At 43.3% G+C, this 72089-nt stretch overlaps 1 protein-coding gene across 9 annotated transcripts; it reads right to left on the bottom strand.

Moving 5' to 3' along the window:
* Positions 1-49888: 49888 nt before the first annotated feature.
* On the bottom strand, positions 49889-68670 carry LOC138510620 (uncharacterized). 9 transcript variants are annotated; one of them, XR_011280428.1, is made up of 7 exons: positions 68563-68670; positions 66386-66467; positions 66089-66263; positions 56287-56353; positions 51124-55724; positions 50638-50704; positions 49889-50525 (listed from the first exon to the last, which is right to left on the bottom strand). XR_011280428.1 is itself a non-coding variant. In XM_069626402.1 (5 exons), the coding sequence occupies exon 5, from the start codon at positions 53444-53446 to the stop codon at positions 52217-52219; it is 1230 nt and encodes a 409-aa protein (XP_069482503.1). In that variant the 5' UTR covers positions 53447-56174; positions 56287-56353; positions 66089-66263; positions 66386-66467; positions 68563-68670; the 3' UTR covers positions 49889-52216. The 9 variants fall into 9 exon arrangements, 6 of the variants coding, with proteins under 6 accessions (XP_069482503.1, XP_069482502.1, XP_069482505.1 ...); XR_011280426.1 differs by having other exon boundaries at positions 50638-55724; XR_011280427.1 differs by having other exon boundaries at positions 49889-50704.
* Between the last annotated feature and the right edge of the window lie 3419 nt (positions 68671-72089).

Below are 72089 nucleotides of genomic sequence, written 5' to 3'. Positions count from 1 at the left end.
GTTAGCATTACGTGTTTTCTTCCCCAAACGATTACATCCATTTGACAGTTAGATTAATTAGACAGGATTACAATTGGACTGTGATAAGATTAAGGGGTTGTCATCACTCAACATTGTTGATAGAATTCAGAGTTCTGAGCAGAATGACATGATGCAATTAGTCACTACTATGTAATCAATACATGACTTACTAAATTCGTTTTTTCCAGGTAGGGTTTGCAGGAATGTCACCATTAAAATAACCATTGAGCAACACAAGACCCCACTTATCAAAAAAGGTCAACCATTCAATTCCATCTTGGTTCCCTTGTTGATTTGATTGGCTACTGCCTTCCAACTTACAACAGACTGCACTCAGATCACCACCCATTATCACATGAACCCCTCCTTGACCACAAAGGAAATCTTCCAGAATTTCGGATAGCTTATTCAGATAACATGGTAATTTGTTGCACTTTGGGTTGTTATACACATTAATCAATAACACTGAAATCCCTCACAGAATATTCTTCAATTCTACTATACTCGCCAGCATACCTTCTGTTCCATCCGAGAGCACCTCCAGGGACTTTATCAGTGTACTTTATCAGTGTACTTTATCAGTGTACTTTATCAGGGACTTTATCAGTGTAATCCTTAGTGCTGTTATCAAACCCACTGCAGGCCTTCCCATCCACTTTTTTCATAGCCAATTGTTGGATGATTGTATATCCATCCACTGACATGTCCTCACACAGTAACAGCACATCGGCCGTCAACAAAATTGCACTCTTCAACAAGCTGATGAAACCCCTAAAATTCCAGCTAGCCAATAACAGGGGCTGTCCAACTAGTTCTTGTGCTATAGTCCCATCCCTCTCTCACTCATCGGCTTCCCGCCTCCCTTAGGTAAGACGGGAGCCATGTCCATAATTCTCCTAAGGGCCTTGATTTTGTCACCCATTTTTCAGCTTGTTCAGACGTATTTAATTATCACTTTGTTGGGATGCCTTCATGCCATATGATTATTTGTGATTCTGTATGATTTTCTATTGTTTCTAGTTTTATTTTATGGTTTGATTTGCATCTTTCGTATGCATTTGATCATTATTGTGTTGGGATGCTTTCATGACATGATTTTTTATGATTTCGTATGTCTTTTTATTATCTCTAAGTTTCTTCTATGGTGCATTATGACCAATTCTGGACTAATACGTTCTGGGTATGGTTGACGACCATTATGTTAAACTGATGTATGAAACCACACGTTACAGGCTATTCCACTGGATTCACCTTTTGGTGACTATTTGTTGATCAATTTAATTTTTATATATTTGCTGTTGGCTTTGGTGGTGGACACTATGGCAATCAAAACACAGAGTTTTGCCCCGATGAGTGACCATAGAGGATCCGAAATGCATTGCCATACTAAGCATCTGCATGTAAAAGTGATAGAATGAATACAATCCCAAACAATAGTTGCATTTGAGTCCTTGATAACTATTAAAGATGAACCAATGATCTTTAAGTTTTCATAGACCACAAAGTGCTTTTTAGGGTCTGCATCCCTCATCGACGGCTATACAGCCTTGTTCATTTTTTCTTTGATAAAGAATTGTTGTCATGGCTCCCATGTGTATCCAAATCAAAATTAATATTTGAAAGGTCTGCGTAGAGTTGAGACAAAAAGCGTCAGTTTCTCACGTTCCAGAACTCGAGAGATACATTTGAAATGCTGCAAGGACAGTTCCTCGTATAAATTAGATATCGGTCAGTGTTGCATAACAGATGGCCTTCTTTTCTAGACATACTACATACATCAACCTTATTGGGACGTTATTTATTCTAATTAAATGGGGAAGACCAATTATGTCATTATTCACAGGAATTAGATCCGACTAACACTGGCCCACAATGAATATTTGGGCAAAACAGGCGGGAGAAGAGGTGGGAGACTTCCGAGAAATGATAGATGATGTGAAATGGGACACTTTGTGTGAATTGGTTAAACCAATGTCTCTTAAGAGTAGATTTATGCTAATACTCAAGGACATCATTTGTGGGTAGCCAGGGGTCGCACATGCGACCCCTGTGGGCTGCAGTTTCAACCCCTGCAGACTTCCTTGTGACCCCACCTTAAAAAAAGAAAACAAAGTGTTTGGGTCTCAGCCCAGTCTTCACCCAACAGGGTGAAGGCTGGGTCGAGGAGACACTCAGTAGAGGTTGGAGCTGATCGTGACATGTGGCACATGTAACATGCCACGTTCAGCTCCAACCTCTTCTCCCTCTGCTTCCTTGCAGCTCACATAGAGGAACCAGGAAGCTCTCACAGCTTCCTGGCTCCTGTTTGTGAGCAGCTTGGACGAGCCAAAGGTGGCCTGAAAGGACAGACCGAAGCTGCAAAACAAAAGGCAAGTAGACATTTAAAAAAATAAAATATGATGTGTAAAGTGCATGTATGTGAATGGTGGGTGAATGATGTCAATGATGTGATGTGTGTTTTTGAATGTTCTGGTGGGTGGGTGTGCGCCTGTGTAGAGAATGCAATGAGTGGATGGGTGTGTGCCTATGTAGAGAATGTAATGAGTGGATGTAAAAGAAGGTGTGAGAGACTGATGGGTGAATGAGAAGTGGTGTGATGTGTGTTTTTTGAATGTTCTGGTTGTGTGGGTGTGTGCCTGTGTAGAGAATGATATGAGTGGATGTAAAAGAAGGTGTGAGTGACTAGTTGGTGAATAAGATGTGATGCGTGTTTCTGAATGTTCTGGGTGGGTGCACTGTGTACCTGTGTAGGGAATTAATGTATTTATTTATATATGTTTATAAAGCGCATGTCACTGGCCCGGAGGCATAATAGCGCTAACAGGACATAAAACATATAATCATAACAGTTAAAAAAAACAGAGTATAAGCCCAGGAAAGGGCGAACGGCCCTCAAGCCAAACCTGGCCGGGGCGCTGTGGTTGGACTATGGTTCAACCAAACAGCCTGGTTTTCTGACCCCTCTTGAAAGTAGATAGCGATTGGCGCAACCTCAAATTCAGAGGCTGCGCATTCCAGCTCTTAGGAGCTGCATATCCAAATGATCCCTGGTTGACCCCTACCAGTTTGGTGCTGAGCAGCCCATTATTGTTCGATCTTAGTGTCCTCCTTTTTGGCAACCATGAGAGGCGATTGGAGAGATAGGCTGGACTTAGTCCATGTAGGCATTTGTGTGTAAAGGGCAGAAATTCCCTCTACTGGCTATAGGTAGCCAGTGGAGATCTCTCCTAGCTTCAGAAATATGTACGTGCTTCTTCAGGCCTTTTACTTTTCTGACAGTGTTGTTTTGGATCATCTGGAGATGCATATTTTCTCCTTTCACTATGCCCTGCAGCAAACTGGTCCTGTAGTCCAATTTGGCACCGATAATGGCCCTCGCAATTGTGGCACAGTTATCTTGTGACAGAAACAAGCAGTCTAAGGTAGTTGGAGGTGGAAGATACGAGAAAACTCTCATGGGCCTTCATGTTCAGCTCCTGATCAATCGCCATCCCTAATGCCTTTACTTTCTGAAGTGGAGATATGGTACAGCCCGCAATGGCCATCTCCTTATTGGCTGGGGATAGTTTTCGCAATCGAGAGGCTGTCCCTATCATCATTACTTTTGTCGTTTAGTGCAAGATTGTTCTCCAACATCCAGGATTGAAACAAAGAGTAAACCCTATTGAGGCACTCAGTGTCACTGCTGTAATCCCCTGATAAGGGATGAGGCACTGAGTTTCATCTGCATAGTTGGTACACAGAACCCCATTATCACCCAGAAGTTGAACCAGCGGAAGTGTGAATAGATTGAAGGGGACATGGGAGAGGCAGGAACCCTGCGGCACCCCACTGTGTACCTGAAAGTCATCTGCCCTCCCATTGGCAGAGAAGACCATTGCCGTCCGTTCAGTCAAAAATGATTCTAACCATTTGGCTGTAGTGTGCAGTGCACGCCTTGAAGTCTGCCAGTGAGTCCCCAGGTGAGAAGCAACTGTGTTTTTGTTGGCTTGTTTACTACAACAATGCTACAGATAACATGTACTTTTGCGTGCAATGATCTATAGATGTTTCATACACTAGCTGTAGCCTGTGTTAGAGATTTTCGATTAATTACCCTGCTACAAATGTATGTTTTACATTTAGACCCCCTCTTCGAATCTGGAAAATGACATTCCGCAAATGTGTAATTGTGGACAAATGATGCCTCCCTCTGTGCCTCGGTTCTTATATCTGGCTGAAATGAGAGCACCTGGAAACACGGGTGCTAGATGCATCTGAAAACTCTGTGATGTCATCAGGGGGGTCAAGGGTCATGTGAAGTCACTTCCGCTACCCCCGGCATTTTGGTAAAATGATGCCCCTGCTAATACAGCATGGTATTTTACATAGAGCATACCTCACACATTCTAGATTAAATAAGCTAGAGAAGATATGTGCCCCTGATGTGCCGAATTTCTGGAATGGTTTGGGAGTGGCCGAAAATACAGGGCACACTGCGGCAACTCGTAGACGTTGCTCACAAATTACTGGAGAAAGCATGGCTTGTACTTTCCAAATTTGCTTGCTGCCTCAGATCCTTGGAGGCCCCAAATTGAACCACTCTAAAAGAAGGCTATACATACTATTTTTGTTGGCTAGAAGGAGGATGGCCTTAGCCTGGAATGATGGGAAGGTACTCCAGGTGAAAACCTGGTTACAAGAAATTTAGAAATTATGAAATGAGCCCCTGCCGAACTGGAGGTGTTAAAAAGGCAGACCAGCAGGGAAGAATCAGGTGTGGTCATTGTAACCTGGGAGCCACAAATGGGCAACGCTGCACCCAGATCAGAAGCCCTCATGACGTGACGAACAGTGCAGTATTTTCGTTGCTTAGAGGTCAGAGTCACATTTTTCATCTGGAATTTATGCTGAGGACCCAGTTGGGTTACATTAAGAGGATTGGAACAAATTCAAATCTGTCTTGTAAGTTGAGGGAGACTGGAGTAGGAGGAAGTTCGAAAAATGGTGTTATGATTCATGTTGATTTTTCCCTAAAATTAAATAAACAAATGTACAATAACGTTTCTTAACGAGTTCCACCATAAGAAGGTGCTCAGCACAGACTAAAGAGAGGGTGCACTGAACATTTTCTCTCCACCTATCTCCCGAATAACATACAAATTGCCAATTCGTTGTGTGCACAAGGGTGGCTAAAAACCATGGGAGTAGGCAGCTCCTTTGTGGGGCTGCTGCTAAAAATTGCGGTTGTGCATCCTTCTCTTCAGAAGGAGGGTTGCTACAAATTGTGGCTGTGTGCCGCTCTGTCCTCTGGAAGTGTGACAAAAAATACATAGTTGGTGTTCACACCTTTACCCTGTGGCAGTGTGACAACAATATTGTGAATGCGCTCCTCTGCCCAGCAGTCTGGTTAAACATGTGTGGGTATTGGCGCTCTTTCCCCGTAAAAGTCTCAGTAACCATTCTGCATGTATGGCAATGCAGCTAAAGAGTGTGTAAGTGCACTCTTCATATCCCCCCTGATCATGCCTCGAATCTTTGTGTCTGTGTCCCTTTCACCTGTAGGAGTTGTGCTAACATCTGTGGATGTGTGGCGTTTTCTTTGCTAGGAGTACATCTGCAAGTGTGCAGATATAAATTGTGGTTGTGTATTCCTCTGTGCTATTGGAGTGTGGCTGAAAGGCTTGCATGTGCATGTCTCTCCCCAGGGGGAGGGCAGATAGAAATTGTGGGCATGTGCAACATAAATTGTAGGAGAGTGGCTTCAATTATGTGTATTCATTGCTTTTCCCTTTTTGAATGCAGCTAAATTCTCCCATGTAAAAATCTAAGGAAAATATTTACATGAGCACTCCTTTCCCTTCCAGCTACAATGGGTAGAGGGACCATTGATGATAGATATGGAGAAATCAGGGCTGAGCCAAACCCAAGTGAAAAGGGTCCACTGGTAAGTACCTCCCCTGTTACCTTATGTTTCTCCTCTCCTCTGCCTACCTCGTCTCCTCACCCTACCTCCTTCAGTTCTCACAGTGCCCTTTCTGCTCATCGTCCTATTTGTAGCTACCTTTGACCCAGCATCATTTGGACATTTCTGCTCACAAGCCTCCCAGGGTTTGTTTTCGTCTGACTGGCTTTTTCCCCTGATGCAGGTTGGACCTTCTAGTTCCCCCTTTTCTTGTACCTGTTCATAGTAGGAAGGCACAGTGGCAACTAGTTGGCATTGGCCCTACCTCTACTCACAGCACCTGCACTCCAGACTCAAGGAAGTGAGAACACCCAGGAAACTCCTTTCATCCGATGAAGGGCCTCGAAATGAGTCATCCTGAGCTGAAGAAAACAGTATGTAACGACATGTTAGTAAATCATAACTTAAAAGAACACATACAGGGTGTGTAATGTTGAATCAATAGTGCCAATTAAGCACTAACACGTATGCGTGAATGTCTTGCTTCATATCATGATTCCTTAGTTGATGTCTGTGTTTACATCTTGTTAGCTATTGTTAGTCCTTTTGAGTGAGGCAGACTGTGTGTTGACTAAAAATCCTTGTTGATGACCCATATACCTTGTTCTAAACTATGTGAACACAGAGTTTTCTATATACATGTTTCTTATCGACCTCCATGCAAATGATGACTCTTACGCTCCTCTTCAGGGGTATTATGTATAAAAATAATGCAACATCCATTTGTGATGATACGATTGGTTTTCTTAAATTACCCTGTTAGTCTAAAATAGAGGTACTAAATACATACGCATACCTCTTTACCTTGTCCTTGTGTTGCTACCTTGAGTTATATTATTGGACACTGTCACTGCACTGTTCGTGTTTAGTTCAGATTATGAAATGCAAATATGTCTGGTAATATGTAAATTAAAAATCAAACTTGATCATGCCTAGCATTGTTTGTCCATTTTTAATATTCTGAAATGTATATGCTAAACCCATACTGAATTTAAATAGGGATGTCAATGATACTCAAACCAGGTCGGGTAATACTGTTGAGTTATAACATAGACACTAAAGTAACACATTTTTGACACTGGTAAATTCTAATTATCCAGTCTGCCTGCTTATGAAATGGCAAATAGTAGATTTGTGTGATTACTTATGTATATCAGCTGAGCGACACCCTTTCCGGGAAGCTTAAAAATCCACCTCAACACAAGATCATTGTTGTGTAGTACCCTGTGTGTGTGGTGTGCTAATGTAAAGTGGGTAGATATGTTGTATATGGCTTGCCTGAGCAAGAAGGAATGTTGTGATGTCACGTGGAGTGTTTAGGTATGAGTGTTGGAATGCGTGAGTGAAGGTTCCACCCTGGTGAGTTGGTTAGCCCTCTGTCTGGGTGATGAGCCGCCAGTGTTTTATGTACTTTATGTAACTTAAATGTAATTTATGAAATGCTTATAAAGTTACCTATGAAGCTGGTAATAAACCTAGCAAGTCAACCTAAGAAGGCTGGGACCTGCTTCATTTCATTGGCGACGAGCTGGTCTTTTAAAGGAGAATCTACACGTGAAACAGAAGGAAAGCTGGAAAACCTGCTGTGGGGGGTGCAGGAAGGAGGAGAGGACAACACTGCCCCCAAATCAAGTGAGGCCCATCACCCATGGCAGCAAAAGGGGGTGGAAGAGTTCATAAATGGAAGGATGGGCTGTACTTATTATGGACCAAAATCTTTGCCCAGGGGCTGAGAGCGGGAGGCGTCCCATGAGCTGGAGGAGGAGAGATTATGAAAAAGGCAGGCTATCTCCAGAAATCAAGAAGGGGAAGCTGCCCTAGACACTGTAGACCAGTAGCAGTGGATTTAACATGCATTCAGTCTTGAAAATCGAGTATGGTGTGGATAAGTCAAGCGGCGAGCTTTATGCCGAAAAAGTATTAACAGACTGGTAATTTGTAAGGCGGGACGCAATGGTGAACTTGGGTACCTATAGTTGTATAGCACAGTTGTTTTGACCGTGTCTAGCACAGCTCTGTGCGGTCTGAGTGATATGTGCGTGCCAATACCGTACTTATAGCTGTTGTGAGTTGATTTGACAGCTTGAAGTACATACCGACTGTTCAAGACAGAGCTCTGCACTGTGCTACGCTCTCTGTGAAGTGCTGACGTCACGACATTAGTGCGGGGCGTTGGCGATGCAATGGAACATTCTGAGCATTTCAAAAGAAAAGAATGGTCCGCCACCGTAGCATTGTTAATACATTGCATCTTTATCAGCATCAAATTAAGGAGCGGCTGGGTTCTGAGAATAAGGGACCTTATGACGTCCCAACATTACCAGGAAGTGGAGCGTAGCCAATCCAGTGCTTTGGTGGCCCGAATGTTCCGGAACATGAAAAACCCAGCGCTGCAGGAGTTTGGATGACTTCGAACGTGTAACTAGCTGAAGTAAGGTGGAACGGGTTAACGGGAGCCGCGGAGGAAGAACTGTATATGTGATCTGAAGCTGTATGGAGTTGCGGTCCATCATTTTAGAGTGTCTGTCCGCTCTAGTTTCATCCGAAACTGGTGCCTTCTTGTGTCCGTCGTGGGACAGATCCAGTGTTTCCCAGGCTGGACATACACTATTTCTTTTGTTGGTGGGATGTCAAACATGCAATATTATATCCTTTATTTCTGGTGGGCAAGGGTATAAGTGTTTGGCATATGGTTGCAGGGATTAACGTTTTTGAGAATTTCCAGGTACAGTGGATATTAAATGTCTAGGAGGACGGGGTAATTTTGAGTAAATTGGATGTTAATACTGTGGGCAACTACATGCATGGTTTGGGTTGGATGGATGGTTAAGTGTGAAGTGGGTCATGTCTGTGTGCGTCCGCATCGCAAATCTGCCGTGCTTTGCCGTTTGAAGTAAGAGCTTCAATTATCACGTATCAGCTCCCCGCCTACTAGCCAGATTTCAGGAGATTCTTGGCTCTCTGAGACTGAGTTATAGATGAATGCCGTCGTAGGTATGTAATGTATCCTTCTGAGACTGACAATCGCACATTCAGGCGATTGTTTTTTCTTGAAACAACGAGTGATACTGACACAGCGTTTCATCTGTAGGAGTACATGCAGCACTTACACAGTGTTCTACTTGAAGGAAACCACTCATCAGCAGCCAGGCCAGCCACTTACCTGATGTGAGCGCACCCACTGTGCTACCAACATATCGGTAAGCGGGTGTGTTTTTTTGAATTGTGGCACAGGGAGGTCATTTGGCCTCAGTATTGCACTACTCAACAGTGCTTTCTCAGAACCTTGGGGGACACTAGAGACTACATAGTCCTCTTTTTTCTCCTCTGTGTTCTAATAGGTGTCCAATGCGACTGCAACCCAGGAGACACTATGGGTCCCTGTTCTTTTCCCCATTTGGGCACACATGTGGCTCCAATTAAGTCCCACAGGTAAGCAGTGTCTTTCAGTCATTTATAAGACATGAAATGATTTAGTCATACACTACAATTATATATTAGTACTCCCCTCACGTTATCTCATTCACTTTTCAGCTTTATCTGAACAATCTTGACAACCTTGTCTCCCCGTCCTGACGAAGGCCACAAGAAGGAAAAGGCCTAGATAGCCCTTATATATGGCCGAAACACCCCGGTGTAGACAAACTCTTTTTTCAACTACAGTGTCACATGTTATCTCAGTGTCTATGTACCGATATACATTCTGTATACCTGTTCTATTTGTTTATGTGTATTGACCCCTGTCGTTTTTTGATATATCGACAGTAGTAATTGCATCTTGCTTTCGATGTAATTGTATATGCGAGAACTTCCACTTGCTTTTGTGTTTTTGTGCAATGTAATGTATGATGTTTAGCTTTAAAATCATCAGCAATTGTATGCTATTAATTACAAAAAGAAGTATTTCAAAAACATCTAGGTGTGGTACTTTTTGTGCTATATGTAATTGGTGAATGAATAGTGAAGGGAGTTTCTCTTTTACCCGTTCATTTGTTTTTTGTTTACTATTGAGCCCTCCTGGGCAGAATAGGGTTTTTCCAGGCGCCCGTGTTATAATCCATTCACTCTACATACAGGCACATAATTCTAGATTGATGAATTTAGAGTAAATCATATCAAATAATATACATCAGAGAATCCGAACCCACATCAACCCTCAAATCACAAGGTGAAGCAATGCTCACAATCAATTTAAAAAAAAAAAACTATTTGCAGAAGTTATGATTCAAATATGATTCTCCAGTACTCTGGCTGAGTTAAATCTAAAATGTAGGACATTTTCTATGGCTTTCTATAGATTCCTAGCTTGATCATGGGCACTACTGAACTGTGCCTTCTATGATGTTGGATTTGTTGCAAACAATTGAAAGGCTCGGGTTTCTCAGGATTTCTGTTGCATTTGGAATGTTGGAATGGAGGGATAACTATTTTTAAGGACTTGGGTTCACCCCCTCAGCGCCCTAGATCACTGTGTTTTTTAAAGACTAGGTGATTATTGACTATGGCAAATATCAAAAATAGGGCTTTTTATTCAATATACAATCTCTAAAGATCCCAAATTGCAGGAGCTGTCCCAAAACTATGATGCTACCTAGGGTTTCACTTTTAGTTATAACTCACAAAGCACATGCACCTTGTACTATATTCCCTTTTTTGGGGACATACCATTTAACTGCTGTCTGTGATTTAATTAACACTCTGGAAAAATGTGGAAATACTCGTGGGGCTTAGGCACCCACATTGGATCTGTCTTTCAAACATCCAGGACAGGTAAGAGCACCAACTTGCCTCAGGCAGCTCCTTTATGAAAGCGCTCTCTTCAGTCTGTGGACATGCTCCAAAATACCTCTCAGGTAATCTGCTCCAGCTAAAGGCCTCTGCATTTAGTCCAGAATTTAGTCCATCAGCTACATCCAGTTGGAATCGAAATCTACTCTCACTCCTGTCAGAAAGGCTCTCTTGCTTTTCTGTTTTCCAAAAACTGCCCTTCCGTTCTATCTGTTTGAGTCTAAAACCAGCAACCTTCACCCATAAGGAGAAGGTGAGTATGACAAAATGACTTCAGCCCTGCCGGAGGACATGGATGAGTAGTGACTACCGCGCCTACTCAGCCCTTATAGGTATACAAAACAAGAGCGATCCCAAACATGAAGGTAAAACTGGCACAGTTAAGAGATTTACCTCCTTTGTCTTTTGTGGTAATGTTAGACGAGGGATGGCCATACTCTCAAGTGGGGTGTAAATGGGATCCAGTAGCAACTGTGAGGGGTCAAAAATATGAGGTGGACCACTTTCTAAATAGTTTTCAACTTTAGCTATTTTATTAAATAAACAAGTTGGACAGACACCTCACTATCCCTACCCTGATTAAGATTTCCTGCCTAAAATAAACCTAAGGAAACACTCTAACAAAGGGATATCTAACCCTCACACTTGTACAATAATTAAAGCAAAAAGGATATAAATGTCAATTCTTTTCAACAATAATGTATAACATATGACCTAATTCACAATATGATTGTCAGGGCTGGGGCAATTGGCAGTGTTTTGGGGGTTCTGGGGAGAGTTAAGGTGGCCCTAGGGTGTCAAAACAGCTTGTCCAGGCGTGTTCTCCTTCCGTTTTGCAGGAAAAAGGCCCAAGGAAGGAGAACCGCCCGGAAACTACATTGCCCAGCAGGCCGTGCGCTTCACAGGCCTGCTGGGAGGAAAAGGACCACACGCGGGCTACTGCGAATGCGCGAGCCGCGCCCAGAAAGCGCCGCTCGCAATCCTGACCACCGGCAAGAGAGGACGTGTGTATCTCGAACTCCTGCAGGCACGCCTATGCGGGGCACCGCCCGCCAACTCAACCCCTAGCCCCGCGTACACGTCTTTTTCCTAGAACAGCTGATTTATTCCGTCGGAGGGAAACGTGCTACGCGCAGTGAGATTAATGTGTAGAACAATCTCGGAAGCACGAAAAGACGAGTTAAACAATTTGCATGCAGAGCATGAATACTAACCCAGAGTTGGAGTTAGCTTGGCGGTGAAGCAACCGCACCTGTAACAATCTTTAACCCTTTAGGGAACGTTCGTTAGGAACGACATTTCGCATGCACGTGCACTGACTTTGTTTTGCTATTTTCAGCTTGTTGTTTGATCGGATTGGTGAGACGTATCACGCCCATCAACACGAAAAGGCCGAAGGACCTAGGACTCCCACAGAACCCAGAGCTAAGTGTTTTAGCACCTCATGTGCTTGTTATTGTTTGCTACTCTTGCACAGGGTGAGGTGGGGAACTTGTGATCTGCATATTGGTGGGGAGTTACCACGATATGAAGTGATGTTGGGAGGGTTAGCCTTCACGAGGAAATGAGGGTGAAGTTCATGTTTGAGAAGGCAGTTTGAAAATCAAAGCAGCACTAGAGAATATCAAACCTAAGGTGTATATTGGTTAGAGGCTCCAATACAAAGGCCTTCCATAGGAGGAATTCTGAGAGAGTGATGGTTGTATGAGAGTGTGTGAGGGCGGAGCCACTGCCAACAACCATCAGCAAGAAGGGCACTGGAGTCGAGGAGCATGTTTCCCTAAAACCCCCTTGCCCATCCATTGTGATTCCCTAAACCTCTTTCCGGTTATCCTGAACTCCCTCTACCCATCCACTCAACGAACCCTAACCCTCTTTCCCCAGAGGGTTGCGGTGGCCTGTGGTTTCCATTTCCCAGGTGCCAAGACCCAATGGGGAGGGAGGAGTTTGTGCTGCCTCTGCGCCTGTCAAGAGGAGTGAGGATCTGACAATGATCAATGCCTCTTTTCATAACCTGAGTGACTTTACCTTTGACAGATCTGAACCAGGGATTTCTTCAAAGTTCAATAGAAACAAGAAAATCCTGTTTAACACAAAGTTCCAATACAGTTATTAAGTTCTTGTACTTGAACTCACAAAGTTGTGATGCTTCAATAAATCATCTGAAGAAAGTCACAAGTTCTCACTCCACCTGGAATAAGAATGGTCTCACATTTGTCTTCTCCAAATCTCCAAATAAGCAACCACAATTGTCTTTATCAGGATAATAGTGACACCTTTTGGTTTAAAAAAAGAAATAAACTATTTCAACTCCTCCTGGAGTAAGAACATGTTTTACCTTGGTAGTGACAACAAATGTCCTTGTTAGGTTGGGTTACAGAAATTTTGGTTTAAACATTTTTTAAACTTTTCTTCAACAGGCTTTCACAATTCTTCTTCTAATGTCACAAATTAACATGAGTTGTTCTGTTAGAACCGCAGTTCAGCATTTGCATCAACAACTACCTGGTTTATTCCTTTGGCAGCTTCTTTTGGGCAATACTTTCTTGCCCTATGGGTATACTCGCCTTCCCGTCTACTTCTTCAACAACAAGAACAGAAAAGTGCTTCACTGTAAGGTTCCAACTTAGAATAACAACAACTTCATCAAAGTTCTTTAGCATCACTTTAAATAAGTTGTGGGGAAACAAGGAACCACATTAAGACTCCTTGGCAATTATGCTCCTTTCCTTCTGGATAACCTTCTCCCAAAAGTCTCGCACCATTCCCCTCTTGCCTTGAGTGCTGTTTTTTATATTGGTATTGCTCGTTGTCTATACACACTTGGTTTGGGGGGATGCTTGCATGCTTTTGGACTTTCTACAGCACCACCATGCGGTTTCTGGTCTTTCCACACTCTTATGCACTTATGTATACAGTTACTTGGTTTCAACAGCCATAGCTTTGGTTGGTTATGTGCTCTAGAACCTTGAAGCATCTCATGTGCTAGATGGAATTACCAATAATGATCTTGGACCCAAATAACCAGACAGACTCAAAGAATATGGCAAAGTACTACTTTATTATCGGCATAAAATAAAGTAGGGCAATCTGGCTAATAGCAGGTAGTAATCCACACACTCACAAACAACTGATTTTATACCTCGATGTGTGTTATTGATGATGTCATCCTACATGGCCAATTAAAACCCATTGAAGGGAGAGATTCGTTAGGGGAGCATATGTACCTGTACTATACAAAAGTGTTAATAACTTCATTCACTTCCCCTGATGGTCATGCCTCAAACTATCTTGCAATAGGTATAATACTGATTATAGCAGAAAAAATGGCATTGGGTTGGTCTGTGCAACATTGTATAACATGTTGCTACATAGACCATCTGATTGGTTGGCATGCTTTCCCAACCTTGGACTTTCGTCTTGTTAGCAACACCTAAGCAAAACCAAACTCAAGTCCTGCAAACGTCAGACTACTTCCCTCTGTCCCAATTAGTTCATCATCTATCACTGATCAGGCACCAAGCCAAGGCTTCTCCTTTGTAGTTGACCTTGAAGCCTGCTCTCTGTTCTGGGACACTCAATGCAGTGTAGGCACACTATTATATTCATTTGGGCTTAATTAGTAGCCCTTGTTTTCAACGTCTGAATCACGTGTGAGGAGACCACAAATGTGTCCATCTCAACCTCCTATTTACTGCTATTTGATTAAATTGTGCGGGGTGTTATTACACTTCTTGGCCTCTGGAGACTTGATCACTCCATCTTACATGGATTTTCTGCAACATTCATTGTCTAATACTTGGCTTTTGCAGATGTTGTCTCCTTTGCTTAATCTAAGAGAAATATGTCTTACGTACATGGCTAATTCTTTTGACTCCCATTGTGCCTTTCAATTATTCCTTGAAATAGCATCCTTGATCCCTAGCCAATAGACACCTCATTATTGTGTGGAAACACTTGTGTATAGTCACCATACAAATGTCCAATAAATAAATATTCCTCACACAAAGCTGTTTTTCCAGCGTCTCCTGACTTTGCAGCCATGGTCTGTCTCTGAGGTAGCTTGAATGGTTTTAATACGAGTCTGAAGTCCATCTTTCCATCATGGCTGCTTAAGCCATGTTATGCTTTCCTCTGTAGCAAGCTTCTATATGTCTCATATACCTTGCGTTTCTGCTTCTGTACACTTATTAATCGGAGGGTTACTTCATCTTCTTTGCATATTTGATTTCTTCATATTCGATTACATGTTTCTCTTGTTACTTCAGTTACTTACATCTGCTTCTCTCTCTCCTCCTCCTGTTTCTGTTTCAGATGCCTGCACCTGAGCAGGCTTTTTAACCCTCTCACTCCCTTTCAGGTGTAGCTCATCTAGACTAATTTGGAGATCACTTCCATAGTAGTGTTTCTATGCATCCCTCTTCCTCGTCCCAGTACTGAGGGAATTATGGGACTTGAAGTCCCTGGCAACTAAATTAGTTTTTCTATCTCTTTGTGTTTTGCTGATTTGCCTTCTATTTTCTACAACATTCTTTAAAGGAATATTATACAAATCAGTTACCAGTTTGGTTTGAAAAGAGGAACAAGGTTTTCTAGGTTTTTGATGATTATTATTTGCAGACTTCTTTCCATTTCCTACTATTGAGTTAGAGAAGTATTAAGCTCCTGGGGTTTGAGATTGGGTGTTATTCACATTTATATCATAGGATCTCTGACTGATTTTACCCACATTTAGGTGTTCAACAAGTGGGACATTTAATTATTGTGGCAACAAGCAAATAGGTATTTTGGCATTTGTAGTACCTCATCATTAGAGGAAGATGAATACCGTGTCTCAGCCCATTGATTCCTCTCACCTCCCTCAGCCTTTTCTCCTCCCAGGTGATCCTCCCGCAGAGCACCACCCCGAAGGTCAGGATCAGGAAGCGTCTGCCTTTTGCTGGCAACCTGGGAGGGAACTTTTGGCAGGGAGCTGGTGAGGAATCCATAGAATTCATCACATACCCTTCCCCTAAAGACCTGACCATCCGGTCCAGGTTCCTCTTCTTCTTCTCCATCTTTAGCCTCCCCAATATTCTCAGTGGATTCACATGCTTTTCAATCCCATACTGAGTCATCTACACACAACTCTTCTTGGATCCAAGAGTTTGGATGAGAGTTAGAGGGATAGACCTGTTTAGATGTGTGGTTAAGATTTATGAACGATTTCACTTTCATCTGGGCTACTCTAAAAATCCATACATCAAAGCATGGAACTTCACTACCTAGGATCATTGTAGTAAGTAGATCAGGTATTACTACCACTAATACTGATATACATTTCCCTAGGATGGAAATGCCAATGTTTGTTAAAGGGTGTGTTTCTGTCTGTCCATGGGCACATCCAATAGTCTTTTGTCCTATACTCTTCCAATATTTTGGAAGAAAATTAGCCTGTATTGCAGAGCCTTTACCTCCGGTATCTAGCTGAGCCCAAAAGGTTTTCCCTTGCCAGACTACAGGGATTCAAAAACTATTCTCTTCTCCAATACAATGCATTGTTTCAGGCTTGTTGTCATAGGTAATCTGGGGAGAATGTGCCGTTGTGATACTTTCACTAGAATTCTCACATTTTTCCCTCTCTCCACTCATCCTTTAGCACAGAAAAGGATTGGGAAGTGTTTCTATATACAGGGTGTTCAAAGCTCCCACACCGTAAACAATTTGAGTTATGGGGATCATGATTTTCAGTAAATCCCAAATCTGCAAATATCTTGAAAGGTTTATTTTCAAGAGTATCAGGCCGAGTTCTGTGAGATATTTTTATAGGTGAGGGTAACACACTATAATTACCAGTAGATGAAAAATGTTAAGGACTATCTAACACCATATCTCGGTTATACTCAAGTTGTGAACCACCAGACTGCAGACACTTAGGTTTGATATTAATGTCTTTATAAGATTCTGAACTCCATGAGTTACCTAATCTTCCTGTGTAAAGGGGTTCAAGAGATGTGCAAGAAACGTCTCCCTTTTCAAAGCCATATAACATATTTTCCTCTTTTTCCTCTTTAACTGATGTTTGTTTTGCTTCATTGGTTTCAGAGTCGGTACTACTTGATTTCAATCTGTAACAAGTTTTTCAGGGCCTAATCGTTTCTTGATTCCAAGATTCCCAAGCAACATCATAAATTAACCTTCCAACTTGATCTCCTCTAAGTATCTCCTGCGGGTGGGTTGAAAGATACACAACCTGATTCATGGAATTATTTGCGCTGAAAACGCAGATTTGCGCGCCTTTCTGCCCGAAAATCCCTGTTTAAAGTATGGGGATTTTCGGGCAGAAAGGCGCGCAAATCTGCGTTTTCAGCGCAAATAAATCCATGAATCAGGCAGTTAGTATCATTAACTTACATTTCTTACCATTAGAAATCAATGGCTGTATTGTGAACCTTGGTCCTTGACAGGCATAATGTAAGCAAATATATACAGGAAATTCTATCTCTAACATAAGAGATATCAGACGTTTATCCTTTCCAGGGATTATATAATTCTGGGGGAAAATAGGTGATATATATTTCCTTCTACTAACTGTCTCTTTGGGGTAATAGCTTGCCCTGAGAGTTTAACTTAATGTAGTCCCATATCCATTTTAAGGGGCCATTGATTACAGGGAATGACTCTTATTCACCCAGTTCCCTTGATGGAAAAGGAACTAGAATGTACCTCCTCCATAGTTAAGGGAGACCTTAGAACCAGGGACATTAGGGGAAGCACGTGTTTTAAGAAGGGACAGACTTTGACTATATCAATCCTCTTCTGACTCATTTTCTGTCTGATCAGAATCTGCTATATATACTTTAGATCCCCAGTTTGTATCAACTGATTCTGATCCCACTCTTACACCATATGTGAGGGGTCAGACATGTGAGGCGGAAAACTTTGTAAAGAGTTTTCAACTTGAGCCATTTTATTAAATAAACAGGATTGATAAATGCCTCACTATCCCCTGATGAGGATTTCCCTTCCTAAAATAAACTAAAGGAAACACGGTAACAAAGGGATATCTAACCCTCAGATTTATAATTTTCTCTAGAGACATCTCCATGATATACAGGTCAATATAAATTGGAGAGCCATTTGTCTAAGCAAAAACAGATACCTTGATAAATATCTCGAGCCAAGGTTCTCATGGCTTAAAAATACACCAATTGAATTCAAATACATGCACATTTCTTAGAATATGATCTATTTGCTTGAAAAATTAACTTGATAATTAACGCTTGACTATGTGTGGCTAAGCTGTCTAAACAGAATTTATTATTTTCAGTTAACGCCAGTTAAATAGCCCCCAAGTTAAAAAGAATTCCACAATGCATATAGCATATGCATATAGCTTCTCAACGCAAGCCCTCAGCTGTTTGTTCTAGTAAAAATACAAGCATATGTGTATTATTGTGACCTGATGCTGCACCTATACAGATGCAGATTGTTGGCTTTAAGTGAACATGTGCAACTATAATATTAAAATAAGACCTTTACAACTATACATTCGAGAGAGATAGGACAAATTGTTATACAATGAATGCAATGATAGACTCATGAAAATGTGATGTTATTAGTTGTGAAATTCACAAAACCTGTATTTATAAATATAGTGGAACTATTCTACCTAAAGTCTGTACTTCAATGATGCTAACTGCTAGGAGGAGGGCTTATGGAGAAATGAAACCAAAATGTAGGACATAAAGTCCTGTATCCAAACGTCTAATGTGAAAGAGCCACTAGGAAAGTGGTGGCAGTGGGATGTGTCACGGGTCTACAGGCCATTTAGATGCATGGACAAATAGGAAACACAGCAGTACTTCCTGTGCACAGTATGTAGGAGTCCTTTTTTTTTAATGTATTCATTAATAACATGATGCAGGTAATTACATCTCAGAAATGTTGATCTGCTAACCAGATCTCCCTTTTCATAAACTCCAGGCCAAAATCCGAATGTACATGAACTAAAAGGAAGGTCCTCCTTATACTGATAGGATCAGGGACAGTAAGAGAGCAATACAAAAATTAGGATCAGAACAGGGGCAAAACAAAGATCCACTTGTTATTATACTTATTAATCTGGATCTGTTTTCAGTTGCATAAGTCAACTCTTTTGTTTCACAGGAGTTATGGCTAAGGTTTATGTGACTACACCTTTTTAAAATGTATACAATTATTCTTTAAATGCATACTTATAAAAACATACAAATATAGATAAATGTATACACATCCCAGAGGAATGTGTTATCTTATTCACACTTTTAGGAGAGTATAATAGATGAAATTCAATCATATCTGTATGTTTTTATTTTTAGAAGTATGCATTCAAAGAAAAATTGAATAAACATGTTTTGATTGAATCAAAAAAGAAAACAGTGTTGTCACATAAACCTTAGCTATTACTCCTCTGAAACAAAAGAGTTCACTTATGAAACAGAAAACAGATTCAGATTAATAAGTATAATAACAAATGGATGTTTGTTTTGCTGCTGGTAGGACCCTCATTTTGGTATTGAAAATCCTACTGTACGCCTGTGCCCTGCTGGATCAGTATCCCGATCTGCAGTGCCTGCTCTCCAGTGACACAGAGCAGCCTCAGGGATCACAGGTGCCCATTTGACAGCTGCAGTGACGGCCAAGTCACTTCAGTGCAAAGGCAGCATTTAAGACATGCACCCCTGTTCCCAAGCAACATAACTATGAGAGTGACTATCCTGGTGGCAGTTGTAAACTTTAAATATAAGCTATTCCTGGGTTTATGGTATGGTGGCTAGTATCTCATATAATTATCCAAGTCACATCAAACTGATGTCATACCTGTGTCAGCACTGTGAGCCCAGGCTAGCTGGAGAAGGATTATATTTATTTGCGTCAGACAGCCTGCCCATGCCATCTTGAAGGCAGGAGACTGAATGGCTGGGCCTCTCCTTTTGTTTCTTTGTGAGGTCTAGTAACACCTCTCTCCAGTAGGATAGGCTCTCTGCAGGAGGTGTCCTGGAAAACAGGGATCAAAGTGCACACCCATCCCAAAAGGACTAGCATCACACCAGGGTGATGCATACCAAAAGGGTCCTTGATGAAATGGACAAGGAAAAGGGGGAATGGTTTGTGTAGATAGAGAGAGCTCAGCGTTTCTGGAGGAAGATTCCACCATCTTGTTTCTCTAGTATCTCTTCCTTCCTGTTCCCTCTCTTCCTTTAGAACAAAGCATTTTGGGTATGATGTCAGAAGGCAAATAACACTTTACTCAAGAAGAGGGATTGGGCCTCTTAAAGCAGGCTTGCTTTAGTCCAATCAACTGTGGACGTTTGCCTTTAACAGAAGGGGTCTCACCCTCCTTCTTGATACACTCAAACATAAAACAAGAGGAAGAATTCATCTGACATCGGTTGGGAGATGTCCTAAGCAGGAGGTGAAGATTGAGTGTCCAAGGCAGAGGCAACCTCTGCTCCATAATCACCCATAGGGCAAACTGGGGTTGACCTGCTGCTGGATCAACACCGTCTCTCTGCCAGCCACACAAGTACCCAAGACCTCACCATGGTGAAGCACCCCTTATAGGTGTGTGCCAGCATCCTGTGTGTTCGGAGCCTGAGAACAAAGACAAATCTTAATATGCTTGAGTCACTGGGTTGGGACTCACAACAACCTTAATGCCAGGACAGCCAGGAATCCTGTGTTTTTGCTGTTGAACCTCTGTGAGCCGTGATTCAAGCCGTCAACCCCATTTGAACCAAAAGGTCCATCTCGTGCTGCCTTTGGTACTCGACCGATCTTCGAGATGCTGTTCTGCGCAATCCCACCACACCAACTGAGCATGTCATTGTGCTGGTTCGAACTTATAGCTCTTCATTGCACCTGCCGCCTTTGAACCACTTTTCAGCGGCCAGCTTCTTTGTTGTTGATCTTCATCGATAGTTGACCAGACAGACCCATTGAACCATGACCTTTGAATGCTGCACTATACCACCCGCCTCGAACTGTGCACTCAGTCACCAGCATCTTCCCATCAAATCGACTGTCAAACCGACCCTGATTGTCTTCATGATCTCCACTTTGCATCTGAAACACTTGTGTACGAGCGCAATAGAAGTAAAATATCAATATCAATATCACTTCTTTGAACGGCAAAGAACTTGAGCTCGAGTCCAGCTCAACAACTGCTCCCTGTCTGGGGCAACGCAACCTCTGCATTTGAGCCTGTTTCAAATTGCTTGAACAGCACCGACGAATCTGGTTTGATGCTGTTGAACTGCCAAGAACAGCGAAAGGTATACTTGACTGATACTTGATGCCTTGGTCCATCTTTGGACCCTAGAGAATGTTTAGGTCACATTTAATACCCTTTTCACACAAGGACATTTCCTTTTAAAGAATATTGTGGCTTTTACTTGCCTTTTACCACCGATTCACTACCCAGAGTGTTGCATCCCTCTGTCTTGGCCTATGCTGTGTTCTTTCCTCAGGAGTTGATTTTGTGCAGTGTTTTTCTATTTAAGGTATTATTCCAGATGGTGTGTTTATTTACAGTATATATATTTTTATGGAACATTGATTGGGCATTCCTGACTGCCTGTTTGCTATTCATGCATGGTGCACTACTAATGATATCTGCCTTAATGCCAGTAAAACAGAGATCCTTCTCATCAGGACCCCTGCTCCCTCTTTCCCCGCCACACTCTGGCCATCCTCCATAGGCCCCTCCCCTAACCCTTTTGTGAAGCAAAACACCTTGGCATCATCTTCGACTCTTCTCTCTCCTTCTCTGCTCACATCACGACCTGACAAAGAATGCCAAGTTTAAGCTGCAGCTCCTGAGAGGCATTCTCCCCTTCCCCCAGAAACTCAATGTCTCCAGATCACTGGTTCTTTCCAGGCTGGACTACTGCAATCGCCTATTCCTCAATCTGCTGACCTCCGCCCTTCGCCCCTTTCCACTAATCCAGAATAGGACTGCAAGACTTACACTTGGCCTCAAACCCAGAGACCGCATCTCTCCAGCCCTTAAATTTCTCCACTGGCTCCTGGTTGCTGCGAGGATCAAGTTCAAGACCCTATGCATCATCCGCAAGGCTTTCTGGGGTCTGGGACCCCGCTACATTCAACTCTCTCTCCCTGAATACCTCCCTGCTAGAGGCCTTCGCTCATCTAGCTCTAACTCTCTGCAGATCAGATGTTTTTCCAAACAGAGAGTGGGGGGTAGATCCCTCTCCTCTGCAGGTGTCTCCCTCTGGAATTACCTCCCCGCCCCTCTCAGACTTGAGCTGGATCTCCTTAAGTCCCGGAAACTTCTCAAGACCTTCCTTTTCTCTTCTTCCTTCTCCCTCTGCCTCCCCCGCTAAGTTCCCATCTGCCATAGACTGGCAGCCTGGTTCCTTCAGAGTCATACAGGGCAAGAGGCCCAGTCTACCCCTGCACTTGTTCTCTCCTGACCCCCCTATCCCTCTAACCCCTCATCCTGACCCCCCGTCTGCAGTTGTCTGGCTGGCCTGCACCCTTGGAGCCATTCCAGCCCCTTACCTCGCACTTAGCTTGTTGACCTCCCTTCCCCTACACTCTCTGCTTTCCCTGGGCCTTGTCCAACTGGCATCCCCCAGCACTCTCCTTCTCATGGGCCCTTTTGCCCTGTTCCTGCACTCCCCGCCCCCTCCCCTCACCTCACCCTGTACATCTCGTTACTGCACTTGCACGATCTGAATGTCGAAGGCCTATTGGGATCGCTACTTTTCTCCTGCGTCTCCCTCTTGCCTTGTTTCGCCTCAAAACACTTGTGTATAGGTGCTTTATTAATGGTTTTTCTGCTACGAGCTGAGACTATCTCAGTGGCTTGAGGCTGTGTAGAGTTTTTAAGAAAAGCTTGGTACTGGCGGAACAAATTGATTGTAAGCTGAATGAACACAAGCATCCTTTTTTATTCTGATTTTCTAAATGCTTTTATACTGTTTTGTATGAATTTGTTTGACTCACAGGAATTGTTTTTTAAACATTTCTGAGTGTTGTAATCATTTTGTGTATTGTTTGTAATATGGTTTATGGATCTTTTTCCAAATAAACTTACTTGATGATGAATGACAGATAAATAAATAAGACATTCCCTTTATTTTGGACTGTTATATTTTGCTGCTTGGGTTGTGTGAAGAATCCTATGGTTCCCTCACCAAATGCCTGCCTAAAGTCTCCTCCCAGGCGCCCAGGGAAAGGCAGACGCTTCCTGATCATTACCATGGGGCTGGTGCTCTATGGGAGGATCACCGGGAGGAGAAAAGGCTCAGGGAGGTGAGAGGAATCAATGAGGTGAGACATGGTATTCATCTTCCTCTAAGGCAGAGGTATTACAAATACCAAAATACCTAATTGCTTGTTGCCACAGTAATCTAAATGTTCCACATATTCAACAGCTAAATGTGGATACAATCAGCTAAAGCTCCTATGGTATAAATGTGACTAAAACCCAATCTCAAACCCATAGATGTAAATAGTTCCCTAACTCAAAAGTATGAAATGGAAAGAAGTTTGTGAATAATAATCAACAAAAACCTAGAAAACCTTAATCCTCTTTTCAAACCAAACTGGTAACTGATTCTATTTTCTACAGCATTAAAGAATGCTGTAGAAAATAGAAGCCAAAACAGCAAAGCACAAAGAGTTAGAAAAACTAACTTAGTTGCCAGGTACTTCAAGTCCCGTAATTCCCTCAGTACTGGGATGAGGAAGAGGGATGCAGAGGAACACTACTATGGAAGTGATCTCCTAATTAGTGTAGATAACCTACACCTGAAAGGAACTGAGAGGCTTAAAAAGCCCCCTCTGGTGCAGTCATCCGAAACAGAAACAGGAGGAGGAGATAGAGAAGCAGAGCAATTGAGGAAGACAAGCAACTTGGGCCGTGGTTACAGAGAGGGGAGCCTGAGGTGAGAGAAGACGCCGGGACCACTGAAATGCCAGAAGTGAGGGCAGGTCCCGAGGGCATCTTTGCCTTAAACTCTCCCTGGTGCAGAGGTCGTGCAACGGGAAGCGTGAGGAAGAGAAGCTTGCCTGACACCATTTAGTTGTTCAGAGTTCACACAGCGGGAAGCAGTCGCAGCAATGGAAGTGTTCCCTATTTGGAAATTCTAGGTGGCTGTGTTGCACCTGGCCCTCTCCGGAGAAGAGTGGGCTCCATTCATCAGTGGCGTTAGGGGAGGAAGTCCAGAGGAGACTGTCCACCCGACAGCGAGGAGCCACAACACTGAAGACCTGCAACCACATCGGCTTGCAAGTGACTTCGGAGTGCTCCCATGCTCCAATGCTGTGCGCATGTAAACGGCAGGCTGCTTCATTCCTGAGTGAGTGAAAACAGCACTGCAGTGATTTTGAATTCCAAACTATACGTAATTAACCAAAGGTATGCCTGTTGAAACAAAGTAACTGTATAAATAAGCACATATGAGTGTGGAAAGCCCAGAAACCCCATGGGGAAGGTGTCCAAAAGCGTACAAGCAAAACCCAAGCCAAGAGTGTATTGACAACCAGCAATACCAATATAATAAACAGTACTCAAGATAAGAGGGGAATACTGAGCGGCTAAGTGATTGTTAGACTTACTAGTTATGTGCTATAAAACCCAGATCTTCGGGTGATAGAAACCCACATTGCCAAAGCCAAGGTAGAAGAAAAGTGAGACTATATTTTGGTCATTGTTTGGTTGTTGGTGCAGAGGGGAAAGAATGGTGGCAAACATGCTGCCCTTCTGGAGAACATTATTCAGAGGGAGAGGAGCATAACTGCCAAGGAGTCTTAAAGACCATTAATGTGGTTCCTTGTTTTCCTGCAACTTGTTTAAAGTGATGCTAAAGAAGATTAATGCAGTTGTTGTTATTCTAAGTTGGAACTGTCCATTGAAGCACATTTCTGTTCTTGTTGTTGAAGAAGTAGACAGGCAGGTGAGTGATTATTGCCTAAAATAACCTGGCAAAGCAATATGCTAGGTAATAGTTGATGCAAGTGCTGAACTGTGGTTCTAACTGAACAACTCATGTTGATTTGTTACATTTGAAGAAGAATTGTGAAAGGCGAACAGTTACCATTTTTTTTCAAACCAAAATTTCAGTAAACCATCCTGACAAGGACACTTGTTACTACCAAGGCAAAACCTGTTCGTACTCCAGGAGGAGTTGGAATAGTGTTTTTTTTAAGGTTGTGACTATTATCCTGATAAAGACACTTGCGTTTGCTTATTTGTAGAAGAAAAATGTGAGACTGTTCTTATTGCGAGAGGAGTGGGAACGTGTGACTTTCTTGAGATACTTTATTGAAGCAACTGAACTTCATGAGTTCAAGTACAAGATCTTAAGAACTGTATTGGAACTTTGTGTTAAACCAGATTTCCTAGTTTCTTTTGAGCTGTGGAGAAAACCCTGGTTCAGATCTAGGGAAGGGAAACTCACCCAGGTTACGGAAAGAGACATTGATCATATTGTGAATTAGGTCATGTATTATACATTATTGTTGAATTGAGTTTTCATATATTTCCTTTAGCTTTAATTGTTAATAGAGATGCCTCACAGCAAATTACTGTAACAGGTTTCCCCTTTTCTCACCTGTTTTCTTTGTTTTGCGGAGTCCTTTGTCTGGGTTTTCTTCCGAGCAGTTCGGGTCTTGTACAAGCCCGCTCGGCCGTCTTCGGATTCCAGGATTTGTTCAGCTTCTTCGTCTGGGATCTAGGAAACTCTAGGAAGCTTGGAATGGAGGCAGCACACGGAGGCGGTCTGCGCGGAACGCGGAAGAAACAGGATCAAGGAAGGTAGAAGGGAGGAGAAGGAGGAAGGTCCGGGAACCAGGAAGCAACACAGTTCTAGAGAACGAACTACGGAGCACGTCAGGCCACAGCTATCGGTAGCGTTGAGGCGCGCGGATCCGCAGGGGAGTGGCTAATTTATAGAACATGCTGCGTAGGACGTAAAGGTCGATAGACCGCGTTCCGTGTATACGGCCATGTTGGGTGTACTACAGCGAGTAACCCCTGATGTTCCAGGGACCAAGAAGACCAGAAAGGGCGTGATCGACGGATCATGACAATATGCCCCCTTCTAAAACCCGTTCCACCGGGTTTACCTGGATGAATTCGGTGGAACCTTCTGAGCAATCTGGGGGAGTTCAAATTTGAGACAGGTTCCCAGGTATGTTTGCTGGGTGGATAACCTTTCCATTTCACCAGGTATTGAAGTTTGCCTCGTCTATATCGGGAATCACAAATATGAGAAACTTCATATTCCAGCTGGTCATTGACAAGCACAGGACTAGGTCTAAGAGTAGTCCGGGTAGTTTGGGTGAAGGGCTTCAACAGGGATTTGTGAAAAACTGGATGTATCTTCTTCCAGGAATCCGGGAGTTGGAGTCGAAAGGCCACAGGATTGGCTAATTTATAGAACTTGCTGCATAGGACGTAAAGGTCGATAGACCGCGTTCCGTGTATACGGCCATGTTGGGTGTACTACAGCGGGTAACCCCCGATGTGCCAGGGTACAGGAAGACCAGAAAGGGCGTGATCGATGGATCATGACAATTACTTTGAACAGATCTGTGTATTTTGAACATTAACCTTTCTTCTCACAGTTTTCTGAACAAATGATCCTTTCTTTGAGAAAATGGGTAATTAACAAAACCATGCTTCTTAAATTAAATACACACTGGGTTCTTGATGTATGCATATTATAAAAACTATAGATGAGGTTCTAAAGTATATGTACGCTGACCTTTACTATCAGCAAACACACACCTCAACATATATACAGAATAAATAATAAAGACAATATCTCCTTTGCTTGCATATATAGAAGTCGAATTTTGCAATAATTATCTTGCAGAATGCTGTGCTTCTCTTCAAATGTAGTTACTTTATACAGCACTCAAGAAATGTGACTACTTAATTTCTTTCTATATGAGTCAATTGCTATTTCAATGTAAAGCATCCTTCTGACCTCATATCATTTAATAGAAAGCATTACGTATAATCAAGTGATATATTGCATCTCAATACCAGGCCTTCACAATGTAGCTGGGTGTTGTAAGGAACGCATGGTATCAAACAGTAAGGCAGACACAAGTGATCACAGTTCAAGGATGATTATTGAACTTCAATTGGGTTTGAAAAACGCCTATCTAATCTTAAATCTAAAGTTTGGAGCAAGCTACAACCATCAGATAATAATAAGACAGTCCCAGTCATGTCTTGTCAAAATAAAAGGGCCTATACTAATAAGCCCACTGCCAATCCTTACCTTTAAATACAAATAGTGTGGAAAACAATGTTATGCAAAAGAAAATTGTTCAATAAATGTTATGTCAGTATATCTGAGCTGATGGCTCTCCTTCCCCACGTTTTCAGCACTGGAAAAGGTGGCACACTTGAGCTTAGTACACTTTCTGGCTTCTCTAGCATGAGAATGCAGCTCAAAACATCAGCATCAGAGCCTTCTGTGCCCAAATCTCTTTGCCATTCAAAGTCTCTTCATTCAGAGGGCCGGGTGCGACAAACAAATAATAAAGTTGCTCTTTTATTAGTATTTCACATGTGCACAATTTCTCAGGTGATTCACTATTCACCTCGGGTCTCCCTCTGCCGGGCACAGACCCACTTTGACGCAAGGTTCTATCACAATGTTCTCAGGATTTTCACATATCTAATTTCTTGGGTGATTCACTGATCACCCAGGGTCTGCCTACGCCAGGCTCAGACCCGCTTTGACACAAAATCTTCAATTAGTCCCCCTCCGCCGGGCTCGGGCCAATTTATCTACTTAACACAAACTTTCTTTACTGTATCAACATCGAAGACTTTCAACTGTGCCCAGGATTTTGCTTGACCCATCACAGGATCACTTCGATTCACAATTCTTTATAACTCTTTCACTTTTGCCACTTCTCAGCTGGATACCTTACAGAGACCTTCGAATGAACACACACGCGGTGCCGGACAACTCTGTCAAAGGTATCGTATCTTGGTTTCAAAGTTCAATCACTCATCAGCAGTCTCCCCAACTCACCGGCTGTGTTGATTTCACTGAAGCTGCTTTGTTCTTGGATCCAAGGAAGGTGCCACAGTGGCTGTCGATTCTTCCCACCTTAATTACTGGCGTGGGAGGATACCGGATATCTCTGACACACCATGCTGGATTCTCAGCCTGGTTTCCTGGACTTACGCTTTCTACTCTCGAGGGTTCTTGAAAGCAACGGTTTCTTGTCAGAAAGGTAAAGGGAATTTCCCTCCTTGTGATCCCCTCCTGTTCTGCCGTCTTTCATCCCTCCTTGAGCTGCCGTCTCGAAACTGCTGTTTCCTTGTTTCTTTTGCCTCACTCAGAGTATGCTCTTGTGCCCCGCCTTTTATCCGTGTGGGGAAGCTCAATGGGTGTCAGTTGTGTGTAATGGTCAGTAATTGCCTGACCTCGCCTGACCATTTTATTGGGACACTGCAGGTATACTGCTCGGGTGTTAGTCTGTTTTCTCCCATAGCGGACTATCCGTGTTGAAGTGTTTGTGTTGTAAAAAGGCGAGGTAGAGTTCTTAGGTATCCTACCTGGTATGATGGGGTAAAGGTGTTACAGGAAAGGGGATACTGCGTCTCACCATCCGGTGTCCCACTCCTACTCTCCAAAGACCCCTCATGCAGGAGATACTCTTGCACTTGTACACCCCCAGGAACTGGATCCAAAAGCGATTGCCCTGTCCTGGCCACCTGGATGATAGATCTATGGGAACTAGTGCGTGAGACACCTTCTGGTTTCTCACAGTGTGAGATTCAAAACTCCTATGTTATGATCCCTCATTCGGCACAGGAGTAAATGGAGACAAAAAGAATACTAATGTGTTGTACTATTCTCAATGTTTCACATTGGTAAATGTCATGAAGATAAAATGACTGCTCAGGTAAGATGTCTTGTCACCTTTAATTATAGTTTTCTGGAGCCTTTCACTTTGTCTTGTTAAATGATAGGCTCAGCAGTCTACCTTTCCTAATATTATTTTGATCCTGACCTAGATAATATAGTGTATTTTAGCAATAACACCAGCGGTTGCAGGCTTTCTTTCTTAGCTTTTTTTGGCAATAGTACCTTCAAAGCAGAAAACATTACATACAAAGCAGTATTAACATTTAAAAGCAAAAATATAAAATAGTATTACATATATCATTATAAAACACTTTAAAAAGATTTAATCAAGCTCAACCTCAATAACAAAGCCCTTTGCAAATATTTAGCCACAAATAACATCAGAGTGAGAGCATTGCTTTTCCTGCATGAATCCATGGCTTCCACTTAGCCTTGGATGACCTTTGTCTTAAAAATTGGCTTTAAGTATTTAACTCTAAGGGCTTTGTATTTGGGGCAGACTAGCAGGAAGTGGAGTGCAGACTCATACAGTCCCCCACACGACAGGCATTCAGTGCTGCTTTGTCCTTTCCATTTTCAGGTAAAAGACGCCAGGCGCAGCGTCCCTGCTCTGAGATCATTAAAAAGTGAACAAGCAAAGGCTGGCTGGATAACATCCAGGTATTGCTCATACCCAAGGTCAACTTGACATGAATATATTGTTGTCCGCAAAAGAGCCTAGTGCAGGCCACCTCCATTGTTCGCCTGCAGTCCTGTCTCCATGCCAATTTTGCTGCTGTCTCAGAGTTGGCTTGCATCCAGTTCGGGCTGACCCAGAGCAATCCAACACCCAATCTCATGCACCAGAATTTAATGTGCTTTAACCACAGTGTTGAACGTCTGCCATCCAACGCCAAATAATTGGTCAGCAACTCTCTAAACATCCGGAATCCCAGTGCTGTCCATATCCGGACCCAGAAAAACAATGGTTTAGTGGATATAAGATGTTCAGTCGGTCTTAGGTCACACTCCATATGCTCCTAGGTTGCGACAGAACAGATTTTAGGAAGGCATTTTCAGACACACAAATGGCCAAATTCAGTGTGGCCCCAGATTTCCATGCCATATACTGAGGCTGGTGTAGCTTGTATTTTATACAACTCTAAGGCTGGAGTCAAGGCACCCCTCCCATGTAAGTTGAAGAATGTCCTCAAGCCCCCACTGTACTTCCTCAAGGCCAGCCCAGCGTTTGTAGCCTGCTTGCCCCAGTTATAGTGCACAGGCCTTAACATCATGCCCCAGTGCTGCTAATGGATGATCAAGCCCGCCAATATTGGTGTTATTGTTATTAGCACCCGGGGTCTGTGGTTCGAGATGCTAATAGTGTGTTTTTGTTTTTTTGAAAAACAGACATATGGTGTGCATGTGGTTCATCGAGAGCATTGCATAGAAGTATAAGACTGGCTGCAGATGTAGGCGTCTTCCATTTCTATGATGCAGGAGGTGGAGCCCAGCTCAGAATTGGAAGCGGCGACAGATGAGTGAGTGGTAAGTGTTGGAGAGTGGACGGGTTACTGGGCAGGCCAGAGGGGCATTATGGAAGTAAACCATGGTACAGGGGAAAGGCTGTGAGATTCAGCCCATGTCCCGGCCATTCTGATTGGCATGCTTCTTCTTCTAGCGTGATTTTGTATGGTAAAAAACTTGAAAGGATGGTAATAATACCCCAATGAGTCAGATACGCATGATACTTGTATTTATTCTATTGTTCCATTGTTCATTTTATCTTGGATTGCAATATTGTACGTGAAAGAGATGGACTATCTATAGCATAGGTTCATCATCCTTAGTGATTGATCCAATGGGGTATCTCTTGTAATTTCTTTGGTTCGTGTTGTTATAGGTGAAGAGCTCTGTCGTAAAACAAAACAAGACTGATATGAAATCTCACTCTGGCCAATGTTATGCTTCAGCCGCTGTGCATATTAATTACTTATAATGAACATTCTTTTAGTTACTAAACTCCCAGAAACAAGCTGGATTTACAGAAAAATACATAAGTCGTTATCACAAGAGAGTTCATCAGTGGTGGCTTCTACAGGAGGAATATTTTTTGCTTTGTCTTGTCACATAGTTCATTCTCTATCTACTCCTCTTTCAACCACCTTGATCTTCCTTAAGACTTGTCAGTTTGGTGTATTGGTTACCAATGGTTTCCAAGAGGTTATTTAATGTATTGTGTTTTCATCATTCCTATGTGTTAGTATATTTTGGTTTTCTGGTGCCAGATTGTACTGACCACATACACTTTCTACATTTGCATATTATCAGGTAAATGACAAAAGTACTCTTACAGTTGATACATTAATTGATTGTGTCTCTATTCCCTGTGTTGTGATTGAATGTCTTGTTTAACTCAAATATATGCATATTAAAATGTGCACACTTATAAAAATCTGTTTTTTACAGTTCTACCATGGGAACTAGTCTGTTTATCGTCTTTAAGATGACTAGCTGAAAGAATATCCCTTTGCGTGTTGCTCTTCAGTCTATAATTGTTGGTTTTGCGTTTCCAGATCTCTGTCATATTTTAAACCATCACAAAGTTTCTTAAGCATGTTACAAATTATATTAATTTAGCATAATGACTGAAAACAAAACAGTTTTGTCCTCTTTCTGTTTGCCATTGTTTTCATAGGTCTGATGTAGTCAGTTGCTCAGCCCTTAATTTAGCCTTGTTGACTACATCCATTCTGTACCCCATTTTTCTTTAATATGTTGAGCTTCAATTCTAACCTCTTGTGATTGACTGCAATTTCTGCTTGTTTTGTCAAATTCACCATAAGCAATATGTTCTATTATGTGTGCTCTATGACAACTAGTTGCTTCCAATATTGTATTGCTGGATATAGGTTTGTGGAATGTTTTGGTCGCTATTCTTTAGTTATATATATAGATGACCAGATCGAGGAATCTGATTTGAATGTGACTGTAGATTATTGTGCAGTAGATGTTAAAATGATTACTGTTGAGATAGCTCACATTTTCGTTAATACTTTCCTCTGTGATTTTCCAAATTAATAATATATCATCGATGTGCCTGGACCATTTTATCATCTTATCCGTATGCTGTACAATCTGGCACTTCATTCGGGATGATTCACTAACATATTTCTGGTGTAGTTTTCACATTAGTATACAGAAATACGAACTCGATAGATGCAATAATAATATACATTTTCAGTTTTTGGTCATAGATGAGATGATACCCATCTGCAGGAGAGCAACATATTGGAACAGGAAGTGTGTGTGGGTTTGTCATTTTTTCTGGAATTTGTGAAGGGAAACCTTTATGCTTGTACTATGATCAGAAGTGTATTCTCTGTGTTACATGCATTGTTGTTACATATATGTGATTTACCGCATGTATCTATCTGCCTGCAAAATAAATGGTCTGAAATATAATGGGATAATTTAGGCTATTCAGTGTATTCTCATCTAGATTGTTGTTATGTTTAGAAAATGTAAAACCGCAATTTCCTCCTGCAAAATTATCTATCTCAAAGGTAATGGATTGATTGCAGAAGTCAATAACCATCTACTGTAATACAACTTCCTAGCAGGGTTTCTTCTGCCACTTAATTTATCAGCATTTCAGCAAAACACTGAATTAACATATTTACCTTATATATAATATCTTTTTTCTAAAATGGTGGTACAAGAGGCATATAATAGGGTGTTGAGAACAAGAACTGAGACCTTTTTATGGCTCTTCCAACCAATCAAGGGTTTGCCAGGATAGTAAGCAAGAGCTGGGCTACCAATAGCTACCTTGATTTAATTGTCCCACCTTATGCACGTTCCCTATATATGAGACTCAGGCTATGCCTTTTACCCACAGTTGAACTCCAGCAGCCACTGTATATGTCCACTCCAGAAATGTAAAGGAAGGTGGTTCGCTCTAGATTTCTGAGAAAACAGATGAATCGAGAGAATATAATATACAGCAAAAGAGCTCCATCATTTCAAGATGGCACATGTATAGTCCATCATGTATAGATCAAGCATAATCATGAAACACATTTTTAAGTAAATAATGATTGCAAGGTGAAGCAATGCATAGAATCTTAGAACTTTGTACTAAACATCATGGTTGCGACCTTGGTAGATGTGTGAAGCATATTTCTAAAAGAAAGTTAGTGTGTTGAACATATAGACATACAATGAATGGTAGTTTCAACAATGTTAACTAAACAGAACATCTTATCTGAAAAATATACAATAGAACATGAATCCTATTTCACCCAAAGATTAGTGTGAATCAATAATAAAGAAAAGTACTGAAGTTACAAGGAAGTGCAGTGAGGAGAAACATTCCTTAAGAGGCTCTAATGTCTGTGTGGTGAAAGAAGATGATAGGCATGATATGTATAGTAAAGTCAAGTACAAAGGGGTCACCTAACCAATGTAAATCGTAGTGTTTGGTGTGAGTGATAGGTTATTGTAAAATGAGCTTACCACAGGATGTAGGATGCAAGCACTTCTCCCCTTACCCCCAAACCCCAAGCATCAATTACATGCAGCACACTTCTATTCAAAGGCCAGTTCTAGGGAGTGTGACAGTTTCTGAAGTTTGTTTTCTGACCGCCCTCACTTAAAGGTATGTGTTGGCAAAGTCAGACAGAAAAATTGGAATGATTTAGGCCCTTTGGATTTCCAGACCCCCTCCATTTAAAGGCATGCATTAGGGGAAGTTGGTCAGTGACATCATGATTTAAGAATGTTGGATTTCAGACGCCTCTCCACTTAAAGGTCTATGTTGGTGATAGTCTATATGTTTCATCGCACACTGCAAATGGGGTTGGTTAATTTTGAATTTTAATTAAAATCACCCTTTGGTGTTCTGCCAAGGGGAATTAATTAAGTTAATATGTTTAGTGAAATAGGTTAAGGATCTACACAGTTTTGACCGCCTAACCCGCCCACTAATAAGGGAAAGGGTTGAAGGCAGTTTCCCCCCTTTTGTTTCAATTGGTTCATTTCTACTTACATGGAAAGCCTCTTTTTAAAGTTCAGGGAAGCCAGCTGCATTTGAGGACCCTTTAAGAGACAGGATAGGGGTCTGGTCACTCCACTTTCAAGGATGGCCCCCGGCTCTTCACCATAGGGCCCAATCAGCTTTTAGGCCTCCCCAGCAATAGACGGCTCCACCCAGATACAATCTCTACTGGTGTTTCCTTGTGGTTGTCAGATGCTAGTTTTCATCAGCTCTCTCCCTTTCCTCATAGTGCATCCACTTTATATACCAGTGATGACACCATCAAGATTTCAATAGTGGGTGATGCCGTACAAGGATTCTCACAACCAGGATTGAACAGTTACCTTTCTCTCTACCCCCAAGTCCAGCCTCTCATATTGACATATGGCAATTCCCATTTACAATCCCCTTTTGTTTTCATGTCACCTTTTGGCAACAATCTAGTTATGTGGCAAAACCTTTGTGATTTACTAGTAACTGCCATAATATATACATATATTCCAAAGAAGTCTGGGCACTAGATCATGGTCTCCGCTTGCGATTCACGATTCACTCTATTCGTTTTAACTCTTGTATATAAGTTTTTGTTATTCCTTTCTGCTGGTGACTAGATGTATTAGCTGCATGGTCACAGGTTAGTAGAGGTGCTGCCCCAACATCTCCTTGGGATTGAAGCTTCTTTGTACCCGGATACCTTGAGCTGGTTTTAGATATATTGCATATCTACACAGTTTGTTTTAGTTCAGTGAGATTTATTTAGTATTAAAAGTGGTAAACCGACACGTGTTTCAACCCTTCTGAGTCCTTCTCAAAGCTAGGGTTTGATTGTTTAGGCACCACATCTTTAGAGCGTGGTGTTTAAGTATTTTACAATGTCCTGGTTGGTCCGATATGATTTACATCATGTTGAATGGCTGTTTGGCAATTTTCTGCTGTTTTTACAAAAAGCATAATATTTAGGAACATGTAATTTACGCCCCACATTCCTAATTTTACCCTCCACCTGCAGGCCAATTCTCAAATTCGGAACATATTCAGTGCACTCAGGAACACTTTCTAACTGGTCATAACAATTCACTAAGTCGTAGGTGGATGGATCTTATTTCAACATCATAGCCTGGAAATGAACAAACACCTGACATGAAAATGAAGGCAATACTACTTATGGTTGCTGAGAAAAATGCCTAAATGATAATAATCCATTAAAATTAATAGCAAATCTTCATGTTATGCAAATTGTAGTTCTCTGATCTCCAGACCATTTACCACTCTGGAACAGCCTGTGACCAGAGTGTTTTTTTATTAGTCTCTTTGTTGTTTGAAGTGTAGGCTGCAGATTGTAAATACCTGGGATGCACTGGCCAAGACAAAGATCCTCCTTCCCACATTCCAATTATGCACTGGCTAAAACATTTGGCTTGCACAGAACTGCCCTCAGAGACAGCAGGTCTAGGGGAACTTGGTTTTTGACACCCTTTGGGCAGGCCACATTTTATTGCAGTTGTAAATAGTGGGGATATGAGCCATGCTTTCAGTGGGGCAGTCATTTGTGAATTTTGCCCAGAAACTCACCATTTGTCCTTGGCTAAAAGGAACTCATATATTACATTTTATAACATCAGCCTTGATTCTTTGACATGCAGTGTGTTTTACTGATCATGGTTCACTATGCTTTTGTGCTGAAAGTACAGGTCTGTTTCTTTCAGTCATTAATAAAATGCACGTTTAATTATCTACTGTTCATTTTTCTGCTGAAAAGTGGGTCTTAATTGTTACCAACTTTTGATGGGTGGCAGTTTCAGTGAAAATGCTGCATTTATTTCTCAGTCATTAATGTGATGTGCTTTTCCAATCTGCACTTGGATTACATTTTTGTTTTAGCTTTCTCTGGATTTCAACTGCAGAAAGACACCTGCATAGTCTGGCTAAATAGGCCCCTTTTCAGCGTGCAGGTTTCTGAATGTTGGCAGGTCATTTCCCCAGTGGGCCCTTCAGTTCTGTTTGTTTGTGGCCTTTAAATACACCCCACAAAGAACAGGTTTAAAGGATTTGATTGTACCCTATTTGCCTCCCCCCCCTATTAAGGGCTATTAACGGAAGAATGAGGGTAGGGCAATGCGTCGGGTAGGCTTGGGGGTGACACCCATCTTCAATAAGGGCCTTTGTTGTTTAATTTGTTTGGGAGTCCCAGGTTTAGGGTTAGGAAGAGGGTGGAAGGGTCTCTGGATGTGCCAGGCCCAGCTCTTCTAGACATCAGAGGTTGCCTTCCTGCTAACAACCCCCAAGAACAGATTTACAACAGGAGCTTATGATGAGTTCACATGAGTCCCTCTAACACAGGGAAATGCCTCAACAGGGCTTTTTCGTTCTTTGAAATAAAGCATTGGGCATTCCATTTTAAAGAAAGACCTACTAAGGTGTACATGCAAGTTTAAGTTTAAACATCAGCAAAACGGCTATTACCACTTTGAAAGGGCTCTTGTATGCGTCTTTCCTTTTTGGATAAGAGCTGCACACTTTCTGTAATTATAAAAGTCTGAAAATAGTTTAAAATATAAACTTTACACACATTTCAAATTACATACAATATATCAATCCATACATATACCCTTAAAGTCAGCACTTAAATACATGACATTATTAATCTATACAACTTCACCCTATTAAAATCAGTTACATTATTAGACCCTCGTCCTGCTCATCTCTCAAAAGTTGGTAAACGCTGTAATACCGCTTCAGACATTTAAAAATGTGTAAGTTACCCGGAAACATCTGCGGGCAGACATTTCACAGAAAATCTTTAGCACTCCCAGTTTTGTTTTCAAAGTGTCAATATTTAAATGCATGAAACATTCTTCTGCTCAAAAGTGCAGCGATACAGTATGATGAACTAAGTCTCCGTTTACAAATAGTACGTAAATAATGCAATTTTGTAGATATTCAAGCCTTCTGATCTCTACTTCATTATTTCTTTCTTTTCTACATTTCTTTCATTTCATTTTCTTGTGCCTCATCCAATCATCCTTTTCTTCCTTCCTTCACAATTAATTTCCTTCTTTTTCATCTCCATTTCCCTTCTTTCATCCCATTTCCCTTTTAGTTCCTTCTCTCTTTCTGTCCCACAGCTCGCCCTTTTCGTTTAGACCTGCCTTTTTCTTTCTCGTTTTCCTTTCCTTTCTATCTCCCACTCTCTCTCTCTTCCTCCTCTCTCCCACTTACAATCGGCCTACCTCCTCCCATCGCCCTGGTTGTTGCAGATCAGTAATTGCAAAGCTGCGAAATGGCCCCACCCCATGTCATGCGGGACACATTGAGCCAGACCCTGTGTTTGCCATTTCAGGCTGGGACTTGTAAGGCCATACTTACAATGTGGGAAACAAAACTACTGGCTCAAGGAGTCACACATTATTACATTATGCAATTTAGCAGCTATGTTATTTATGGCTTTCACAGGTCTGAGACTGAGTACTACATTCTGGAGTTACTCACATTCATGTACGTGTTCCGCCATTCATCTAACTTTCCTTTCACTAACACATGTCCTCAGACTGGGCACACTGCAATACCTATGCTGACTGCAATGTATTCAAAGGAGGGAGGGATAAAGTCAGGTCTGGGTGCAGACCATATGGCCCTGGGGTTGCCTGGCCACGTGACCTCTCGCGTCTAGACGTGGAGGGTGGAAAAGCCTGCATATTCACAGGCCGATTCATGGAATTCCTCACAAAAGTGTCGCACGCGGCTGGCACACAGCGTGCCCGTGCAAATGTCTGCGCCAGCCGCGTGCGATAAAATCAATTTCCGCGCACAGCATATTCATGGGTTCTCGCCTCCAAAAGCAGACGTGGCGCAGAGTGGCGCAGCGACCCTGCAGCAGCGCCCGTTACGCCCCCAAGAACGCCCTTGCGCAAGGAAAAGCCATCAAGATCGCAAAACCATCGCAAAGGGCTGCGCCAATCCTGTACCAGTTTACCGGACTGGCAAACAGCAAACGCAAAGCGGGGAACGTGTATTACTGGTTTCGGGAACACGTGTGCGCGAGAAGTCTCAAACGCGATCTGGCCTGGGGGAGCGTGTGCGTGTATTTCAGAGGTGCGCGAGAAGTTTCACACGCGAACGGGCTGGGTACGTGTATTTCAGGGGTGCGCGAGAAGTTCCACATGCGATTGGCCTGGGCGTGTGTATTCCAGAGGTGCGCGAGAAGTTCCACACGCGATTGGCCTGGGCGCGTGTATTTCAGAGGTGCGCGAGAAGTTCCACACGCGATCGGGCCTAGGGGAGCGTGTGCGTGTATTTCAGGGGTGCGCGAGAAGTTCCACACGCGATTGGCCTGGGCGCGTGTATTTCAGAGGTGCGCGAGAAGTTCCACACGCGATTGGCCTGGGCGCGTGTATTTCAGAGGTGCGCGAGAAGTTCCACAGGCGATTGGCCTGGGCGCGTGTATTCCAGAGGTGCGCAAGAAGTTTCACACGCGATTGGCCTGTGCGCGTGTATTTCAGGGGTGCGTGAGAAGTTCCACACGCGATCGGGCCTGGGGGAGCGTGTGCGTGTATTTCAGGGGTGCGAGAGAAGTGCCACACGTGATCGGGCCTGGGGGAGCGTGTGCGTGTATTTCAGAGGTGCGTGAGAAGTTCCACACGCGATTGGCCTGGGTGCATGTATTTCAGAGGTGCGCGAGAAGTTCCACACGCGATTGGCCTGGGCGCTTGTATTTCAGAGGTGCGCGAGAAGTTCCACACGTGATTGGCCTGGGCGTGTGTATTTCAGAGGTGCGCGAGAATTTTCACACGCGATTTCAGCAGGGTACGTGTATTTCAGGGGTGCGCAAGAATTTTCACATGCAATTTCAGCAGGGTACGTGTATTTCAGGGGTGCCGGGGAGTCCTACATGTGATTTGGCAGTGTGGGTCCTCCCAGGTGTCCCCTGTACACCCTTCACGGCCCCTGCAGGCAGCCCACACCACAGGGGACTACTCTGCATCCCTGGTCATGTCCCGCAGGCAGCCCACCCAACATGGGCATGCCCCCCAGCAAAGGCACATGTCTCCTTGCACTACTGATCACCAACTCATGTCCCCTTGCACCCCCACACCCAGCATTGCGGGGCACCTGCTAGCAGGCCCCCACTCATGTCCCACTCATGTCCCCCTGCACCCCCACCCCCCAGCATTGCGGGGCACCTGCCAGCAGGCCCCCACTCATGTCCCACTTATGTCCCCCTGCACCCCCACCCCCCAGCATTGCGGGGCACCTGGCAGCAGGCCCCCACTCATGTCCCACTCATGTCCCCCTGCACCCCCACCCCCCAGCATTGCGGGGCACCTGCCAGCAGGCCCCCACACATGTCCCCCAGCACACATGTCATCACAATCTAGATCCCTGGCCCTTATGGTCAGCCTCCAAATGCAAAACACCCACTCGAGTATTGCATCCACCCACTTAGAAATGGCAATGACATGATAGAACCCCAATAGCAAGTTTGGAAATGAACACATGACCCTCACATACACCCAATTGGTGTCAGTGAATCTCAAAACCCATATCATGATATGCATGATACCAATGAGATGATACTACACATTGAAGTTTGATGAAAAAATGTATTAAAAACTGCATAAATGGAATTAAAAATAAACAAATGACAATGGGAATCAAAAACCAAAAGCAGCATGTCCGTAAAATAATGAAAAATGACAAATCATAATCCAAAGGAAAGGTGTCCAAAGTCACAGTTCAAGAAAGTAAATCCAAGGTAAAAACAAAACCGAAAACCATTGCTCCATGGGTAAATCCTAAAAAAATCCAACAGTCAACTATATACAGATAAACAAACCAGGGTCCATGATCCCAACTGAAGAAATGAAACCTACATAAAAATACTACCTAATAAAATAAAACTACATACAAAAATGTGGCCCATTGTCCAAAAGGTCCAAAATAAATAAAAAAGCAAAGGAAACCTAACACTAACTACATAACTATTTACAAGGGCAGCGGGCTAGTCCGACGGCTCACTGGTTGTTGTCATGGGCCAGGGCATCATCGAACTCCTGTTCAATGGCTTGGAGGCGGGCATTTTCCCTGGCCCCGAGGTCCCGCAGGGATAATGCAGTGTCCAGCTCCAACTCCCTGCGAAGACCCTCGAGGCACTCAGCCCGCCTCAGCGCCCTCCGCATGGAGTTCTCCGCCCTGACCATTGTGAGCCGTTCCTCCTCTGCCCGCTGCCACTCCGCACCTATCTGCAGGCCCAACCGCTCCCACACGGAAGCCACTCCCATTCCAGGGTTCTCCTGCCCTCCGGCCGATGCCTGCACCCCTGATGTTGATGGCCCCAAGCCATGATGCCTCCCACGTCGAGCCTGCCGCTGCCTCCGACGCAACTGCCTGTGCCAGCACGACAGCATCCAGGCTGATGGAAACCACCGACGCCGTCGTGCACGTGCCCTGCCCGATGATGCCGTCACATCCTCCATCTGCTGAGGTCCAGTTGCTGGTGTGTCCACCCCTGCTGGACCTCCGACTCCCGACTGTGGCAGGGATGGGATCCCCACCGAGGTGGCTGCATTGGTCGGGGCAGGTCCACAGGGGGCCCTGGTGGCATCTGGGCCGGAAGACGGCATGGAGTACGACTGGCGCATAGCTTCCACAGAGGAGGAGAGGGTCGCCAGAGTGCCCGACACATGTACGAGACCCCCGACCATGACCGCTCCCAACTGGGCCACGTTGGCACGGTGCTCTTCGTGATGACGTGCGTGCTCCCCCCGGGAAGCACGCACCTCATCACGAATGACAGCCGTGCGCAACACGACACCAATCAGGACCTTCTCCATACGGCCAGGGGTCCCCTCGTCCGCAGGTGGAGGGGAGTCAGATGACATGGACATCCCCCCTACCTGCGGACGGGCCTGGGATGGGGCATCCCTGCTGGTGCATGATGGTGCAGTCACAGTGTCAGGGACAGTGACATGCACAGGCACCTCCACGGCGACCTGTGCTGCCTCCTGCCCCTGGACTGCACCACTTGCACCAGCAGGGATGCCCCCACCAGGCTCCATGTGCGGCTCAGTAGCGGCCTCCTCCTCCTCTGTGGAAACCACAAACCTGGATGGCTCCACACCGTCTTCCGCCGTTGCAAGCCCCTGTGGTGGCTCACCCACCCCTTCCGCTGCAGCCGTGGGAGCATCCCCGCCGCTTAGCTCCACAGCGCCGTCTCCGCCCTCTTCTTCACTTTGCGCTGTGTAGAGGGAGACATAGAACACAAGCATCAGGGTACTGTACAATGGTCCCCTAGACAGGAAGCAATAGCAGATGAGTGGCACTGTCAAAGATCACTTCCATCATGTCCCTCCACAACACGTGGGTCAGTGCAGGCAAAACACATGCAGTAACAGGCATGGCGCATGCTATGGACATAAGCAAACATGTCCAAGGGACTCTTGAAGCATACAATGTTGTCTTTGGACTCACATGCATCATGGGTCATGCCTATCACATGCACACACTTCAACGTACTTTCATCCATCTGGACTCGTACACCCCAGACACAGTGGATGCAAGGATAACTAGGCTGCATCAGTGAATCTGAACATTGTCACAGACATGTGTCATGCATCCATGGCATCCACAAGTCACAGACACGCAGGTCAGAAACACAGACATGGACACCATACATGTACATGGCATCAGCACCCATCCCTCACCCACACCCATGTCCAGGAACAGAGACTGGCATGCTCTCATGTGTCCATTCCGCGTAGGGCTCCCCATGTTACATTTAAACACATACACCAACCGTGTGCTTCACACATTACTGGTCTCACATGCATGACCATGATGTCCCTGCACACACACATGCGTCCATGGCATACAGGCAAGTATCAGACAACCAGCACGCTGCAACATGCCCTGTCTCACTCAGCAATGCTTGGCCACTTACCGCTCGACTCCAGACGGGTCTGCCTCTCAAGGATCTGGGCATGGAGCGCTGGGCGTACGCGTTCCAGGACCCTCAGCTGGATGGTACTCCTGCTGCTCCGACCCCCCTCTACGAGGCGCCGGGCATTTATGAGGTTCCTGGACCTGAAGTCCTTCCAGCGCTTATTGACTTGCTTGATGTTGCGGGTTGCCACCCCCTCCGCGTTGATGGCAACCACAAAGTCGTCCCAGATCCTGTCCCGTCCTTCCTTGACGGCGCGTGGTGATCCGAAGAGGGCATCATAATGCCCCAGGGCAAGCTCCACCAGGACACCAACTTCCTTCTGACTGAAGCTGGTGGCCCTCTGCCCCTCTGGCTGGGGGTCGCCAGAGGTCTCAGATGGTGTTTGCCCCGACATGGCGACCCCCGAGGCAGGCGTGGGTGGGCAACTGGGTCCTGGGGCTGGGCTGTGGAGCGATGGTATCCCAGTCGGGAGTGTTCTGTTCCAGCAGGGGTGGACACAGCAACTGGACCCCTGCAGATGGCTGATGTGCAGGCACCAAATGGCAGGGCACGGTGGCAGCGGGCAGGCAGGCAGCAGCAGATGGCTCGTGGGAGGCTGCTCGGGGCTCTGGGGGGCATTAATCAGCCTTTTGGGCAGGAGCCTGGTCTTCCGTGTGCTTACGCGTGGCCAGCTTGATACGGAGTGATTTGGCACGTGAAAATTCTGCACGTCAGCGTGTGAATCGAGGAAAGGCCCTTAGCGCGTAAGCGCGTCAGCACGCATACGCGATTCCATTGGACCAAAGGCCCTTAGCGCGTATGCGTGTCTGTGACGTATCGCCACAGGCGTTGCTTTTCGTGGGGTGCGGTGTGTGTGTTTTGAAGGCGTTGGGGTTCACACGCTATTACTTCACAGCGGGTGGGTGTTGGCTACGCGTTCTTCTACACGCAAGGCAGACGGTGAGTGGTACCCTGCTCCCCCAGGCCCGATCGCATGTAAAACCACCCGCGAGCCCCTGAAATACACGTACCCCGCTCCCCCAGGCCCGATCGCGTGTGAAAACACCCGCGAGCCCCTGAAATACACGCGCCAAGGCCAATCGCGTGTGAAACTTCTCGCTCACCTCTGAAATACACGCGCCCAGGCCAATCGCGTGTGAAACTTCTCGTGCACCTCTGAAATACAAGCGCCCAGGCCAATTGCGTGTGGAACTTCTCGCGCACCTCTGAAATACACACGCCCAGGCCAATCGCGTGTGGAACTTCTCGCGCACCCCTGAAAAACACGCGCCCAGGCCAATCGCGTGTGGAACTTCTCGCGCACCCCTGAAATACACGCGCCCAGGCCAATCGCGTGTTAGAAACTTCTCGCGCACCTCTGAAATACACGCACATGCTCCCCCAGGCCCGATCGCGTGTGAAACTTCTCGCGCACCTCTGAAATACACGCACACGCTCCCCCAGGCCCGATCGCGTGTAAAACTTCTCGCGCACCTCTGGAATACACGCACACGCTCCCCCAGGCCCGATCGCGTGTGAAACTTCTCGCGCACCTCTGAAATACACGCACACGCTCCCCCAGACCCGATCGCGTGTAAAACTTCTTGCGCACCTCTGAGATGCACGCACACGCTCCCGCAGGCCCGATCGCGTGTGGGCCTTCTCGCACGTGTAGAACTTTGGCGCACATTTTTTTCCTGCGCAGGGACGCTACCGCCTGCTTTCGTGTGGCGGACATGTATGGGCCCCCTTGTTATGCCTACTTTTGTTATGTGCGCCGCGCTATGTGCGAATTCGCTGTGGCCTTATCGCACGGCGTTCGATGACCTGTGCGCCGGCGTGCGCCAGCGTGCACCGTGCACTTTTTCAGCGCACATCCCACATTTTGCGCGTGCACGGACTTCCATGAATTGATGTGCGATGTTTTCTGTGCGATAATCGCACTTGCACTGCGATTTTCGCTATTTCACTGCGAATTGCACGTTTTCGCACGCGTGCGCCGTTTTTTCAGCGCACATTAATTCCATGAATCGGCCTGTCAGTGTGAAGAGCTACACAAGTGAATTGTCTATAATCCTTGCTTGAGGGACATGCAGCCTTTCAGAAGGCCGCGTTGCTATCAGAAAAGATAATGTTAGCAAAATGAATATAGTTAGAGTAATATAAGGAGCCGTAGAGTGTCAGGGTAGAGTAGCCAGATGAGTGTCAATATTAAGCTCCAGGTTTTTACGCCTTAGGGATTTTTGCAGACCGGCGACTTTACTAAACTGCGCGCGCATCCACAGAATCATGAATCAGAAGCGCACGTGCATCATATGCTTCCCACACTACCGCTCGGCATCAATATCTTATAAAACCTTGTCCGTCTGCCATCCTCCCCCTCACAATGAATCAACTCCTGGAAAACTCGTTTGGAACCGTTCTTTCACAAGCCAGAGGGACAGATGGAGTACCCAGCAGAGGTGGGCGTAGGGTTCCCGTGTGCGTTCCAACAAAATATAGGCTTTGTGCGACATTTTGGGACATCAGTGTAAATACTTGCATTTCAAGTTATGCAACCATACACTCGCTTGCTATTATGATGAAACGAAATGTACCTCCATTAACAACAACAATGCCACATTGTTACTTTGCATTGTTATTAATTAGTGGAGAAATATTTTTCACCAATGGACCGTGTGACATTACATAATATTCATTCTCAAAAGGAATGCGGCAAGGGGCCACCCTTTGGCTCTAAAACATTTTGGGCAGAATTCATTGAATATTTGCGCGGTACAAAGTGAATTTGCCCTGCTGAAAAGTGACTTTGCACTGCCGACACAAACCCTGATTCATGGAACTGTGCAAAGTGTATTTCTCCCGTGCAAAGTCCTCGCATAGTCATTTTTGCCGTACAAAATGACTTTGCCCGGACTTTGCATGGCAAAATACACTTTGCACACTTCCATGAATCAGGATTTGTGTCGGCAGTGCAAAGTAACTTTTCAGCAGTGCAAATTCACTTTGAACCGGGCAAATACTCCAGGAATCGGGCCCTTTCAGTTTAGGGTCCACAAAACTCAGTGGTTAAATATATCTGATATTTCACCCCCTTTAAATGTGTAGCCAAATGATAGTACTGGTGGTGTCACACCCAGCGGGAAATCACCACTTGAAATCTGAACATGCTTTGGGTACTATATAATGCGGGAACTCCTGCAGAGATTCCTGAGGTGCAAGAATCTAGGAACATTTAGGGGGTGAGAGTAGTATGCTTCCAATCAGATTTCAATTTCTCGCAGGTTCTTCAGGTGGAGCAGTCTGCAGCACAAAACATGTTGAAACATCCCTGGAGCTAATAACTGCTGAACCGGTAGCAGCACAGTGCACATAACAAAGCACACATGGAAAGCTCACATGCAGCACAGTCCATACACCGTGCAGTGTGCACTGCTCTGGAAACGAATGCCTGAAGAAGTAAAACAATCAAAACACTTTATTAATTCCAGGTTTCAAAAATTCTTTGATTCATGCAAATATATTTTTATGGAAACATCTGTTCACCAGTTAATCATAAACACAACTGTATCATACGGTGCATGGATTCCATCTTCGGAAAGAAGGAGGATTTAGCACACGTAATATTCAGAACAGCAGTGTTAAAAATCATTGTTTATCTCACAGTTCATCAATGCACTGACAGCTGTCTTCCCAATAGTTATCGTACTTGCCACGCATACACTGTCATCTATTCAACTACCAACTTTGAAGTACTTTATACCGTTTTTGTAGCTCTATAATATCTATAATCACCTCAAATTCAGTGTCATCACACAGGGAAAATATCACCCAAACGTTGTAGATATTGAAGAACATTTGTTGTGTTTTGTAGGTGTATACTGTGCACCACCACCATCTGCATGGTCTCCAGGTGCTCACGTTGCTCTGTAAGAAAAGTGGGTAGGGTTGCTTAGTGAGGGAAAGAGGGATAAGATAGAGGTTGTGCTCATCTTTTGATGCATGCAGAACCAGGAGAAACTGGTGTCTTTGTGTGTGAGCTTTCCATGTGTGCTTTGTTATGTGCACCGGGCTTGTGTCCAGAAGGGTGACTTCCAGTGTCTGAGTTGTTTATTTGTTGTCTGCAGAAATTGGGTTTGCAGCATGATTAGAGAGAGTTGTGTGTGGTTTGTGTGTTTTTGGTGGGTTGTTCCACTATTTATCTATTTATTTCTTGGCAGGGTTAGACTGAGACAAGAAATAGGCCCGGTCACTGAAAAAAAGTGGCCCACCCCTCACCTCAAAGAAGTGGCCCTCCCCTCACCTCACGACCCTTGACCTCTGATGACATCACCGGAAGTGATGTCATTTGACCCCACCCCAAGTGACATCCCGGGAAGTGATGAAACATAACCTTTCACCCCTTGACAAACCAGGAAATGGCATCAAATAGCATTGTTCCTGAGTACACAAAATTACTGTGAATGCAAGCAGACGTCCAAGGCCAAATGATAATATGTTATTGCATAGCACTTACGCTTAAGCTCTTTTTTTTATAGAATATGCATACAATATCACCCAACCTGTGTTGGATACCTGTGTTGGATACACATGTATTGACCTAAGAAGGATGAAAGGCTTTTTGAAAAAAAAAAGAAATAGAAAAAGAATATATATTTTTTTTCCAATTTTTTTTTTCTTCCAAACAGGCCCAGGCATGGCCAGAAACCGACCCCAATTCCCAGGGATGATCGCCCAGCCACGGGCCAAAAGGCTGAGGGGCCAATCCGACCCTGTTTCTTGGACATTTATATGGCATCTATGCACCTATGTATCCAGGACAAGAAGCGGAGGGGACATGGTCAAAAATAAAACTACAAAAAAAACAGTTATATTTGCCTTGTGACGATCCTACTGTGCAAGTGCATGACAAGGTTATACGTGCAAGGGGTTGGGGGTACAAGGAGAAGTGCAGGAGTGAGGTACACCCACGGGTAAAGGTGGGTAAGTGCTGGTCGGGTCTGTGGGGTACATTTAAGGGCTAAGGCATAACCCCCCCTACAACAAAAACTGCATTTCAGCAGTTACCCAAAAAAGGCTGTGCTTTTGTCTGCTGAGCACATATGGGGCGCCAGTTAAACACAGCCATCCCAAGGTTAGTTGTATTTTGTTTCATTCATGTGAATCTAGAGAAAACAAATCAAATTCGGAATGCCTGTGCATTGCTGTTCTGTCATGTAAACATTCAAGGCTGTACAGGAAAATGACCTGCATTTAAAACGTCATTGCCCTGGTGCCTACTTTCATTTCAAAGAGCACACAGTTTTGTTCTATTAAAACACAGCCCTGGCCGTGTATTTCATTTTGAACACCATCAAATAAGGCCATCTCTCCCAGATTGGCATTGTTTCATCAGTAAAGTCCATGAAAAGCAAAAGAATTCTGCTTCAAGTTTGCACGGCTTGGATTTACCTTTTTGAAATAAACCAACACGCGCAAAGTACTTCAAAGAAAATATACTCTCTTGCTTCGTGTCAATTACTAAGAAACCATTTTCAAGCATATCTCTGTGTCTAAGAAACTGACCAGATCTATAAAAAGCCTGTCAGAAATTAAATGCAGAGGAAGCTGGGTGAGGGGAAAAAAAACACATTTTTATAAATGAACATGAGGAAAGAAAATGAACATGTGTAAATCTGTTGTTGCAAAGCAGAAAATGACCTTAGGAAAGCTAATTGGGAAATAATACTGTAGCTCGCACAGAAGCACAATTGTACATTTGGGGAGAGGGGCTGCAAAGATATATTTATATTACATGGCCACGCTAGTGGCCGTGTAGTTATGGTTAAGTTGCTGTTTCCATAGGAAGAGCACTTTTTGGGCGGCCTATAACTCTGCTCCCCATGGACTAATCCTCACCAAACTTTGCAAAAAAGTATATGGGCCACTCTGAATTTGGTGATGTTTGGTCCAGGGCGGGAAAAGTTATAGGGGGTGTTCCAAAACGTCTTTTTTTCCCATAGACTGAATGGGGGAAAACTTTGCGCACGGCTACAGGGCAAACCGCTGGACAGATTTGCACCAAATTTACACCAGTGGCAGGGGCTTGGGCGCGAAAGCGTGCTTTTGTAAATTTTGTGACAATCCATTCAGTAGTTCCCTGAAAAACAATCAAAAAGTATGTCTGTAAAAATTAGTAATATCTAAGTCCGCTCCGCGGTCACACTTCCATGTTCGCTCCGTGGACAAGATTGCAATTGGCTATTCCGTGGCGTGCTTCCTGCGACCATGTTGCGCTTTCACTGATTGGTTGTGGCACAGCGTGAAGTGCGTCGTAATCTTTCGATACGGCCGCCATGTTTACTTTGTTTTCTGTTGAACGCAAACATTGCCGCTAACAAACATAACCAAGAAGACACCAATGCACTTGTTGCACTTATGGAACACTGTTTGGAAAGGTGAGCATTAATGGGACGTGGTAGTAGAAAAACAAACATGGAAGAATTATTGTTAGCACTGTCATACGGTACGGTGCGATTTCCTACTCATTGTATGAAATGAACTTACTGCGTTCATTTTACAACACTTACACATCATTACTGCAGTCAGGCTGGCATCCTACTGTTTGAAATCTGAGACTGCCATCTGCACTATTTCGTGCACACAGCCCTTCTGCACGTGTAGAAGATTAGCGGTTCTCATGAATAGCCGCTAATATGTTGTTGCAAAATGAGAATGTATTTGCATTCAGAGTGAAGGCCACTGCGTTTTCTGTTTTCAATACGAGCTCAGTACGGCCGCATATTTGTCGACACCCATAAGGGTCCCTTGTTTTTTAACCTTGACGAACAGGGAAAGAGTAGAAAGAATGTAGGGAGTAACAGTTTGAAAAACACATCGCTTGATAAGGTTATGCTTCAAAAACATTTACTCCGACCATGCAAAATTAGTTCCCGGAGAGCCACTGATCCCCATACAATACTGTCTGCCTGCAGCGCACGCAATGGAGGCCGTCCAAATCATGTAAGTGTATTTCTGCTGACTATATACCACATTGACGTTATTTCTTCACTTTGACCACATAAAAAAAAATTCCCTAATGATTTACAAGATTAATGTTCCGGTGCCATGTTTTTCCCCATTATCGACATTGCACCATGTCGCCGTTTGTAGGATACCACTACATTTCCCCAAATTATGATAATATTTAATTAAAAAAGTATGTGTTACAATTTTGTTTTGTAGAAAGGTTGCATGGTGATACACGTTTTGTTTGCCATTCCACCGCCCTGCTACCTCCAAACAAAAATGTTATTATTAATACCGACATTCCAGCTTTCAGTGCCGTTCCATTTTTTAATCCCATTATGGACATTGCACATTGTCGCCTTACATAGGGTCCCACTGCATTTCGCTCTATTGAATAAAATGTTCACTAAAAATGTTATGTGTCATAACTTTGGTTTATCCAAAGGTTGCGTATTCATACATCTTTTTTTCCCATTTCCCTTATCAGATATTTCCTTCCCTATTGTCATTGTCACAGATTACAGCTACCGAGTGATGGATTTTTCAACCGTCAACTGCAATTGTTTATCTCCGGTTGTCTGAGCGTCATAATTCACTGGGATGATCGTGTCGGCCCTCTGTGTCCATACGCTTCTGTTGTCATAAGAAGTAACATTCCATCCTTTCCGCTGGTGTAGATCAGAATGGTTGACGTAGTCTTGCACATCAATGTGGGAGCCAAACGACTACTTTGGCGGCAATGCTTACTTTCTGTGTGTGAAAAAACAACGTGGCCTTTCAAATTTTCATTGTCACACAAAGAGACAACCTTTCCACTTCTATGGAAATTTGAATAAGGCGATCATTTTGCACGGGTCATTGTGAAACCAAACAACTTTACTAATTGCATAGGGCGATGATTTCGTTCAGTGTATTGTGAAATAAAACGTATGTACTAATTCTTACATGTTCGTGTTTTCTTTAGAAATTTACTCTCTGTTTTCACAATGTGGTATGCTATGTTGCAGGACGTAATGTGCTGAAAAACTTACAGAGGACTAGGGTTTTTTTGAAAACAGGGGAGAGAGACTTAAGACAGTGCTCTATACAAAATGTTTAAATTACCAAAAATAGTCTTAACTCCTCTAAGAGGCTCACCCTTTGAGATCTAGATTCATCTATGGGGAGACATTAAGAACTGTGCTCCTCGATTAACTCCTCTAAGAGGCTCACCCTTTGAGATCTAGATTCATCTATGGGGAGACATTAAGAACTGTGCTCCTCGATTGCAACAAATGACACTACAGTAATGATTGAAAAAATATATGTATCTCTTTTTTTTATTTTATTCTTACATTTGTATTAAAAAACCATTTAATAAAAATAGTAAAAGAGGACGGTATAACACCGTCACACCTTCTAATATGCTAGACAACAACCATTAGACAAAAACAGTAAAACAGGTTTGTAAACCAAGTGTGTTCTAGAGAACCGGTCCTAGAATAGGACCTAGAAGAAAAACAGAAAACCAATTACCATAGACAAGAAAGTAACTGTTAGAATTACAGGACATAACTAATCAATGTATAACAGAAAACAACCATGTGACATGAAAAAAATGCAACAATAACATGTAAGATGAAACACACCCTTGATGTCAAATCTTAAAATCTCTATTGTAATGTTGAGACATTTACTATAGTTCTAAGTGCGTAACAGCTATAAATGCCTTATTAGACTTGTGATAGCATTCTCACAAAGAAAACATTAGCCCGACATGTTTCATTCCCATTGACCTTAGATAGGATAAGTAACAGGAAATTCTTCAGGGGGTGATGTTACAAACATTGGGTAACATGTCAATAACTAGAAAGATGGCGTATACATTTTGTGACGCTTGATGCAAAACCGAGGAGAGCAGTTCATTAGGAGTGACTTCTTTAGTTGTGAAGTAACGACCTAAGGAATGGAAGGGGAAACAACAGACCAAATAAATTGGATGCCTTCAGAACAAACACTGGTAATAGTGGTTTGTATGCCCTTTATATCTATTTGCAGATAAAAGGCTTACCTGACTGCCGACTTATAAGTAGTAGCAGGGGTAATCACACGATCTGCTTGAGTAGGATGTTTTCTCTCTAAAAAAAAGTAAGGCAACAGGGCGCTTAGTAAAAATGGCAAGGACTGACTAGATTTTATTAGCCTTGGAAAACAGCTTTTTTTGGATGTAGATTTTAAAATGGGAAACAAAATGCTTCTAGGTTTTATGTGGTTCACCAATCCGCAATGTTTTGTCAAAACCACAAAAAATACATAAAGAGTTGCTGGTGGTGTTAGCTCTCTTATTAAACTTATTTAAAAAAGTGGAGGTCTATGTCTTTGGGTTGGTGTCAACGTTATCAATGGAACCAAAAGGAAAAAACAATTGGATTGTTTGCCATAGTTGTACAAATATTTAAACCTAACACTGCGAAACAAAAATGCATCGGACCGGCAAAGACCGATAACATTGGGACAGTAGAACAAAAGTCAAAAGGATAAAGCACACTGGGCTGACCTTTTCATGCGCTCCTTGGTGCTTATTTTGCACTCGAAATGCGAGTTGTTAGAATAGCCGCGGTTACCGCAGCGTCTGCGGAGAAGTGCTTTTATGGAAGCTTGCACGTTCCTTGTTCCGCCTAGTGGCAAAGACAAAACCGCGAAACGCGGGGTCAGACCAACCCGGATGTAAAATGGTACGGTTTCCAACATAACAGTTAGGGGGTCACTCTGAACGACATGTTAACTTTGATAATGACAACTTCTTTACTTACAGTGTGATATTAACACTGGATGTGATTGTTCTCCCGATCTCTCCTCAGTCGTGTGTCTGCAGCAAGACCACGTGACTGTATTTTGCTGCGACGCTTCTAATACTCATACGACTGGAGCATAGAAACTAAAAAAGGCGTGGAACTCTAACACCCGTGTATGTGTATTCTGGGGGCCATTTTAGAAGGGAAAACATGTTGCTTATGTTCTTGTTGTAATACTCTCCGTGCAGCAAAACAAACAACGGAATGTCTTGCTATTGCCAGTATGAGATTATTTATTTCTTAATTTCGAAGGCCCGCCTCGGTTTGGATGCGACTTATTAAAATGATGCAACGTATTTCATAAAACTTACAATTCCCAGTTGGAAGCTTATCTACTCTTATATGTGTCCTGTATATATGTCGAGAAAACACATGCTAAAAACAAGCGATGACAACAAAACAGGAACTGGACATTGCTTTCAAATATATTTTATGAGACAAGACTCAATCTGATATTATATAGGTAGAACATCTTTGAGGGACCTGCCGCAAAGGAAAATAGCAGGGCAATATACTAGCTGTCCTATCACTATCACAATCTGTCCCAATCGATGGATTCATTGAGACCTGTCTCTACAGAATTACAGAGATAAATCACTCTTTGTTCTGTATCGAATAACTTTCTTTTGTTAGCCATTGTATTTTTATTTATGATGCATCTGTGACAGAACACTCCATGTAAATGACTCTGGAGTGTGATTCATGGACAAAAAATGACCCACCATGGGGCTGTTGTGTTCTTATTTCGGATACAACTTTTATGTTCTGTAATCCTTGTTTTTATTTTGCGTTCTGTCATTCCAATATACATTTTAGGCTCCAAATCACATAGACTACCATCTGAGAGTTACAGTTGGTAAACTGTCTTTGCTGCCAAGGTTTTCTCAAACCTAAGTCAATCTCCTTTGTGCGCTTAGTACTCGAGCAGCAACTGCAGTGTCCACAAGGAGTATGTCCGATGGGATTGGGCAAGCCCCAGGACTCAGTCAAGGTCGACTGGGGTGATTGAACTGAAATGTCATTTCTAGTGACCAGGTCTTTTATATTTGGGCCTCTTTTAAACGCACAAAGTGTTTTTTTAATAGGACACTCGCCAGCATCTAGAATATGCCAATTACGCTTAATAATAGCGTTTACTTTATTTGAAAGTGTATTAAAAGTACTTACAAATACGATTTGGTCATTATCTAGTGATATGTTGTGATATTCTAGGAGGGCTTCTCTGTTATTGTTCTTTGCTCGTTTATGAGCTCTCCTTGCGATCTTGTTCGGGTAGCCTCTTCTGCGCAATTTACAGCTTAAAGTTGTTGCTTCTTCTTCGAAGGTTGCAGTACTTGAGCTATTTCTCTTAAGCCGTAAAAATTGGCCTACAGGTAAATTCTTCCTGATATGGCTAGGGTGGCAACTGTCATACTGTAAAAGTGAATTCCGATCAGTTGGTTTGTGATACGGTTTCACTTTAAGTGTGTTATCACTGTTGTCTGTCCAAATCGTAATATCAAGGAAGTTGATAGCAGTTGTGCTGGTAGTTGCCGTAAATTTTAGAAACGGGTTCTGTCCATTGAGCCATTCCTTAAAGTCTTCAAACATAACTGCATCGCCATCCCAGATGATTAGGATGCCATCTATGTAACGTCTCCATAGATGAAGATGGTTAAGAAAAGGATTGGAGGGGTCATAGATAACACTCTTTTCAAATGATTTAACAAACAGGTTGGCTGCAGAAGGTGCTACCGATGAGCCCATCGCTGTTCCGTGCACTTGTTGGAAAAGTTGTTGATTAAAACTGAAAAAGTTCTCTTTTAGGGACATTGCCGCACACCAAAGTATAAAGCTGTTTGGACATTCTCCTTCTGTTCTTTTCTCAAGGAGCACTTCTTCCAAAACTTCAAGAGTGAGGTCTTGTGGGATGCACGTATATAAGGACACTATATCGAGACTTACTAGTATCTGCTGCTTGTTATTGAAAGAATAGTTCTCGATTAAAGTTATAACTTCTGTAGTATCCTGTATATATGAATACATCTCAAGTGCATACGGTTTTAGGTATTTGTCCGCAAATTTTGAAAGCGGTTCTAACAATGAACCTACCCCGGACACAATTGGACGGCCTGGAGGGTTAAGTAATGATTTGTGGATCTTTGGCAAGATGTAAAATTTTGGTATAGACGGTTTTGTTGCTATAAGAAAGTCATGCTCCTGTTTGCAGATCCAACCTCTTTCCAGAGCTTTCCTTGTTTTTTCTTCAATTGTGAGTTTTAAGCGGGGTGTCGGATCTTCCTGGATTTTCTTGTAAAATGATGTATCATCTAACTGTCTTGTGCATTCTGAGATGTAAAAGTCATGGTTGAGTAGCACAATTGCCCCTCCTTTATCAGCCTTTCTAATAATGATTTGTTCATTATTTTTTAGTTGTTGCAAGGCTTTTCGTTCGTCCCGTGTTAAATTTTGAAAGAAGTGGGTGTTGATATTCTTCTTTTCAAGTAGTTTCAGTTCAGATAGAACCCTTGTTTTTAACACTATTGCTTCAGGTGTAAAGCTCGAGAAAGGTGGATAAAAATCTGAGGGATTTTTTAGGCCACTAGCGTTATTTTCACCCTAATAGCTCTTATCTATAAAGAACTGTTTCAGATGTATTTTGCGAAAAAGTTGGTGAATCTCGGTTCTCATTCTAAAGCCACTGTAGCTTTTGGTTGGCACAAACCCTAGGCCTTTGTTCAACAGTTTTTCTTCTGTCATAGTTGGAGTGTAATTAGACAGATTCACTAGTAACCCCTGGTGCTCCTTAATTGGCGAGGTGCATAATCCCAATCCTCGTTGTGCGTGTCTTCCTCTAAAAAATGCTGTCTTTGAGGTGGTGGTCCTTGTCGACCTCTAGAAGATCTGTTATGGTTCTGCCCTCGACTGTTATTCCGTCTGCCTCTACCTTGTTGTCTTGCCGGGCGACTACTTTTTTTCTGGGCTCGAAAATTTGAGAAACTATCCTCTCCAGAGGATCCAAATGAGAAAGAAGTGTTCCCAAAGTGCACCTTCTGTTGCTTTTGGAATTGCACTGTTTGGTTTTTTGAAGGGTCGTACCCTTCTTGGGTGTATTTAAACACTTTCTCATGTGAGAATTCTGTGAGATCTTTTTTCATTCTCTTAATTCTTTCTTTTGTGGTAAATTCTTTGAAATCTACCATTTCTTTCATAATCTCTTCTAGTCTTCGTTTAAAGGTTTCTAAAGCGAACAATTTCTTTATTTCAGCTTCCATCTGTGAGAGATCCTTCGATATTTTTATGGACATCTCGTTGGCTGTGTCTATAATGAGAACAAGCCAGTCCCTCCCACATTTATTAGCAATATAGCTCCATTTTATCACAAACTCTTTGTTGTCCAAAAACAGCCGAGGCTCGTTATGGACAATCAGTCCTTGAGGGAGGGTGCCTGCTCTTAGATATTCTATCATGATAAAACCATGCAGCTCTGTCCTAATGAGGCGCTTTTTAAGCTGTAAGAGTTCATCCCAATTACTCAAATTTGAAATTAGTGAACCTTCTCCTTCCTCTGAAAAAATGGAGGCTCTAGCCAGGAGTTCTTCGATGTACTTATCATCAGAACTGATTACTTTCTCGACACTCATGTTCTTCAGACTGGTGCAGAAACTACTGCACCGCGTTCAGATATGGAATGGGGTCGCTAACTGAATACTACTCCAACCCAGACTAGAAAAGTTCTTAATGGTTATAAAATTGCATGTTATAAGAAAGCAACTAGTTAACTGCTATTAGCACTGTGATCCCAATTTACCATTAAAAAGGTCCTGTATGACGCACTCCTCCAAAAGATGAAAACTCCACTCAGCTAGACCATCCGGTCCGCTAAAAGGGGCTTACAGTAAAGTCCTGCGGGAATACCGCGCTGAAGACTGAAAAACTTACAGAGGACTAGGGTTTTTTTTTAAACAGGGGAGAGAGGCTTAAGACAGTGCCCTATACAAAATGTTTAAATTACCAAAAAATACTCTTAACTCCTCTCAGAGGCTCACCCTTTGAGATCTAGATTCATCTATGGGGAGACATTAAGAACTGTGCTCCTCGATTGCAACAAATGACACTACAGTCATGATTGAAAAAATATATGTATCTCTTTTTCATTTTATTCTTACATTTGTATTAAAAAACCGTTTAATAAAAATAGTAAAAGAGGACGGTATAACACCCGTCACACCTTCTAATATGCTAGACAACAACCATTAGACAAAAACAGTAATACAGTTTTGTAAACCAAGTGTGCTCTAGAGAACCGGACCTAGAATAGGACCTAGAAGAAAAACAGAAAACCAATTACCATAGACAAGAAAGTAACTGTTAGAATTACAGGACAAAACTAATCAATGTATACCAGAAAATAACCATGTGACATGAAAAAAATGCAACAATAACATGTAAGATGAAACACACCCTTGATGTCAAATCTTAAAATCTCTATTGTAATGTTGAGACATTTACTATAGTTCTAAGTACGTAACAGCTATAAATGCCTTATTAGACTTGTGATAGCATTCTCACAAAGAAAACATTAGCCCGACATGTTTCATTCTCATTGACCTTAGATAGGATAAGTAACTGGAAATTCTTTAGGGGGTGATGTTACAAACATCGGGTAACATGTCAATAACTAGAAAGATGGCGTATACATTTTGTGACGCTTGATGCAAAACTGAGGAGAGCAGTTAATTAGGGGCGACTTCTTTAGTTGTGAAGTAACGACCTAAGGAATGGAAGGGGAAACAACAGACCAAATAAGTTGGATGCCTTCAGAACAAACACTGGTAATAGTGGTTTGTATACCCTTTATATCTATTTGCAGATAAAAGGCTTACCTGACTGCCGACTTATAAGTAGTAGCAGGGGTAATCACACGATCTGCTTGAGTAGGATGTTTTCTCTCTAAAAGAAAGTAAGGCAACAGGACGCTTAGTAAAAATGGCAAGGACTGACTAGATTTTATTTGCCTTGGAAAACAGCTTTTTTTGGATGTAGATTTTAAAATGGGAAACAAAATGCTTCTAGGTTTTATGTGGTTCACCAATCCGCAATGTTTTGTCAAAACCACAAAAAATACATAAAGAGTTGCTGGTGGTGTTAGCTCTCTTATTAAACTTATTTAAAAAAGTGGAGGTCTATGTCTGTGGGTTGGTGTCAACGTTATCAATGGAACCAATTGGATTGTTTGCCATAGTTGTACAAATATTTAAACCTAACACTGCGAAACAAAAATGCACCGGACCGGCAAAGACCGATAACATTGGGACAGTAGAACAAAAGTCAAAAGGATAAAGCACACTGGGCTGACCTTCTCATGCGCTCCTTGGTGCTTATGGACGTAATGTGTTCTTTTATAGGTGCTACATCACGACACGTACATCCATATGGACGCATTTGTTAAAGCAGCCAAGGAACATTATTGCGAAAGGTACTGCGCACCACTTGCATTGGCTGCGGGAGGGTCAGGCCCCTCTCATATGCTTTAGTGCCATCTGGCCATTTTCTGTCGCCATCAGGCCAATTTCTGTCACACAGATGCCCTATGGCCAGAAATGTTTGTGAAAGAATACATGGTTACACCCTCCCAAAACACATATCTGCACACCTTTTGACTTGTTCCACTTACGAAATTATATGTCGAAAGGCGAGTGGTAATGGCGTTGCTGCCAGTATTTCTGACGTCATTATGCTTCACATCACACATTTTGTTTGGCATTTTATGTTAACGTAAGTACAGTACTCCTTTGCGTTTTATACACTCCTTTTTACAGAAAAAAAATTACTACATGTACAACACATGTATGTAAAGGTCATTGACAACGACCGAAAAGCTTTGTGTTGTACATGTGATTGTGTTCTCAATTTTAACAAGTGTCATCATGTACATAACAAATCAACAGTACAGCTTCCGTCTCTGAGGGGGGGCCACAATGTCGGGGATGTGGCTACTGGTCTTTACTGGAAGGGACAAAACATGGCATTCAGGTCGCCATGTCCACCAGACACTGCCTTTGTGCTAAAGATCTTGCTCATAACCACAAATATGTCAAGGAACACAAATGTGGGGCTCCCATTACGGGTACACCGTTTCATTTTTACTTTCTGCAGCCTGCAATGGAAAGCGAAGAAGGCTTTCTATCCTACACCCGTTTTCCCTTTCTATGGTGGCCATCTTGACAAAGGATTTGTTTTCTTCAGACGACAAAAAATCCCCTTTTTTGGTACCACGCATTACTGCTGCAAAATCTCGATTGCTAATGGCATTCATTCCGCACTCTTTGGAGGGGAATGGGGTTTAATGATCCAGATACATTGGTATGCACTCGTGCTTATATTGTGTTCAACACTTGCATTGTGGAATTCTGTGCCGGAAAATTTGCGATTGCAAGTTCCAACCAGAATACCCAATGTACTTTCCCACTATCAACCAGTTACACATGTCATTGTGAAGTGTGTATGAATTTTCGAACACGCCCCCATGCGGTGCGGCAGCATAGGATAATGTCCATTTCATCGGAAGGTGGGCAGTTGCTTCAAATGTTCCTTTACAGTACTATGCTTATGTGTTACTATTAGAACTCTGATAAGTGTAGTCCAACATTTTGTTAGAGTACTATTATGATGCATTTACACTACTAAAAACCTATGGCATTCAGTTAAAAAAAACTTTGCTACAGGGACGTTATGATTACGTTGCCCTCCCAAAAACCTTACGTTGCCCTGCTACCTTTGTTGAATTTTTTGAAGGAACTTGGGGTTGGTCACCCTAGGTTACCTGGGGGCAACCAGACGTGGACTCCCTGCTCACTGTGCTTAGAGAGGCTCAGCTTCACCTCACTGATGATGCCCGACAAGGCTGAAACACGTGTATGGGGTTGCTGTAGGTACTCTTGTTCAGAGAGGAATTGCCATAGCATTTCGGTGCAGGACTGCCCATGTGGGCAGGACAAAGACTGATATGCAAATGGATATTTCCCATCTGTGAAAGGTATAGTGAGCAAAAAGCAGATGGCTGCGAACTCTCAAGGTGGTTAACAACCACTGAACAGGTTATCATGCCCTGTTCTTCCGAGAGAGGGGCGCCTGCTACCTTTGTTGAATTTTTTGAAGGAACTTGGGGTTGGTCACCCTAGGTTACCTGGGGGCAACCAGACGTGGACTCCCTGCTCACTGTGCTTAGAGAGGCTCAGCTTCACCTCACTGATGATGCCCAACAAGGCTGAAACACGTGTATGGGGTTGCTGTAGGTACTCTTGTTCAGAGAGGAATTGCCATAGCATTTCGGTGCTGGAATGCCCATGTGGGCGGGACAAAGACTGATATGCAAAGGGATATTTCCCATCTGTGAAAGGTATAGTGAGCAAAAGGCAGATGGCTGCGAACTCTCAATGTGGTTAACAACCACTGAACAGGTTATTATGCCTTGTTCTTCCGAGAGAGGGGCGCCTGCTACCTTTGTTGAATCAAAATTGTTGTTAGAGTACTATTATGATGCATTTACACTACTAAAAACCTATGGCATTCAGTTAAAAAAACTTTGCTACATGGACGTTATGATTACGTTGCCCTCCCAAAAACCTGTAAAATTCACTACAAAAAAACTTTGTTGAGGGGACGTTATGGTTAAGTTACCCTACCAAAAACCTGTGCACTTCACTACAAAAAAATGTTCGCCCTCCCCTTTATGCTTCACATTAAAAACGAAAACCCCCTGAAATTCGCCAGTTATGGCAGACTGATCCTCCTTACTTGCCATCACCACTGTGCACTGCTAACACTAACACCCAGAACATGAAAGATGTCATCTCAAATGTCACTGATGGCATCACTGACGGCATTACATGTTTAGCCCCTTTGTTTTTTGGCCCCTGCCATATATAATTATGTACTTTCGGTAAAATACTTTGTTAAAGGGATGTTATACTTCACAGTGACACCAAACAACACTGCACATTCCCCCATTATGTTAAGCTTAGCAACCATAACTCGCACCATCTACGTGCATTGCTAAGACTAACACCCAGGACATCAAACATGACATCACAAATATCATTGATGACATCACTGATGACATCACATGTCTGCCTCACTTATTTTGATGCATTGAAAAATGTAGGCCAGGTGGTTTTATTCACTGACAATCACAGTATAAAAATTTTTATCCCAAAAATCGATTTCCGATTTTGCCTGCTTAGCCCATTTTCTTAGCTGTTTAGCAATTTAAAGCCTGTGTGAAATAAGAAATTGCAATTCTGCTGCATGTGATTTTTGTTGCATTGTTTTCCTCCCAAAATCGGTATTCTAGCCTGTGTTCATGTTGCTTTAGTACCCTGCCTGCTCAGTATCCTGTAAGCTTCCTTGTCTCTTTAGTGCAGCCACATGGATTTCCATCCTATTTATCCAACCGCAAATGTAAACTGACCTCTAAGTAACCAGTGAAATCCGAGTGTGCTAATTTGCTCATTTTGAATGTTTTAATTTTCTTCTTTGACCTCCCATTCTGGAGTGGTGGGTCGAATCGAAAAACTGATTTTTCCCTCTTCTTGCTGACTCCTTGCCACTGCTTTCTATCCACACAGATAGTTAGCAGGTGTTTGGGGGAGTGTTGAGGTTCATGTAGATGATTTTAGAAAGCTGAATTAACAGTATTATCAAATTTAGCATTCATGTTCTCACCACACCAGTGATTGCTGCCCTAAAATTTTGTTTTGCTCTGATTTTCATTTGAATTTTAAAAATAAATAAATATTTCTTTGTTACACAACGGCCTGGTTCATGGTTCACTGCGACACAGGGTATTTGTTAAGGTGGGTGTGAGACGGGTTGGGTGCCCCTTTAAAAAAAGAATCCAGGGTTCAAATAATAAAAAGTAAAAAGGCGTTTTTATTGTGCGCCACGTGGTCAGTGGAAGAAGTCCCTAGCTGGAGTGTGCCATACCATAAAATCAGTTACAGGCCAAGGCGGCAACGGCCAGGGGAAAGAGGGCAAGGGGAGGAAGAGTGCCATGGAATAGTTCAGGTAAGGGTGCCCAAGGGCAAGTGCTGGCAAAGGATGCTGGGAAGGACTGGTGGGGGTGGCCTGGCCCTGTATGACTCTCAGGGACCAGCCCCAGTCGCAGCGGCAGATGGAGATTTTTGCACGGTTGGGGGAGAGGGAAGAAAAAGGAGAAAAGGAAAGTCTTGAGAAGTTTCTGGAATTTAAGAAGATCTGGCTCAAGTCTTAGGGGGGAAGGGAGGCTGTTCCAGAGCGAGATGCCAGCCGAGGAAAGGGATGTACTGCCCACTCTCTGCTTGGAGAAACATTTGACCTGCAGAGAGTTGGGGCCAGAAGACCAAAGGACTCTGGTCGGGAGGTATTTTGAGAGAGAAACCTGAATGTACAGAGGTCCCAGTCCCCAGACAGCCTTTTCAATGATTCAAAGGGTCTTGAATTTGATCCTTGCAGTCACCAGGAGCCAGTGGAGAGATTTTAGGGCTGGATAGATGCTAGATAGATGCGGTCCCTGGGCTTGAGGCCAAGGATAGGTCTCACAGTCGTATTCTGGATAAGTTGGAGGGGGCAAAGGGAGGACAGAGGCAGGTTAAGTAGGCTATTGCAGTAGTCAAACCTAGAGAGAACCAGGGTTCTGGAGACACTGAGCTTCCAGGGGAAGGTGAGGAAAAGGTAAAAGGAGGAGATGAAGCTGAAAACTGGCCTTTTTGGCAAGGTCTGTGATGTGTGTAGAGAAAGAGGGAGAGGAGTCAAAGATGATCCCAATGTTTTTTGCCCAACAAGTGTGTGAGGGGAGGGGACCCAAGGGGTCTGGCCATAGAGTGGGCGGGAAAATAGGAGCAGGTGTCCCAATTAGAAGGATCTCTTTCATACTGGCACTAAGCCAGAGATCATTGGCAGAGCACCATGCCTGAATAGCAGTCAGGTAGTCAGGTATGACGGAGGAGGAAGAGATGGAGGTAGTGGAAGGCAGCCCGTCTGCATAACACTGGAAATGAGGTGTGAAAGTGGAGATCAGGTGGGCCAGAGGAGCCAGGAAGATGTTGAAGAGCCATGGCGATAGGATAGAGCCCTGAGGGACACCACATGTAGAGAGTGAGGTGGAGGAGAGAAAAGGACCCATTTGCACTTGGAAGGGTCTATTAGAGACGGAGGAGGTCAGCCACACCAGCGCACTATGCATGATGCCAAGGGTATCATGGAGACGGTTTATGAGGATGGATTGGTTGACTGTGTCAAAAGCAGAGGAAAGATCGAGAAGGATCATGACAGAGGGAGTGTTAGAGTCCAAGTTAGAGAGAAGATCTTCACGGGCATTCAGGAGAGCAGTTTCTGTGCCTCTGGCTGCCCTGTAACCAGATTGGTGGTCATGAAGGCAGCCACCTGAATAGCAGTCAGGCAGCCTTCTGGGTGTGTAGTACATGTGAGTTGTGGTGCATGTGGAAAAGAGGTCTCTGGGTGTTGAGTAGTTTTATTGTCTCATTATTGTCAACATTTCTTATTATAATAGACACAGAAAACACTTGCCATTGAAAGTGAAACCTTTGTTTACGAAAATCGTCTATAATCTACTTTGCTCATAAATGTGTTGCATCAGTTATAATTCAACCAACAAAATGCTTCTGCCGGTAAGTGGCCTACCATGATATGCTGATGCATTACAAAACAAATAATCCAAAAACAAATGTTAATGTAAAATAATTGATAAATTAATGAATCCTTAAATCATGAGTATTTAAAATGAAAAATGTAAGCTAAAATAAATATGACTGAACATTTGATTACTGGGCTAGAATTCCAGAGTCTGGTCATGACAGCCCCAGTCAGACACACACACACACACGCACACGCACACGCACACGCACACGCACGCGCACGCGCACACAAACACAAACACAAACACACACACATCAGAGGATTTACAGTAAATCTATTATTTTAAGGTCAATAAACTGTAGTTTATAGGCTTCGTCTGGCCTATAGGGCAATGTCCGTATTGCAGGACCAACTTGCTAGTGTGGAGCAATTTTTAAGTCAAACTGGCCCAGCTTAAGGAGTTTCTTCAATTGGCAGCTGCCAGTTTTGACCAGTGTTACTGAACAAACAGACTTTAAAATGCACAATTTGCAACACATTTGATCAAACGTACCGCCCTCCCACTCGTTTAGTACTCAAATAGCCTGTCATAAAATGAATTAATTGGCATTTGTGACTGTGGGCCACTTTTTAATTAGTGCACAAGCCATTTCAATGCCCCAGTCTGACGCTGGATGCATACCAATGTCACTCAGTTATTGATCAAACTCCATATCATGTAAATCCAATTAAATAAAAACCTTAAATAGCATGCTGCACTTTAAAAACATTATACCTTTTTTTACTGTTTAAGCTTGAATTTCTCACGATTGGCATTCCTCTACAACACAGCCTTAAACATATTGATGACATCAGAAAGAGGAAGAAATATTTAAAGAAGGCGTAAGGCCCACCATTTTATTCATTCTCTTCAAATACATTGTCCCATAAAAGCATGCCTTACTTTCACTCAAATGTCATACTTTAACACCCTCAAGAGCAGCAGTGGGACAAGCGGCAATATCTGGAATCTAGATGACAAAATGTTATGTGTTCTTTCCTAAAAAAAAATTCTCCACCGTTGACTTCATAGATTTATTGCGCCTAATTTATGTACAGTTCATTTGAACTTTATGACTGGTGTACTACAAAGCATATGGGAATTTTATGCAGTAATAAGCAACGGTACTTCACAAGTAACATCATTCTTTAGTTACATTTTTTGGCCATACTCTAGATGTACTATGTATCAACTTTAATCATGACAGCAGTGAATTTTGTGGTGGTTGATGAATTCTTTTATTTGGGAGGGCATAAATATTTTGGAAAAATATGCCAGGGTAGCGAGTAATCCCAAACCAACCAAAGGTTTTTGAGGTGGTTTCCAGCCCCTGGGATTTTTTGAAATACTGGGTTGAAATTGTACCTTATCCAGAACACTTTCTATGAAAAACTGGGTAAAAATCCAGAAATGCAATGCTTGCAAGTCACCAACAATGCACAGGAGCATTTCCTAATGCATTCTCATCATCATCATCATCTTCTTCATCATCATCATAATTCTTTTATTCGGAATTCACCATAAAACACAAACACATTACATAAATCAACTATTACATTATCAAAATACAAAATGGGATTATTAAAATAGTGAATAAAAAAAAATCCGGTCGAATTTAACAATATTGTCATAAAAATGAAAAAGCATGAGTAGCGGGCTAATCATTATTAAATCATTATTAAATTCATATCATCAGCAAATCAATAATTCATCAATCAATTTGAGCAATTATTTGCCTGCTTTAGTAGTTTCCTTCTGCTCAACCAAGTCCTATGAAAAAATCTAGCTGTCGCATAAACCCCATTAAATTGTACTGTGCTTCTACAGAGGTCCATGGGCATTCTAATTGTGGACACCTCGGCTTCTTTCCGCACTGGTCTTAGATAGACACATCTTAGATGGGGCAACTTGTCACATTGTCACGCCGCCTGTCCTGGGGTCTCCTTACCCGCTACGGCGCTCCCCGTCCTGGAGGTTGTATCCCCGCTTTCGGCTTCGGGGTCCGGGGCTGTCCTGAGTCTCGGGCGCTTCCGGGTCTTCTGTGCGCACTGCTCTGCGCATACGCGGGCGTCCGCTCTCCGCTCTCCGCGCATGCGCGGTGTGCAGGATGCTCGATTCGGGGAGACCTGCGGCTCAAGCCTCGTTGTGGGTTATCCAATGCCTGGGAGGCGGCACGGCTTGCGTTGCAAGCCTCCCGGGTGCTGGTGGGCCTATTTAAGGAGCCCTGATCCTTTTCCAAACCGCTTCTCAACGCGGTTTGTAAGGATCGTGTCTTCGCTGCCCCTTGTGTTGCCTTCCCGTTTTCCTGTTGTCTTCCTCCTGCCCTTGTTCTGCCTGGGGCACTCCTGACTCCTTACCTGTTCTGCCTCGCTCCCTTCTTCCTGCTTCCATCCTGGTTCTGGGTTCCCGTTGGCCCTCCTTGGTTCTGGTTCCTGACATTCCTTACCTGCCAGCCTGGCTCAGTCCTCCCTGACTCCATCCTGGTTCAGAGTTCCCACTGCTCCTTCTGGTTCTCGTAGCTCTCCTCGCCTGCCAGCCAACTCCTCTTGCTGCCTAGTCGTTGCTCCTGGAGGAACTGTTCTGCTTCTGGACTCCTGATGCTCATCAGCATCCGTCGGGATCACACTGCCTCCTGTGGACCTTGAACCTTCTACCCAGAGGCTCCCCCTGTCAGTGCTTGCACTGTCCTGATGCCACGCAAATCAGGGGTGAGCCAACCCGTGGCGTTGGGAGCCGGTTCACCTACAATCCGGTTCCATTCGGGCTGGTGTTGGGCTGGTTCCCCGCGCCATCAGTCACGTCTCCACGGATCATCTGACAGCCTGGCCTCATCACCAAGGAACCCAACCGGACGAACAGGTACGCAGCGTTCTCGTGACGCTATCTATAACACACATACAAATAAAAGAAGAGCTAGAACTTCGTTAGTACCCCCACACAGAGGACATACTCTAGTATCATCTGAACACCACATTTTCGTAAAAGCAGCCCCATCATGAAGCATACGTATAGAGACCTTTCAAAAGGAGGGTCGATCGCATCTAGATACTTCTCGATGCCAAACAAGTTCTTGTATGATAACTATGTTAGACCTAACTTTAGACCAATGGTCTTGTCTAACAAAAGATCAATACATCTACTACAAACTGCTTTTTGATCCTGTGAAGATCGGCCTTCTCAATAGTGTCAGGGTGTTCCCAGACTCTCAGTTCATTGAGCACGTACAATTTCTTTACATGCTTAACCCATGGCAAACATTTGCCATCTTCCAGGGACATCATATACTTTAGGGAATCACAATAAATGCCAAGCCCCTTGGTGGACCATAGTCTAAGCCAATAAAAGACTGGCTTAGCTCCTATTTCATCTCCTAGGACTGGTACACCCAATTCCACATGCATTAGTGCTGACAGCACACTCTGGGGGAGTGACAACAATTACTTAAGGAATTTGTTTTCCAAGATTGATAGGCTATTAGCATTGCCACATCCCCAAATTTCAGCTCCATATATGGATGCTGTTATTGACTGTTTCTTATATTGCTCCAGTGCGGGCCTCACTGAGCCGCTGCCATGACTTATGAAAAATAATTTTGTCTCACTGTAGTGCTTTCCCAAATTGATTTTAGATTTGTCTATCTGGGCTGATCAACTGACCGATTCATGGAACTGGATTCCTAAGTGGTTGAAAAAGCTAACCTGTTCGAGTGGCACCCCTTCAACATCTGCAGGCAAAGGAAAGAATTTCTTAAAAACTGGGTTAAAAAAGATTACTTTTGTCTTTCCTGAATTTGAGCTTAGTTCCAGGTCCTTAGATTTATCCAAAAAGACTTTTAATGGTACCCTTAATCCATGTGGACACCTCTCTTCACACAAATGAATACATGCATATCATACTGTTCATACACAATCACTTGTAAACACAAAACAGAGTACAATCACATCAAATACAAAGGCCCCTTCTGTGTACTGGGCCTAAAGACTAACAGTGTATTTTTCAAATGTTCTTACAACCAAAGCTTTTTTCATAGTTTGTCTATTTCTTTGCATGTCTATAGTCGACACGTGTTTCAGACGGTATTCGTAAGCACTTTGGTAAAGCGCTATTGTACTCCAACCTTCATCAGGACGGGAATGGATTGAGAAATGCACATCACTCCTTACATCATCTTGGATTCATGGTTGTCTACAATAAAAACGTATTTACTATATTAGAATGTTGTGCTCTGTCTTTATTCTTTTGCTGCTATTGAATACATAATTGCACATCATTTTCACATCAATTAATTAAAAAACAATAATACATACCTATAGTTGTTGTGCTTCAAGCGTTCATCTCTTGTTTATCAGCCCTCTTCTGGGGACTGACCCGCTTGTAAAATAGGACCACCTAATGAACAAGATACAAGGGAAGGAGTTGTAAATGCCTGCGGGCTAAAACCCACAAAAAATCACAGTTGAATCCCATTTCGGGGATAAATCTCAAATGGCTTACCTAATTGCAAGCATTTGTGGTTGAAAACTAGTCCGCCCATGATATGACACCAAGAGCCCACTTAGATGAATGTGGGCTGTGTTTTCCCTGTGTATCAAATGCAGGAACAATGGAGAGGTCTCCAGCTTCATCCCAGCTATAGCGCGAGTGACAATAGTCATCTTGCGTCTTTACACACTGCTGCAAAGGACGGTGTGTGCGAAAGGAAATGCGAGTCTGCCAACAGCACTTACCAGTTACTGCAGGTGCAAGTGCTTCACTACACACAGCACTATTCTGAACGTGGGCGTCAGGTGAAACAGCCTGTCTATACACGATTCCGGTAAACATATGGAAGTATTATTATAGCCTGGATGATCAAGACCAGGTACTCTAGTGTATTTTGTAGCCAAATAATGACACATATCACATTTATAAAGGAGTGTGGGAGCCCCTCTACTGAGAACGAACATGGGTCAAATACCCTGTTCTATAGAATGTCTTCCACTGAAGAGGGTCTACAATCAGGTTTTAACTCCTTGCAGCCTTCAGAGAGAAGAAATATCCATTTGCATATCAGTCTGGTCCGACTCACAAGGGCAGTCCAGCACCGAATTGCTAGGCAATTCTCCTCTACCATCAGCAACCCCAGACATGTGTTTTGGCCGCGTTTGGCCTTATTTGGCCTCCTCAGTGAGTTGAAGCTGAGCCTCTCTAAGGCACAGTGAGCAAGGGTACACATCTGGATTAAGCTGGGTTACATAGGGTGAAACCCCAAGTTTTACAAAATTACAAAGAAGACATACCCATTTGCATATCAGTCTGGTCCCACCCACAATAATACATATCATGCTTGTTTTGTCATAGACGCCAAGAAAAAAAAGGTTAGACCACAGTAAGAAAGGGCCAGACTGGCTGCCCCAAAATACCAGTCTTGCTGCGTAATAACCGTTACCATGCTTGCTTTATCATAGATATCTAGTACAAAATGTCATGCTGCTCTAAGAAATCGCTAGACTGGATGGACCAAAATGCCAGTCTTGCTGCGTAATAACCGTTACCATGCTTGCTTTATCATAGATATCTAGTACAAAATGTCATGCCTCTCTAAGAAATCGCTAGACTGGATGGACCAAAATGCCAGTTTAGTGGTTGATAAAAGAAAGGATGATGATTTTTTTTTGCTAGGATTCTATTTATCCACAGTAAAAATAATGTGTTGTTAACGTGCTCCCACATGCTCCACAGCCCAGCAGAAACGCACATGCTCATTCACAGTCAAACAATACATTCACACAGAGCATTCACTCACTCATTCACACCTGTTCCCATACATTACAAACTCATTCACACACACAATACATAAAAAAAGAACATTGTACGTGCACATAGCCCTGCAGCATGCTTCTTGGTTCGTGTGCATGCACGCTGGAGCCAGAGCACTGATGATGCTTTGCCCCCTTGCACAGACAAACATTCAGTACCCCAGCCTTCATCCTCATTGGGCAATGCAAGGCTGAGGAAGCAAAACACCCTCAGCATTGCATAGCCCATTCGTCATGCCTGGCTAGGGTGCTAATTGCCAAAGTGTAACTGTGTTTTCCTTGGACAGGACAAGCCAGCCCAGGAGCGCTCTGCAAGCTGCAACAAACAGCGGAGGGAGGGCTCCTGGGCTGGCGTGGCTCCTCCATGATAGTTGAGGGCTCTAGTGGGTCTGCGCCCCCTAACCCATTATGGACGAGCAGCCCCATGAAAACTGCAATATTTCATAGATGCAAGTGTCTGTTGTTATCTTTGTTTATCTTTGATATGGTACTGCATATTATGTGAAATATTCAGCAATATACATTAACACTCGGGGTGAGGGGAGCAGCCAATGAGGATCTTTGGATAGCGGGCTGAAACGGCTAATCTCAGCCCACGTTCCATGGAAACTGAAGGCTTCTTCCTTAGCCCGCAGAGCCATCTTTCCCCCACCCTCACTTATCTTTATTTATTTATGTTCACTTACCTGTTCTCTTGGGTGGCGACGGCCCCCCTTGCCGGTGCTGCGCTTCCGCTCCCGATCCATGGACGCCATGGAAATGGAAGAGGGGCTCCATATGCATCCCCGCCTTCCATATCCATGGCAGCCATCTTGAGACAGTATTTTCTTTCATTGAACTAAGCATACGCGGCGTCCGTTCAATGAATGAAAATACCATTTAACTACCCGGGTTACCGCTTTCGTAACATGGGGTGCTAATGGCCTTAACATACTCTTCGACTGTTATCGTTATCAACCCAGGGCCCAAGTTAAAGGCCCGAGCGGATCATCACATTAAAAACAAAAGAACTAGAACTAAGGACCCGCCTCCCAGGAACATTCCTGGGGCCAGATTATCAAAGTGTAGCAGCATATTTGTTCACAGTATGTGCCTTTTGCGCTGCTTTCATATTATCAGAAAGCAATGCACAGTAGCCACAGCTGTTTTGTTGCATGAAGACATTTATTGTTTGGGGTGTGTGGCTGTAGCGTTGTTTGAGTACGTTTTGGCACAAAAGTTGTTTATTCACATGCTAAATTACACTTCTCCACTATTATCGAGTCCTATTAAGATGTAACACGTTCCACCACTACAGAAGAGGCGCATTGTCTCCTGCCTTTGTTATTACATTGATGTTTTATGAGTGCTATCTACGGCTCGTTCTCTTTAAAAAAATGTTGCTTCAGCAAGTCCTTGTTTTAGGCTCAGCAGCACTCTGCCTTCCTGGGTGCTTGAAACTCTTTGAAAGGCAGAACCTTAACTACAGGCCCCAGAATGCAGTGCTGCTAACTGAAAAATCAGAACTGAGTCTCACACTTGGCATGTTGTCTTATGTAAACTTTTTTTTGCTGTGCTACAACTGAAGCCCAATTGTAAACCAGTAAAGTGCCTATTAGTGCTAAGGAAATGCTATTAAAGTTAAGAACTTCACTTTCAACAAACGCCCGTTTATACAGACCGCTAATGGGTTGAGCAAATAGGATAGAAATGTTTTCTTGTTCTTTTTTATTAATGTTCAACATATGGATAGGTTCAACTTCAAGCACCATTCAGGGTTTTTGACTCGTGAGAAATATGCACACTCTGCTGAATAAACACTTTGCCATGACGACCGGCTGGATATTCAGGTTAAGTTTAATACCCTTCAAAAATGCATTTTAGCGTGCAGTAATTCAGTATAGAAAGCAGACCTGGCCAAATGTATTGCGGCTCACGGTGAGCTATCACCAACCATAATCTTGCTCTAAGGGAAGCCAGCTACCCTCAAAATTACCAAAGAGGTGCTAGGTTTGGCAATGATCAGAGAGGCACTTAGCGCCTCTTTGATCATTGCATCTCCGTTGTGGCCATGCTGTGCTTCAAAAGAGCGCTAACTATGATCATTGCAAAAAAATGACCACATGGAAATCACTGCTAAAAAGCACAGTTTCTCAGCGCTATGCGCATTTAAATTCTTTGATAATCTTGCCCAGAATGTTAAACCTAAATAATGCCGTAAAACGTACTTCCAGATCAAAAAATAATCAAACATATTGAGCATATATATATATGAGGACAAATCTCTCATATTAACTGAGTATATAAGCTCTACTGCCATAACTACAAAGGGGTATATTGGAACGTTCATGTCATATTGCCACATGGATAAAACAGAGGTTGGATCAGTGCATTCAAAGCCAATATATTATTATTAACATCATCTGTCGCCATATGTGCATACCTATACCATATTTTAGACTCCGCCATCGACTACTTTTTCATACCCTCCCCCCAAAAACCAAACTCCGGTCTAGCAGGTTTTTTCTAAGCCATGGCATTTCTGCATTTTGCCAGGGTACAAGCTAAATATAACACATTAGTTATGTGTCCTCTCTTTCGGCCTTGGATGTATGCCTAATAAGCAAGTCTTGTGTAACTATTCAAAACTCGTAATCTTCACAACATGTATCCTCTTGCATATTGCCCGTCTGCTGGTTATCTGTTATTGACGCTTTCTCGGTTCACTGCAACGTGTCACGTTGGATGTTTGGATTTAACCATAACAAGTTAGGTGTGTCGTAGAAAATTTGTGGTTGGTTTATATGTTTCTTAGTAGAGCTGGGGCTTGTTACAAAATATCCCAATTCTTAAAACATTTTTTTTATTTTTTTTATTGGTTTAGACATCAACCTTTATAAAACAAAAATCACATTTTGCACCTTTAAAATTATTCATTAGTTACTTTAAATGTCCACTTTCTAGTTTCTACAAGGTTCTTGCGTAGTGGAGCATAATCAAATGAGAGGGTCAAAGTTTCTTGTCTATTAGCTCAGTATTAGAATTTCTTTCATCATCTTTGTTATTGCTAGCAACAGGCTTACTTCGTTGCCTAAAACCATCAGGTCCCACCAATCTTTGGCTGATAGTGTAGAACAGTGTCTTCAAACTTTTTTGGCCTGGGCCCCCCCTGAACAAAGTTTGGGGAGCCCGGGCCCCCCAAAAATGCCAAAACGACAGTATGTACAAATGGCTATGAACTATTGCGCGCCGTCACTGCACCCTACTCCTAGTATAGTCCCTGGGCTCCCCCATCTGCTCCCATCACAGTCGCTGGGCTCTCTCATCCCACTCCTACCCAGTACCTGGGCTCTCCCCACCCCATCACAGTCCCTGGGCTCTCCCCACCCTGCTCCCACCACTATCCCACCACTATCCCAGTGCTCCCGCCCATCCTGCTCCCACCCACCATTATAATTAAACCGCTCCCTGCCTTGCTTCAGATGACGGTGTCCAGTCAACTGGTCGACGACAAACTGGTCGACTGCAATTTGGTCGACACCATTTGGTCGAATGCCAAATGGTCGAATTTTTTTTTTTTTTTATATATATGTGTTTTGTGGGTTTTCGTGTGGGGGAAAAAAATAAAAAAGAAAAAAAAGGGGGTTGGGGGGGACCCCCCCAAAAAAAACCAAAAAAAGGGTAAAAAAAAAAAAAAAAATTCGACCATTTGGCATTCGACCAAATGGTGTCGACCAAATTGTCTGTCGACCAAATGTTTTCGACCATTTGACTGGTAACCCAGATGACAATCATAGCTCTTTGTTTTTACAGGAACATGTCGAGGTTTGATTCTTAATTGGCTTCTTCCTTGCGATATCTGTAGATCTTCTTTTAAAGTCGTCTTTTTCTCAGTGGCATTGATTGTCCATTTCATTTCCTATAGGTCATGGTCACCAGTAGACATTTTGACCACTTTGAGGTATTCAACTCGTTGCCAAACGTTCGTGGATACTAGGCAATAGTGTAGGGTTGTTATTTGTTCTCCCCTTTTCCAGGTCGGTTGAGCAGGTATATCACCCTTTATTTGGCTGTTCAGCATCTTCAAATTTCTCTCTTCTGACTACTTTCTCCAAGACGCAACACGTTTGGATAGATTCTGTTTGGGCATGAGCAGACCAGATGCGTCGAATAGAGAGATGTTTAGATCTCCACATATAATTATATGCAGATTTTCTACTCCAAAGTATGTTTC

Source organism: Ambystoma mexicanum, chromosome 6p (assembly GCF_040938575.1).
Source record: "Ambystoma mexicanum isolate Mex_15411 chromosome 6p, UKY_AmexF1_1, whole genome shotgun sequence".
NCBI lineage: Eukaryota > Metazoa > Chordata > Amphibia > Caudata > Ambystomatidae > Ambystoma > Ambystoma mexicanum.
This window is presented reverse-complemented; position numbering and strand designations above follow the sequence as displayed.

Excerpts from the sequence above, each read along its gene's own strand:
- LOC138510620 (XM_069626402.1), bottom strand. The coding sequence starts at position 53,446 with ATGTATTCATATATACAGGATACTACAGAAGTTATAACTTTAATCGAG.